This window comes from Suricata suricatta, chromosome 6 (assembly GCF_006229205.1).
Source record: "Suricata suricatta isolate VVHF042 chromosome 6, meerkat_22Aug2017_6uvM2_HiC, whole genome shotgun sequence".
Classification (NCBI taxonomy): Eukaryota; Metazoa; Chordata; class Mammalia; order Carnivora; family Herpestidae; genus Suricata; species Suricata suricatta.
The window spans coordinates 10,726,659-10,795,541 of NC_043705.1; the positions used below are offsets into that span (position 1 = coordinate 10,726,659).

Sequence of the window (68,883 nt, forward strand, 5' to 3'; positions counted from 1 at the left end):
AATAGGTGATTATCTATAGCTTCTATCTCTAGGCCTGCCCTTAGGAATGTTAGGGGTGTTAGCTGGCCTTTCCTGATTGGGTGTTACAAGGGTGGTCCCTCCTGCCTTGGGCAATGTGTGCCGTTTTATTGTCTAATGATTCTGAGAAATCCCGACACCTAGGCCTCCAAGGTCAGAGGGGAAACATGAAGCCTGTCATGGAGTCAGTTTGGTTCAGACCTGGGCCCTTACACTATAATGTCTTTTCCTGCTATTGAGGAAATCTCTGCCTAATTCAAGGTCACGAAGACACTCTCCTACGATATGGCCTAAAACCTTTATTGTTTTGTCTTCAGTATTTATATCTAGAATTCTTATAAAGTAACTTTTGCAATTGATGTTAGGAAGGGGTCAAAGCTAATTTTTTTCATATGGTAGCCAGTTGGTTTAGTATTACTTATTGAAGAGATGGACTTTTTCCACTGAGTTTCAGTGACATCTTTGTCATAAATTATGATTTGTTTCTAGGTACTATATTTAGTCTCATTTTTTATGTTTGCATCATTTAAAGAAAAGATGTGTTTATTTGTTTATGTTTGCATCATTTAAAGAAAATTTTCCTTTTTTCTGTCCCATTTTTATGCGTCTTTATTTCTTTCTCTTTCCTAGATTTAATGGCTAGCCCCTCCAGTACAGTGTTCATTAGAAGTAGAGAGAATGGGCATCATTGCGTTACTCCGGTGTTGAATCATTCAAAGTTAGGCATCTTATTAGCTGTAGGTCTTCCTTAGACGCTCTTTATGGTATGGCCAAATTGACTTCTGACTTTGCATTTGTATCATGAATGGGTGGGTTATTGTGTCAAATAGTTATTTAACATTATCGCCTATTTAAAGGACCATATGGCTGCTCTTCTGTGGTATGTTACTCTGCTGAATTACACTCTTTGAATTTCCTAAATCAAGTCCATCCTGTGTTCTTGAAACAAATGTCCACTTGTCGATAACATATTGTTCTTGTAAAAATATATTTGTATATTCTATTTGCTAATATCATGGAGGCTGTGCGTGTGAGGGATACTAGTTCCTAATATGCTTTTCCTAATGTCCTTTTGTGATGTTGATCTCAGCATTAAGGGGGCCTCATGGAATGAATTGGGGAGTGGTGTCTCCTTCTCCATTTTTAAAGAGTGGATATAAAATTGGTATTTCTTAAATCTTTGATAGACTTTACATTTGATAAATAGTTTGAAACCGTTTTAGAGTGGACTTCTCTTTGTAAGAATTTTTTAAATTACTAATTTAATTTCTTTAACAGCTGTGGGAAAAATCAAATAATTATATTCTCTATTGCTTGTCATGGCAGGTTTTTAAAGATTTTTTGAGGAATTTATACATTTAGTGTATGTTTACATATCTGTTGGCATAAAATTATTCATAATATTTATCTGTAATCCTTTTAATTCCAAAGTATATATAGTAATATTCTCTCTTCTAACTCTTGATATTTAGAATTTCTGTTTTCTCTATTTTTCACTCTTCCTAGAAATTTTAACATTTTATACTCATTCAGAAAAAATAAACTTCTGACTTTTTTCATTTTCTCTATTTGTTTTCAATTCTATGGATCTCTGCTGTCATGTTACTATTTTTTTTTCTTCTTCTTTTGGGCTCCATTTGCTCTTCTTTCTATATATAGCTACCTAAAGTAAAAGCATAACTCATGTGCTCTTTTTTCTTTACTAACATAGGACTTCAAGTTATAAATTTTCTTCCAAGTACTATTTTATTTGCAGTCCCCAAATTTTGATGTACTGTTTTTCATTATCATTTAGGTCAAAATACATTTTAATGTTTTCATTGTGGTATCATGTTTTAAATTGTTTTCAATTCTTTTATTTGGTTTATTAAATTCACATTTCATTTTGAAACATTACAGAGTAGAAGAATTATAGTCATGATTCCATGAGACCATATCAGTGTTATTGTGGTAGTATCAGATGGATGAGGGAAGTGGTATCATCCTTAACTCCTTTATAAGCGTTTTACTTCATTTTTAAGGTTTATAAGTGTTTTGTTTAGTTTATAAATATTTGTGGGGATTTCTCGACATCTTCAGATGAGAAATCAGCCTTCATTTTGTGTGTTATTGCCTTTTTGTCTGAATGCTTTTAAAATCTATTTATCTTTGACTTTCAGCAGGTTGGATGTGATATGCCTAATTGTGGTTTTAAAAATATTTATCCTTTTTTGGCTCTTCTAGATCTCTTGGTGTGGTGGGTTTCTTTCATCAGTTTTGGAAAATTGCTACACATTATCTTTTCAAAATCTCTTCTGATATATTCTCTTTCTTTGTCTCTGGCTGCAATAACACACATATTAGGTATTATTCTACATAGCTTCGATGTCATTTTATTTTTTAACATTCTTCCCCATTTGTGTTTCAGATTGAGTAATTTCTGCTGAATTATCTTCAAGTTTATTGATTTTTTTCTCCTTGTGCTGTATCCACTCTATAAGTCCATAAAAATAATTCTTATCTCATAATTCCCTTTTGGTTCTTTTCATAGCTTTTTTTGAAATTACCTATCGTATCATGCATGTTATCCAGATTTCCCACTAGATTCTAGAACATATTCATAGTTCCTTTAATGTCTCTGATAAATCCAGCATGTGGGTCATTCCAGATCTGGTTCTATTGACTATTTTCTCTCTTGATGACTGGCCACATTTTCTTTTCTTTTCCTTTTTTTCCACATGTCTCATAATTTTTGAGTGAACTGAAAACATTGTGAGTAAAAGGACAGAAAATGTAAGGGAATAATATCTATACCCTTTTGTTAATTGAATTGTGTCCCTCAAAAGGATATTTTGAAATTCAAATGTGAATGTAAGCTTATTTGGAAGTAGGCCTTTGCAAATGTAATCAGGTGAAGGTGGAATCATACTATATTAGGATAGGCCTTAATTCTAATGACTGGTGTTCCTACATGGAGAGAGATTCAGAAAGAGACACTCACAGGAAAGAAGTTCATATGAAGACAGAGGCAGATATTGGAGTTATGTCCCACAAAATAAAGTAGCCCAAGGATTGCTAACAATCACCAGAAGCTAAACAAGGCAAGAAAATATTCTTTCCTACAGCCTTCAGAGAGAGTATGGACCTGCCAAAACCTTGATTCCAGACATCTATACACTGCAACTAAGAGAGAATAAATGTTAGTTGTTTAAGTCACCCAGTTTGTGGTAAATTGTTGCAAAAGCCTCAGGAAACTAATACACACCCAGAAAAGAGCACGCCTCCTCTTCTTTGAGTCTCTTACATGAGGTTAAGCTAATTTACTCTGTAGTGAAACTAGATCTCTTTGTTGCTAGGGTTTTGAGTTGGGTTGAGTTAGACTGAGTTTAGCACAGTTTTCAAATTAATTGAATATATTATCAAAACTTAGTTTTCATCAGGACTTGGGAACTGATTGCCTGGAAAGTGTATATGCTCTCTGCTGTCTTTCCTCCAGTCATTGACTGGTGTTATTTGGTATTCAGTGTTAAGACCTGGAGTGCAATGCGGGGGGGGGGGGGTCTTTGACTTGTGCTGCCTTCAGTCACTAAGCCCTTTTTGACTTGGAATCAGGGAGGGTCTCAGTGCTCATATTCTGCCATCAGTCTGGAGCAGTTGATGAACTGTGGGCAAGAGTTGACAGATGAGTACAAACTAAACCATTATACCAATCCATACCTGTCTTGGAAAACGTGTTAAAACTTTGGCTGTTTTCTTTTTACCGTGCCTGTAAAAGCGTTCTCCTCCTTCTGTTCTGCCAACGATGAAAGCAATTGTCGACCTATTTCTTCCTAGACAGCACTTTCTGCTTCTGGGATTTTAAGTCCTTAGTTTTTTTGTGATCCAAATTTTTTTTTTCTGTTTTCTTTTTTTTCCCATAATATTTTATTGTCAAATTGTTTTCCATACAACACCCAGTGCTCTTCCCCTTAAGTGCCTTCCACCATCACCACCACCTCTTTTCCCCCCTCCCTCTTCCCCCTCAACCCTCAGTTCATTCTCAGCATTCAATAGTCTCTCAAGTTTTGCATCCCTCTCTCTCCCCAACTCTCTCTCCCTCCTCCGCTCCAAATTTTTAAAAAAATTTTTTTAATGTTTTATTTATTTTTGATACAGAGAGAGACAGAGCATGAGAGCGGGAGGGGCAGAGAGAGAAGGAGACACAGAACTGGAAGCAGGCTCAAGGCTCTGAGCTAGCGGTCAGCACAGAGGCCAACGCGGGGCTCGAACCCACAAACGTGAGATCTGACCTGAGCCAAAGCCGGAGGCTTAACCGACTGAGCCACCCAGGCGCCCCTGTGATCCAAATTTTATTAGGAATTTTTTAAGAACTGACTTTTATAAGTTAGTTTATTCTCATTGTTTGGGTCTTCATCAGAAGTCCCAAAGGGCACCCAAGGTTTGGTGATCCATTTAAAAGACTCACGAAGACTCCAAAGTTGTTAAACAAGTCTAGTTACAGCTTTTACAGCAAAAGGACGCAAAGCAAAATCAGCACATGGAAAGGGCACTTGGGGTGAAGTTTGATAGAAACCAGGCAGGAGCATCAGCCATTCCTCTCCAAGGGAGTTGCCCAGCAGATTCTTAATTCCTCTAGCCGCTAATACTGCCCAACACACGAAAAATGTTGTGAACCAGGGAAAGCAGCCTGAGCCTAGGTGCCCATGCTTTTTGTCCGTGGTCATTCACATAAGGCGTGCAGTGTCTTCATGATTAATTGCAGTTTTGGAAACTCTAGGACCCAAAAGGAAAGCAGGTATTTATCACAAATCACAGTGTTGCCTTTTCATTTTGTTGATGCTTTCCTTTGAGTGCAAAAGCTTTTTACTTTCATGGAATCTTAATAGTTTGTTTTCGCTTTTGTTTCCCTTGCATGAGGAGATACATCTAGAAAATTGTTTCTAAGGCTGATGTCAAAGAGATTACTGCCTCTGTTTTCTTCCAGAAGTTTTTATGATTTCACGTCTCACATTTAGGTCTTTGATGCATTTTGAGTTTGTTTTTTGTGTATGGTTTGAGTAGCCGAGTTTCATTCTTGTGTGTGTAGCTGCTTGGTTTTAACAGCACCACTTGTTGGACTACCCCTTTCCTCATTGTATATTCTTGCCTTCTTCATCATAGATTAATTGACCATGTAAGTGTGGGTTTATTTCTGGGATCTCTGTTCTGTTGATCTCTGTGTCTTTTTTTGGGCCTGTGCCATACTGTTTTTATCACTATCGCTTTGCTAGTTTATCTTGAACTCAGAGAGCATAATACCTCCAGTTTTGTTTTTCTTTCTCAAGATTGCTCTGGTTACTGGAACTCTAGTGATTCTGTATAAATTTTAGGATTATTTGTTCTACTTCTGTGAAAAGTGCAATCAAGATTTTGAATCTGCAGATTGCTCTGAGTAGTGTGGACATTTTAACAGTATAAATTCTTCCAATCCATGAACATGGTATGTATTTCTGTATGTTCCTATCATCTTCAGTTTCTTTCAACAATATTTATAGTTTTTAGAGTACAGATCTTTTACCTCCTTGGTTAAGGTTATTCCTAGATATTTTATTATTATTGGTACATTTGTTAATGGAATTGTTTTCTTAATTTCTCTTGCTGTTATTTTGTTATTAGTGTATAGAAATGCAACAGATTTCTGTATATATAATTATGTATTCTATAACTTGCCTGAATTCACTTACTCTAATAAGTTTTTGGTGGTGTATTAAGCATTTTCTATGCATGGTATCATATCATTTGCAAATAGTGACAATTTTACATCTTACCTATTTGGATGGCTTTTCTTTTGTTAGATTGCTGTAACTAGTTATAAGTGTGCTGACAATACTGACTTCATCTTTGGCTCTCCATTTTGTTTATATCTCCTTGATGACCTCTCTTAGAGCTACATATTCTGGGCCCCTTGGAGATTAATATACATACCTTAGAAATGCCTATCAGGGCTGAAACATGAATGCCTTGCTTTGGCCTCCCATGAATCTGTTAGAAGTAATCATTTTTCTCTCTCTTGACATACAAAGGGCACCTTGAGGTCTGTTAATTGTTAGCAGTCCGCTAGGTTCATATGAACCCTCTGAGGTGCATGGAAACTCTTTGATCTCCTGGCAGTGTGCTTTTGCACATCTCATCATACTATAAAATCAGTGGACTAAGGTCCAGACTTTGCAGAGAATAGCTGCATACAGCCTGGGTTGTCATCTACCCCATCCTCCTTGTTAGCAAATTATCATGAATAAAACTCCGTAAACCGTATGGAGTTTTCTGCTTCATTTTCTGGACTCAAAGTGCCTTCTCAATTTAGAGAATACTTGACTGTCCCTCCCCTACCTTCTAACACTAGAACTTCTAATACTTTTTTGACAAAAATGGAATGGGGACATCCTTCTCATTTTTGATCACAGAGGAAAAGCTCTTAGCTTTTCACCACTGAGTCTGATGCTCATGCAGGCTTTTCATAAATGACCAGTAAGTTGATATACATGCCCTCTAAATCCACTTTGTTGAGAGTTTATATCAATATCAATTTTTTATCAGTTTTATCAATTTATTATCAACACATGTTGAATTTTGTCAAATTATTATATGTGTCTGTTTGGGTGATTGTATGATATTTATCCTTCATTTTGTTAATCTGATGTGTTACATTGATTGATTTGTGAATATGAAGACATTCCTGCATTCCTATAATAATCTCACTTGACTATGGTAAATGATCTTTTTACTGTATTTTTGCATTGATTTGCTAATATCTTTTTGAGAATTTTTACATCTGTGTTCATCGGGGGTATTGACCTATCATTTTCTTTTTTGTAGTGTTTGTCTGGCTTGGTTTCAGGGGAGTACTGGTCCTACCTGGAAGCTGTCCTTCCTTTTACTAATTTTTGGAATACCTTTGGTACAGTAAGTAATAGCTCTTGCATTGTTTGGTTGAACTTACCTGCGAAACTGTCTAGTCTTGAACTTCGCCTTTTGGGAGTTTCTTGATTGTCAGTTCAGTTTCCTTACTAGTAATTGGTCTGTTCAGATAGTCTTTTTCTCTGAATCAGTTTTGGGAGATTGTATGTTTCTAGCAATTTTGTCTATTTCTTCTTTGTTGTCCAGTTTATTGGCATATAATTTTTTGTAGTTGTCTTTTATAATTCTTTGTATTCCTCTGGTGTTGGTTGTTAATTCTCTTTGCTTTCTGGCTTTGTTTATTTCACTTCTCTTTTTCTTGACGGGTCTATCTAAAGGCTTATCAGCTTTGTCATTTCAGGGAATCGGCTCTTGTTTTCATTGTTCTTTTGTATTGTTTTATTTTGTTTTAAGTACCTTCCATTCATTTTGTCTCTGACCTTTATTATTTCAAATCCTTCTACTCACTTTGGGCTTTGTTCTTTTTCTAGTTACTTTAGGTGTAAGGTTATATTTATTTATTTGAGAATTTAATTTTTCTTAAGGGGTAGGCCTATATCTGTATAAAACTACTCTCACTACATTCTAAAGATTTTGGACCATTATGTTTCATTTTCACTTATCTCCATATATTTTTTAATTTCCTCACTGACCTATTGATTATTTACTAATGTGTTGTTTAGCACCCCTTTTCATTTATTTTCTAGGTTTTTTGTGGGTAATTGAGTCCTTATTTTATACCACTATTGTCAGAAAAGATGTTTAAAAGGATTTTAAGCTTCTTAAATATATTGAGTCTTATTCTGTGGGCTAATATGTGATCTCTTCCGGAGAATGTTTTGTGTGCACTTGAGAAGAATGCGTGTTCCATTGTTTTTGGATGAAATGTTCTGTATATCTGTTGAGTACCTCTGTGTCATGTGTTATTCAAAGACACCGTTTCCTTATTGATTTTCTGTCTGGATCATCTATCCATGGATGTAAGCGAGGTGTTAAAGTCTCCTAGTATTATTGTTTTACTGTCAACGTCTCCCTTGATGTATGTTAATATATGCTCTCTGTATTTAGGTGCTGCAGTTTTGGGTGCATAAATTTTACAACTGCTATATCCTCTTGTTGGGCTCATTCCTTTATCATTATGTAACGTCCTTCTTTGGCTTGTGTTACCGCCTTTGTTTTAAAGCCTATTTTGTCTGATAGAAATATTGCCACCTTGTCATTTTTTAACTCCCATTTGCATGCAATGTCTTTTTCCATTCCTTCACTTCCAGTCCTATGTGTGTCCTATGTGTCCTATGTGCCCTATGCATCCTTAGGTCTAAAGTAAATCTCCTTTGGGTAGCATATAGATGAGTCTTGTTTTCTTAATCCAGTCCATCACTCTATGTTTTTTTTATTAGAGTATTTAGACCATTTACATTTAAAGTAATCACTGGGGCACCTGGGTGGCTCAGTTGGTTTAGTGTTCAACTCTTTATTTCAGCTCAGATCATGACCTCATGGTCATGATCTCATGGTCATGAGATTAAGCCCTACATCAGTCTCCATGCTGAGCATGGAGCCTGCTTGGGATTCTTCCTCTCCCTACCCCACTTGCACATACTGTCTCTCTAAATAAACAAAGTAATTATTGATAGGTATGTACTTATTACCATTTTGTTTTTTCTGGTTGTTTTTGCAGTTCTTCTGTGTTTCTTTCTTGTTTTCCATGTGGTTAGTGACTTCCTTTAAGGTTAGGCTTGACTTATTATTTATTTTTTGTGTATCTATTATAGGTTTTTGGTTTGCAGTCACCATTAGATTCCTCTATAACAAAAGGATATACATTTTAATGAATTTTGAAATATATTGTGAAATTGTCTATATAAAAAGTAAAATGTTAACATTTTAAGACTGCAAAGGCATCCTACTGTTGTGTCAGCTGGTAGAGCCATCTCCTCTTCCTGATGTTCAGTCTTTAGTCTTTTTAGGCTCTGGATTGTTTCCTGTCCATTCTTTCAGGTACTCACTATCTTCTCATTGAACTTGACTATCCTCCACCTGAGATAGAAATCTCTGAATGCTGACAGCCTAATAACACACAAAGTGAGGAGAACTTGGGGTCATGCAAACCTTGGTTCAAATCCAAGCTCCAAATTCTGGCTGTGTAATCTTGGGCATGTTCTTTCACTTCTTGGATCCTCAGTTTTCATCTGTAAAAATGTGATAGTTTTTACCTCACAGTATTGCTGTGGATTATTTGGGTCAATATATGCCAGTGCCTCCCTGGGACCTGAAAGTATCTGTGGTGTTTTTCTAGTGCCATTGTAAGTGTAAAGTTTCTGGGAGGTTTCTTCTTCTTCTTCTTCTTCTTCTTCTTCTTCTTCTTCTTCTTCTTCTTCTTCTTCTTTTCTTGTATTTTTTTTGTCAGTTGTGATTATTGTTAATTAACTGTGCATATTCCAGATAAAATATCTGTAAATAAGTCTATTATTAAAGAAGCACTATGGTAGAGGTGTGGACGTTTCTTCTGGGCTCTGAACAGAAGATTTTGCTGGATGGACACTTTTGGTGGATGGTCCTATTAGGTGAACTAAATTGCCAAACACATATTTCTCTTTCTTTAATTGTCTTATTTATCTTTTGTTATTAAGTTTTTTTTGTTTTTTAAAGAGTTTATATTTTTCGTAGTTTTAGGTTCATAGCAAAATTGAGTGGGAAGTACAGAGAATGCTCCTGTACCCTTTGCTTCACATGTGACAGTCTTCCCTATGATGAGTACCCTGTGTGAATGGTACATTTTTTATAATTGATAAACCTATATTGATGCATCATTACTACCCAAAGTCCTGGTTTATCCTAGGGTTTGCTCTAAGTGTTGTACATTTTGTGGGTTCAGACAGAAGAATAATGACATGTGTCCATCATATTAGTATCACACAGAATATTTTAACTGCCCTAAAAATCCTCTGTGCTCCACTTAGAGACTCCTATCTTACCCCCCATGCCAGCTTCTGGCAACTGCTTTTGTTACTTTCTCCATTGTTTTCCTTTCCCAGAATGTTACATATTTGGAATTCTAGGGCACATAGCATTTTCAGTTGGCCTTTTTCACTTAGTAATATGCATTTAGGGTTCCTCCATATCTTTTTATGGCTTTAATTCTCATTTCTTTTTACCACTGAATATTATTCCATTGTATGGATGTACCACAGTTAGTTTATCCTTTCATTTACTGAAGAACATCCAGGTTGCTTCTGAGTTTTGGTAATTATGAACATAGTTGCCATACATATCCACACGCAGGTTTTTCTGTGTGCATGAGTTTTCAGTTCAATTTGCTAAATACCAAGGAGCATGATTACTGAATTGTAAGATAAGAAACCCAAACTGAGGGGCACTTGGGTGGCTCAGTCGGTCAAGCGTGAGACTTCGGCTCAGATCATCATCTCGTGGTCAGCACATTCCAGCCCTTTGTCCTGCTCTGTGTTGACAGCTTGGAGCCCAGAGCCTTATTCAGTTTCTGTGTCTCCCTCTCCCTCTGCCCCTCCCCTGCTCATGCTCTGTCTCTCTCTCAAAAATGAATTAACATTAAACAAAAAGAAACTGTCAAACTGACTTCCAAAGGGGCTGGACCGTTTTTGCATTTCCACCAGCAGTGAAGGAGAGTTCCTGTTCCTACACATCGTTGCCAGCATTTGTCGGTGTTCTGGGATGTGGTCATTCTACTAGGTAGACAGTGGTATCTCACTGTTTTTTTCTTTAATGCTTTTTTTAACGTTATCTTTATGTTTCGATCACAGTCCTATGTCAGATGTGTATTTTGGAAAATACATTCTTCCAATCTTGGCTTGTTTTCTCATTCTCTTAAAATTGTCTTTCACAAAACAGTTTTTGATTTTAATTAAGTCAAATTTAACAAAAATTTTTTTATGAGTCGTGCCTTTGGTATGGTATCTCAAAAGTTATCACCAGACCCAAAATCATCTAGGTTTTATAGAGCCCAGAAATAGGTCCACATAAATAGAATCAACTGGTCTTTGATGGTGGAGCAAAGGCTATACAATGGAGCAAAGAGAGTCTTTTCAGCAACTGTTGCTGGAAAAACTGGATGTCCACATGCAAAAAATGAACCTAGACGTGGAACTTACACCCTTCACAAAAATCAACTCAAAACAGATCTTAGACCTAAATGTAAACTGCATATTGCTTTTGGGAGAAGCATTCGAATCACTTATTTTACCAGGGTTACTGGTTCAGCTAACATTATGTCCAAGTAACACAAAGTAGCCTTTATTCTTATTGAAAGGCCTTTGCTCAGATGTGGCTTCCCTCTCAGGCCTGTTTCCTTATCCATAAAAAATAGCTAACATCCAATATTACTTGTAAAATATCATATTCTCACTTTCTCCTTCCCCTTTAGAGCCAAGTCTGTCACCTTAGAAATAAACCACATTCATACTCCTAGTCTTGTTTATAGAAATCCCACTCCTGGGGAAACTCAGTATGAATAACTAAGTACGGAATGTGTTTTGTGCCATCTGAAACCAACCTCACAAACCCACAGATTTTTGCAGGTTAGTCAGAATTTGTAGAAATAGGAAGTTAATAGCAGTTTTTAAAAAACATTTGCTCTTTCTTTTTTTTTTTTTCTTTCTTCTTTCTTTCCTTAGAGACACAGCATGAGCAGGGGAGAGGGGCAGAGGAGGGGAGAGAGGGAGAATCCCAATCAGGCTCCACATTCAGGACGGAGCCCAACATTGGGTTTGATTCCATGACCCTGGGATCATGATCTGAGCCAAAATCAAGAGTTTGGCCTTCAACAAATTGAGTCACCCAGGGACCCCACAGGCATGTGTTTTTTATAAAGTCATACCCAACAAAACAAAAAAATTGAGTGCCGTGTGGATAATTGCACTAGTGATACCAAAGAGAAAACAATGCCCACATCTTCAAATAGTTTTGTTTTGTGAGAATCTGACTTGTAAACAGATCACTTTGCCTCATTGAGGTAGATGCTATCTCAGAGATGCATAATGTTCTGTGAGGTCAGAGAGGAGAGTCACTAAGCTTGGTAGGAGTGGGAAGTGGTCATAAAAGAATTTGTTTTAGAGCCATGGCTGGTTCATCTTAACAAAACCAGACACCGAGAAGAAATTTTTGACCCTGTCAGCAATGTGTTCATTAACCAAGCAAATCACATGTGTTATTTTATACTTTTAGCCCTTCCTTTACTAACCCAGTCTCATATCCTCAGGGACTCTGAGTTAGTGTATGCATGTATAGAAAATAAAGGGTTTTGATGTACATGCAATGATCATAAATAGCTTTTCCCAGACTTCAGCATGTCCATTCTACTTGAAAGGTAATGGTTATGCAGCCTACCCTTGCTTGTGGACCCAGTGGCAATGAACCGTCGCCCTTTCGAGGGTGACTTTTTGTGGAAGTCGAGTTCTGCCAGAGTTCCTTTGCATTGCTAAGGATCGGGTGTTTCTTTTTTATTTTTCTAAATGCACTGACCTTTCAGTTAGCTCAAAAATCCTTGAATTTCTGCTTTTGTGGTTTAAAATGGATAAAAATCCCAAGTTTGCTTCCACTGTCAGCCTTTTACTGGCATTTCTTTGCATGGTACCTTTTAGAAGCTGTTCACTGAGATCCTGGACTAAGCTACCAGTATAAAAGCCCATCAAGTAATGCAAGAGCTGTTGCTAATTACATCAGTTAATCTTCCAGCAGAAGAGAATGCGACTTCTCAGAATCACCCAGACAAAATTGCCAGCTGACTATAATACTCTTTTCAAGTCTATAGATATCATTGATGTGAGTAGGGGTGAGTTATTGAGGAGTAATAGTTAAAAATGATAAATGAATTAGCTTCTATGGTTATGATTATCTACTATGGCTATCATGAATATTAAGTACCTGTCCAGTAAGGGATTTGCTGAGACTCCCTGCCTAAAAAATTCTCAGCAATAGTCAATCTGGCCCACCCAAGAAGTAAGTCCTCCATCTCAGGTAATATATCAAGTGCTGGGGATATAATGGTGAGCAAGCCCACAATAATCCTGGAGTTCTGGAAGCTTCCAGTATATAGGGGGTCAAGGAAATGGAAAGGTAACAGTTTTTGTATGTGGTGGGTAAGGGAAAAAGAGGCTAGAAGATGATCTGGGGAGAATGTTCAGAGTCCATTTATGTCTAAGTCATTTGCCTGGATAGTCATTTTAGTATGTAAGTGAGGGAAGGAAAGGGGGAGATAATTAATAAAATGGTGTCCTGGAAGAGGCAAGATGGGACATACTGTAGGACAAGCATACAGGGATTTGCTCTGGCAAAGTGGAAGCAGATAAAGATGGATGTGTTTGTTTCAAAAGCAAATAATAAGGGAGCAAGAAGGCGGGGGCACAGAACTAATCTTTATTTTCTCAGTGAACTGTGTAGTTGGATTATCTAAGTGTAAACTAAGCTTCAGGAATGATGACAACTCTTGAGGAAAAGAAAAGTCATTATAATTTATATATTTTTGAGCTGCATCAGTCTCAATAGGCAAGTAGTCCATATTGGTAGAAGCTGTTAGGTGACCTAAATTACAGATCAGATATATATTTTTTTTATTGTCAAAGAGCATTCATGAAAAAATCCATTATTATTATTCTAGAAATGTGTCTGTAAATTGGAAATTTTACACTGAAACTTCCTTTCTTGTTATGCATTATAATAACTTAATATATTTGATCTGATTGATCTTCAGTTGACAGTGACTACTTCTTAAAAAAATGTTTATTTATTTATTTTGAGACACAGAGAGAAAGAGAGCACAGGGGAGGCAGAGAGGGGTAGAAAGAGAGAAGAGAGAGAATTTCAAGCAGGATCCACACTTTCAGCACAGAGCCAGGGTGGGACTTAAACCCACAAGCTGTGAGATCAGGACTATAGCTGAAATCAAGAGCCGGACAGTTCATCAGTTAAACCATCCAGGCACTACCCACCCCACCCAAAATCACCTGAACTCTTTACAACATTTTCATTTGTTGTTTAGCATTTACTGATCAGCTTTCATTAACCATAGAAAGGTTATTTCATTATTCTTGTGAGTGATAATATTTAACTGTAGAAAGCTATTGTTTGATAAGCTGTCAGAAACAGAACCTTAAATCATGAGAATGTTGCACATTCCAGTGATGTTTCATTTCTGTGTATTTTTGGTGCAGGGATATTCTTGGAGCAAGGCAAGAGCACACGCTTCTGAACTGGACATGAATTGTTTGTCATAAATTATCACACATAATGAACTCTGGAAGAACCAGATGTTCAGTACACTTTTTATTTTGGGCATTCTAATATCAGTTGGGATACAATGATCTTTTGGGAAAAAAAAGTCATTTTTAAGAACAGTATCGAAAACTTACACCTTGGTCATTAAATTTGTTTTTAATTTTATCATTTATATTCTTTGGAAATTAAAATGTTCTCCTATAAGCCACTTACATAGCTTTTCACTTTTAAGATACTTATTCATCCTAATAATTATCTTGCTAACTCCTTCATGATTGTAGCCTACTCTATGTGGTCTATGTTGTCATGTAGATGGCTCACATTCTTCCACATGCTTTAAATGGAGAGATTTATCCTGATTTTTTCATCTAAAAGGAAACATAAACACTTGTACCTACAAATATAAATGATGATTATTCTCTCCTGTCTCCATTCATATGCTTCATCCCCCTTTGGGAATGAGGAGGATAGTATGTCCTACAAAGCATGGGGATACTGTTCATTTTACAGCCTATGATCCTTGCTGTTTCATAAGAAGTGCTTTTAAGAATCCACTCCAAAACTTTTGAAAGTGTAAAGAATGGAAATCTAGGGTGTTAGTGCAGGAAGGTATCTGTAGTTGGCAGAATTCGAAGATGGCTCCAAGATTTCCACCTCCGGATGTACACGCCCTGTGTAATTTCATCCAGTTGAGTGTTGGCATAACTGTGAATATAATGGATTTCACTCTATGATTAGTTCACACTCTATGACTGAGGAGAAGGGATTTTGCAGATACTATTAAAGGTCTGAAAACAGATGACTTGTGTAAATAAAAATGGAGATTAGAGAACACAGGTTGAGGAGGGCTTTACCTAATGAGGTGAGTTCTTGAAAAGGACGCATCAGTCTTGGAGAAGGAAGAGATGCAAAAAATGAGAACAACTCTCCCACTGCCTGGAAGAAAGCAAACATTCATTTGTGAACTGCCTACAAGGGCCACATGGCAAAGGATTGTGGGTAGTCCCTAGGAGCCACTGACCACCAACCAGCAAGGAAACAAATCTTAATCTCCTATAAGTGCAAGGACCTAAATCCTGCCAACAATCTGAATGAACTTAAAAGAGGACTCCAAGCCTCAGATGGAATTAAAGCTTTGGTCAACACCTTGATTTCAGCCTGCTGAGAGACCCTAGGCCGAAGATCCTGCTAACCCATGCCTGGATTTTTGACCTACTGAATCTGTGAGATAATCAATGAGTATTTTAAATCTTTAGGCTGGCAGTCATAGTTGCACAGCAGTAGAAACTTAACCCAAGCATCTTATTCCATATTTGAATCACATCAGTATGGAGCGGGATCTTAGGATCATCGGTTTCACTCTTTGAGAATCTTCAGATGGTATGTAAAATATTGAGTGAACGCAAGTTCTTTTGTGGGTGACTTCTATTTTGGCACAGTACCAAGTGCCTGTGGGGTACCGTGTTGGAAAGCTCATAGTAGGCAAGGGTGAAAGAAGAAATGGGGCCGTGGAAGGGATTGGAGAAAACTTTAATAGGTTAAGCAACTTATCGCGTCTTTAACTGAGTGTACAGAAACCAGTTTACAACTGCAGGCTGACTAACCAAGCTTAGTGTTTCTAGTAAAAGTAGTCATCGGTTCCAGGATTGTATAGTGTACATGGTGTACATGGTTTCCCCTAAGGAAAACATCTCAATACTGATTTTGGTCTTTAGATCAAGTGGTCACCTCAGGTTTACGTGTTCCTAGGCTATAAAATATCATTCTGAATTTAAGATGCCAGTGTATTTTTATATGCTTCCTTCTTGACTTCCATCCCTCAATCTCATTTTATAAACTGAGGAAATGAACCACATTCACCAAGGACTAATTCCTTGCAGCCAGAATTATTTAAGGGACAACACCTTTTGTTTGATTGTTACCATGATTAGGCCAATTCTAAACTTGACAAAATTTTCTTAGAAATTTTATAATGTAGGATTTATGCTATGTTGTTGGATTACATCGATAGACATTGGCAAACCAAAGTTTCCATTCTTGATCTGACTTGATTGCTGTGACACTTTCTTTTTATTCAAGGAATGCTTGGTATAGTACAGTCCCTAAAGGAACTCTATAAAGTTCCAGAATAATTTAAACAACACCAACACTGTTTGGACAGTGATGTTCATTCAAATAGAGTTAAAGGATGCATATCCATATGGGATATTTATTCCAAATGGGATAGAATGTCCACTAATGTTAAGAAATAGCTAAAATCATGTGGTGTTATCCTATTTGGATTACTTGTAGGATGAAAGCCATTATTCTCAGCCCTTTGGATAATTCCAAATTCCCCCTTGTTATGCCTATTTTCTCTGTCAGTAAAAAACAAAATGAGGGATTGAGTTGTGTAGATACAATTCAAACCTATCAGAAGGAGAGTAGACCCCTCTTTGAGAATCTCTGCTGTAAGAACTAGTACTTCCTCCTGTTAGAGAGGGTACAGAGAATATAGAAAGAAGCATGCTAAGCCAGTGTCACATCACAGCTCATGCAGATGATCCTCAGTATGACAGAAGAGCGTTGAGGAGATTGAGACAAACAAAAATTAGGATCCTCTACAGCTTTATAATATCACAGGGACTTAGAAAATCAGGTGCTGAAATCTGTAGAAATACTTGGCCAGCCTTGAATTTTATCAAGTCACCTACTTTTCTCATTTATCTTTGACAAGTGGGCATTGATCTAAAGAGGTCCTACATGATACTGGAGAGGAGACAGGGCTTGAATGTAGGTAACACAATCCTACCATGTCTTTGCTTTTGAGTAGCCTTCCATACTATTTCTAAGCAACGGGATCCATTTAGAGTTCATAGTCCAGTGGCTTACAGACTGTAATACTGCGCCCATGTTGTTGGCTAAAAGCTGAAGGCCACCTAGAAATCCTGGCCCATCCAGGTTCATTGTGATATATTTTTTTTAAATGGTAACCATATACAGAGTATATTCCAGAAAATATCACTGGTTGAATATTTTTCATTACGTCTGTACCACTATATATATTTTGTTTTTGTAATGAAATGTGACAAGTTTTGGGGGCAAAGATGAGACTGATCTTTCTTTACTTTTTTCTCTTTAAAGTTTTTATTTAGGGGCGCCTGGGTGGCTCAGCCAGTTAAATGTCCACGTCTGCTTAGGTCATGATCTCACTGTTTGTGAGTTCGAGCCTTGTGTCAGGCTCTTTACTGAGCTCAGAGCCTTGAGCCTGCTTCGGATTCTGTGTCTCCCTCTCTCTTTGCCCCTTACCTGCTTGAGCTCTGTCTCTCTCTCGCTCTTTCGCAAAAATAAACATTAAAAATTTGTTTTTATTTAAATTCCAGTTAGTTAACATGCAGTGCAGTATTAGTTTCAGGTGTACAGTACAGTGATTTAACATGTCTGCACAACACTGGGTGCTCATAATGACAAGTGGACTCCTTTAATCCCTATTGCCTACTAACCCGTTCCCCCCACCCATCTTCTTTCTGTTGACCATTAGTTCTCTAGAGTTGAGAGTTTTTCTTTGGGTTCGCCAAAGATGAGACCCATTTAACATGCTCTGTCCCCTGCCTCTCAGCAGCCTGAGTATTGGCTATTAGAAGTAGGTTTCTTGAGAGTTCTGCCTGCCCTTGCTTGTCTGATGAGGGCTCAATTCTTCAGCCATTTTTTTTTTCCTCTTTCAAAACTGCCATGACCCTTCTCTAGTATTATTTGCTGTGAGGTCATTTGTCCTTCATTTGTGCCACTCTGAGAGTGAGCATAAATACAAATGTGAGAACTGGAACGGAACATTTGACATCAGTGCTATTATTAGAATTTTATGTGTTCTTCTGGATAATAGCTTCAAATTAACATCATATGGGCCAGCTTTTGGTCCAAGACCATAATTCCCATGTGAAGAAAAAGGGGTTTTGTTTTCTGGTTTAGTTTGGGAAATCATTGCAAATGCTTCAAGATCCCTCATTTGATACTAATACTGCACACTCGGAAATTGTATGCAGGGATAAGACCATACCTCCAGGTGCAGTAGAAACACACACACGCACATTCCCAAATTAGGATCAGCTCACCTAGAGGCAGAGTTAGTAGGCTCCTTTGTCTATTTTGTGTGTGTATTACCAATGGTTCTACCCCCAAATAGCTTGCCTTTCCATAAGGTCAAAGTCTTGCTTTTACATTACATCCACCATCTTAAACCTGGCATATTTTATTTTAAATGCAAATGCCCCCTGAAAGAGGCAAAGCATTCGTTCATAGTCCCTTAGTACAAGGGATTTTATTGTACTCTGCCTCTGGTGGTGGAATAAGAGGAAACTAGAGAGTGTTAGTTTTCTGGGTTGGAAAAATAAAATCAATGAAGTGAATTTTTCACTTCATCATATGGGCCAGCTTCTGTAGGATACTCATTGATGAGTAAAATTTTAAACTTTTGCCCAGGCCCACACATGGTACATTCACATGTGACCTCTGTGTATTTGGCTGTGTTTGTGATATTACTGTTCTTCAGTGCCTTAACAGTAGAGCTGTTAAATGGGAAGAAAGGGAGCACTCTGGTTTGAATGACATTTTATGACATTCTGACATTTTCATAGGTACTTTTTATGACCACAAGTTAGTCTTTAGGCTCTCAAAATTCAATCCTGTTTATTGAAAAGTCAAGAGGCAGGGCTGATTTACTTCTTTCAGCTTTCATGTACCTCTCAGGACACCGTAGGGAGCTCTGGAAGTATTGGCACCTGTTGGGGCCCAGTAGGTAAAAAATAACCCTCAAACAATATTTGGCCTCCTGGGCCGCACATGTGGCTTCTGTTCATCCTATGATTTTCTCATTGCTTTGCAAAGAGACATATACTCTTAGGCTTTGAATCAACTTCCTTCGGTCAGTGGCTCCAGCCCTCCCCTTCCTTTGCTTTCTAGCTCTTTGTTTGGTGTAGGGAGTTAACCCAAACCTCTGCCAAAAATTTGCTTATTAAAGGATAAGCATCCTGCCCATGCATAACTGATGAAGGGTCTTAAGAAATGTAAATATCCTCAGAATTCTTCAGGCTCTTCTTCCACTTGGAGCCGGACTGTTATTAGGGAATCCCTCCCTTGTAATGACTTGATTGTTCCTTTTATTTACTACTGTCCTGATAAAAATGACCTTTTCCAGAGCATGTCTTTACTTCAAAAATCTTGAACTATGTAACCATTAAATAAATGATGTAATCACCCATGGTATATAAGACCCTGGCCATCTAAGTAAAATGTGGCTTTACCAACCACCATCCACGTTGTCTGTCTCGTCTGTCTTGTCTGTCTTGTTCATCTTGTCTGTCTTCTTTTCTAGAGATATTGCGCTGACACCAACCCCCTACTCGGGACCTTTTGACTGTGGTGCGGTGTGTGGGCTGGTCCCCCGCAGGCACCAGCCCCCCTGGGCATCAGAGAAGGAGAGGCTGAAGTATATTGGTCCCTGCTGGGCTCCTTCTGCAAATTGAGGCTTGGTTCTGTCCCCCTGCCATCCATGGCAGGGGCTGGAAGTGAAATGTGCCAGAGACCTAGCCTGCATCCTGGAAGGGAGTCCTGGGGCCTCTGACTCTTCCACGTCATTGTATACCCCAAGCTCCCCTATTCTCCCTAGCATTGTCTTTACTAGCACATCTGCTTTGGTCTCTGTGCGATAAAACAAAAACAAAAACAAAAACAAAAACATTACTAGGATTAATTCATCCTGATGGTGGCATCCTAAAGACACCACCCATTACTTCCTGTCTTATGTTTCCATGGAACTGGTTACTGTCTTTCACGAGGACTTCTCTTCATTTCTGTGAACTTTCTATAGCCTTCTGATAAGTATTTTTTTTAAAAAAATTATTTTTGAGAGACAGAGCACAAATGGGAGAAAAAAAGAGAGAGAGAGGGAGACACAGAATCTGAAAGCAGAGCCTGATGCAGGGCTGGAACCCATGAACCGTGAGATCATGACCTGAGCTGAAGTTGGACACTTAACCAACTGAGTCACCCAGAAGCCCCCTGATAAACTCTTTCTTTTTCATCAAATTGGCCACTTGCCCAGAGTCCACATCATTTTCTCTAAACCTCTTTCCCCAGAGGCTGGATTCAGCACCTTTCCATTACCTGTTCTTTCCAACAATGGACTGCTCATCTGACTTTACATGTTGTGAACAGACTTCACATTTGTTCTAGTTTGCTAAATGGAAGAGGCTCCTCCCTGCTCCCTCCCCACCTCATCTTTTCCGCTTGAACCAGAACTGAGCACATCTCTTATACCCTCTACCTTGGGACACTGGTGTCCCACTGTGCATGGTCTCTGTCTCTGAGATGGTGAAGGCAGCATTCACGTTGCATCGTCTGTCTTCCTGGTCTCATCTTGTTATGTGTACCGGGCCTCATCTATCTCAAGTGAGACAGAGGGCACAGGGAAAATGTGGTCCTTTCTGTCATGCTGATAGGATGGGGACCTGAAGAGGATGCGATGTAAGTCCAGAGGAGGGCAAATGATTCCATATAAGAGGGATAAGGGGAGAGAGAAACACAAGGAAGCAAGAAAAACCAGAAGCAGGAAGAAAGACAGGGTAAGAATTGGGACGTTGCAGAAAAAGATGGGCAAATCACAACTTTTAAAAGGCTCACTTTTGACTCTCTTGCATACTGCTTTCTCAAGAAAACCTTAATAAAAAAGACCTTTGCTTTCCAGGGTTTAGCAAGTACAATTTATTTTTCTCTTGAAAGTGTTTCTGTGCTGGGGTACAGCTGAAGACAGGAGCACGTAGGGCTAGTTTAAGTTGAGATGCATTTCTTACTGTGCACCCTTCTCTCCACTGACAGAAGGTAGTAAGGGGGAAGAATATCTCCTATCCTGTCACTGTAGGCTGTTATTCCTGCCCAGGACATTGCATGCTACTGAAAGTTACTCCCTTCCAAATTACATTAAGCTTTATATGTATTTTATTTTTATCCATTCACGTAAACTGAGGACCAGTAGTGAATGTAGGCCTAAGCATGTGGTGCCTCAGTCCTTCAGGAAGGAAACCCACCTCTGCTCCAGACTTCCTACCTCAGGGCACCTGGAAAACTCCAGAGATACAGATCTTCAAGGTAGACATGGGTGACATTATCATCCCTGCACTTCACCATGGGTTCATTTATTGGGTTGGTATTCTCCTTCATAGCTCTCTGAGAACCCAGCCTCATGGATTAGGACTCAAAGAGAGGAGAGAGTTTTGGAATTTGGAGTATATGATACCAGCATGAAATCCCCAAGAATCTGGGGATGCAGAAACATAATGGTGTTGGGAAGGCCCAGAAGCTCTCTAAAGAAAACCGGTCCTGTGCAAGATTCTTTTATATCTTTACCTCAGAAAAGCTGTGGGCCACTAAATGTTTACGTTTCCTTTTGGAAGCCTGCAAAGGGTAATCGGTGTTTTAGTGATGGTTTTCAGACATGTGCGTCCTGTGGTGATTAGGGCACGAATGATGAGATTTATGCTTGTGGGGCTAAGCTTGGAAGTGGAATGAGGAAACGTATTCTTTTAAAGTTTTTAAGGCTCAGAAAAGCTTCCTGAGAAGTCCATTTTCCATTTTAGTGAGAGAAAAATGTACAAAGAAGGTCAGTTAAAAATTCATAAAGGCTGCATTATGCACAGTGGAAACAAACTCTGAAAGATAGAAGGAGGTGGTGCTTAAAGACACAGTAAGTCACGAAGAGTTTATGGAACCTAAGAAACAAGACCGGGCCTCTCCCCAAATGGAAGGAGTTTTAAAGAAACAGGGAGTTATTGGTTTTATATGTATAGGAGAATAGTGGGTACCATCAGGACTTCTATGATCAAAAGCAGGGATGTTTCAGATAAAAGGATGTGTGTTGCCATTTACTCATATCGATAGCTATTTGAGGGCATTCTGCTGTTGTGATGAGCAGTTAAGTCCATATAGACCATTCAGGTGGCTTTGTGAACAGTCAAACCAGCATTTCATGGCCCCGATTCTCAAGAGATGTGAAAAATCACTGTGGGTCACTGCGGTGCATTTTGGTAGCAGATCATACAATGTGAACAGATAGCTACAGTATAGCCACCATGACTTGTGTGTTGTTGACCTCAGTCAATGGAACTGAGCTGCCAACACCGAATATAAACAAGAATCAGGCACGTAGGACTGATGGGTCAATTTTCTTGATTCTAAGTCTTTCATTGGGGAAAAAAAACTAGGTGCTTCCTGGCACTCCTCTGTCATCCTACTGTATTCCTATGTCAGTAGCTGAGCCTTCCTCAGACCACAGCTTAGCCAATGATGCTGTCTTATGGTCTCTGCTTGAGTGTTTCATCATCTATCACACCATCGTCTTGTATGTTGAATGGAAGTAAATCTCCATGAAATTGAAGGGCTGAACGTATCCCAGGGATAATTTGTGACCTTGTTCTCTTTATGAAGGTGAGAGATTGGAGACCCAGGGAGGGGAAAGGACTTCCCTAGGTCACACAACAGTAGGGTTAGTACACAATAGTACCCAGTAGTAAGTAGGACTGCTGACTTGGGCTCGATCTTTATAGATTGTTTTGGCCATTGTGTACTTATGTGTTAAACCTTAAACATTACATTACCAGTTTTTACCTGGGATCAGAAATTCACTGAGAACAAGTAGTCCCTTTGTTATAGGTTAAAGAATTATATAAGATTGGAGTGAGGCAAGGCTGCTCTGAAATGGAATTTTGCTGATTGATTATGTCAAACAAGAAGAGCTATCTAATAGCTAATGATTCTGTCTTTGAAGAGATTTATCCAATGGAATATTGCCAGCAACATCATGATTTTGTGATTACCATCTCTAAAAGCAGTTCCTCCCCCTGTTTTTATGCAATGTGCCTCATAAGGGGCCTTTCCAGAAAGTCGTTTTGAAGGGGCTCCCTTTTTATAAATAACATCTGAAACAATAAAATGAGAATAACATTGTTTTCCTAATCTTCTATCCTAAATTGAATACACTTATGGGGAGGATAATTACATTAATCTTTAGAATGCATTAATATTTCTCTCTAAGAACATAAGATCTTCTCTACATCAAGGACATTTGCTCCTTGTAAAAATTAACAGTGTTGAAATCTAGCTATATTGTTGAGATCCTAGTATAAACTAAGAATATCTTTTCATTATTGGCTTCCTATTTCTCCTTGATAGGACCCCATCTAATCCTGACAGAGCCCAAGGCATCAATGTGCTTTTACATGAATGGCATTCCCTTTTTAGGATTTTGCCTAGAGATGTTTTGTGGGGTTTACACAGTGCTAGTTCTGACCCTTCTCCTTGCCTGCCTCTATTGGTTTATTCATCAAACATTTATGAAAAACCCTGGATGATGCTTATGTAGCTTCTCCACCTTATTTCTCCCTCTCTTGCAACATCTTGAGAGAACAGATTCTGTACCAGGCACTAGGGCTATCATAGGGAACAAAGACAAGTAAAATTTCTCATGCCGGGGAAGTTATATTCTGGGCTGAGGATATAGCAAATACTGAAATACTTTGTGAGTTCTAATTATTGGGAGAGCTCCTGAGTACAGGGGTGTGAGGTATGAGACAAGGTCTGGGACAAAAGGAGCAATCAGGTCACATTGGATTTGTAGGTCATGGTAAGGAGTTTTGAATTTATTCTAAAGGCATTGAGAATGTGTCAGAAAGGGTCAGGGAGATGGGTGTTCTGACTTGCTTGAAGGTGAAGGCATGCATTTCTCAGGAACACCTGGGAATCCTGTTTTTTCCCTCATGTGTGAGTTTTACTTTGGTGGTACAGAGTTTGGTTCAAGAATGGGAGAAGTTTGATAGCTGCCTACATTTTCTTAAATAGAAACCTGTAGATGGTCCATGTCGTTGGCTGAAAACTGGCACCACCAAGATGCCAGGTCTCCTAGTTCCTGGCGCCTAGATGTGACCTTATTTGGGGAAAGCGGTTTTGCAGATGTGGTTAGGTTGAAGATTTTTCAATGAAGAGATAATTCTCAATTATATGAATGAACCCTAAACACAAGTAAGTGACAGGTGGGAGATTGCACACGCACAGGGGGAAAATGATGAGAAAACAGAGCAGAGAGTTAGACTGGAGTGATATGGTCACAAGGGAAGAAGTTGCCCGTAGCCACCGGAAGCTGGACGAGACCAGGGAGGGACTGTCCCTTGGAGCCTGCAGAGAGAATGCAGCCATTCCAACACACTGATTTCAGCTCAGTGATACTGATTTCAGACTTCTGGCCTCCAGAACTGTGAGAGGAAAATTGCTGCTGTTATAAGTCACTGAGTTTGTGGTAACATTACAGCAGCCCCAGGAAACTAATGCAGTCCTTGTAAATATTTCTGGAAATGGTGGCTTAAGCTTCAAGTACATCTGGAGCTTTCCTGCTTTCCCCTGACATCTGTGTGCAACTCTTCTACTGGTTTCTGGAGACAAGAAAGTCAATATAACAGATGGGGCATTTGTCCCTCCCTTTATGGCCACCTAAATTCCAAGACGATTTTGTGTGCTATCTAGCTGTGTCCTACTGTAAACTTTGTAGAATGTCTTAAGTAGAACATCTGATCTGTGTGCTAAATAAAGAAGATCTTTCTGACTACTGCATAGACTGGATTGAAGAGAGTCCTAATGGAAATATTTGGGAAGGGTACATTGGTTTTTTTTTTTAAGTTTATTTATGTATGTTTTGTGTGTGAGAGAGAGAGGGCATGTGAGTGACAGAGGGACAGAGAGAGTGGAAGAGAGGAAATCCCAAGCAGGCTCCACACTGTCAGCATGGAGCCCAATGTGGGGCTTGATCTCACAAACCATGAGACTATGACCTGAGCTGAAATCAAGAGTTGGATGCTTAACTGACTGAGTCACCCAGGCTTCCCAAGGGTATATTAGGGTTTAGAGGGAGACATGATGATGGCTTGGATTAAAGACATAGCATTGGAGGGAGAGAGAAATAGATATATTTATGATCTGTTTTATGATTTGAGTCAGGAAGGCTTGCTAAAGATTGAATGTGGAGAGAAAGAAGAATCAAAGTTGACTGTTGCTTGTTTGGTATTGTGATTGGCTGAGGTAATGAAGAAATGGAGAGGACCAGGTTTGGGGAGGAAATCAGAGTTCTGTTTGATACAGTGCAATTGAGATTCCCATTAGGACCCTGTTGTGCCTTTACTTTCCGGGCATGTGCGATGGGCTTGCTCTCAATTCTTATGAGATCTGTTTACATCACTCTTGTTGCTGCCTGTCTCTGTGCCTAGCCATTAATTTCAAAAATTCAGATCTGTCAGATCTCTAGTTATTATAAGCAAAGGTCATTTCTCCTGAGGAGCTTCTCAGCTTATGTGTGCAGCTGGTCCTATACATGAAAAGAGAACTCAGTAATTGGGAGAGAAAGTTAAGTCCTTATGTTTGACAGTCAAACAAATGCCATGACAATAAACCCTCTAGAGTTTGGGGAAGACACAGTGATAGTAGGTCAGAGTGCTCAGAAAAGCCTTCCTGGACACATTGGAATGTTATTTGGGAAAGAAGGACTTGGAACGCACCCAGCCTCCCTTAGAACCAGATTATTGTAATTACTGACAAGGTCTAAAAATAGGATTTTGGTGATATTGCCTCCAAGTTCCATTTCAGAAAATTACTGTTGCCCTAAACACTTTCAGATATAATAAATGAACTTCTTTTGTGCATCAAGTGTGTAGAGAGGGATGTAACCTATTTATGCAAGGGTATCCTAAGATTTAGATTTGAATTCTCCACCTAATTTAAATTGAGATGACCTGGATTGTGATAAAGCCACGGTGTACTGCAAGGAATATTGAAATTTTTGAAAGTGATGCAGTGAATGAGAAAAGGTGCTTGTTCATGAATGCTTCGGTGTGTGCATTTGAGGAACATATGAAAGGCGGCTCTGAGTACTGGCGAAAAAACAGTGTTTTTAGTAGTGTGAGTACTTAATACAGAAACCAGAGGCAGAGGTCTGTGTTCACAAAGACCAAAATAAGATGCGTCAAGAATTTCAACCAACTAAAGGCTGGACTGTTCCTAGTTGCCCACAAAATAGGGCTCTCTTCTCATGATGAGGACAAAATAAGAAAATCCACATGTAAATGAAGTAATTGATAATTGGAGGTAGAGCCTACCTTGGTGGAGATTCTAAGGAAGATTTTGGGAGGACCGAGTCTAGGTCACAATCATTTCAGCTGAAACCTTCTGTGTAGGATATATGACTTTTATTTTGATCAAAGTCTCTGTAAATGAACCGTCATTGAGTTGCATATCCATATCATCTCCTTTCATCTACTTATCATTCCATTATCTAGAAGAAGCTTTGGACTGGGAAATGTTGGGAGTCCACTCTCCTGGGTTGGGATGAAGGTGACTCTGCAGCCTCCTCTTAGACCATTCCCTCTTCCAGCCTGGGAGGATTAGGGCAGGTCACAGTGGGTAGTTGATATAAAATAAGATAGGGGGTCAAAGTAGTGGTTATCATAATTTTATGACAAGAAAGACTCTGAACTACCAAGCTCCAAAGAGTTGTGGTTTTTTCAGATCTGTCTCTCCAAACCTTGATACTTCCAGTGTCTTCAGTATTTCTCTGGTTTCAGCAGGCTCAAGGAAAGACTGTCAGCAGAGCAGGCACAATCATGTCTTTCAGAACCTGAGTAGTGTCTAGCTTGTGCAGGCATCCTGTAAGTTAACGGGGTGTTCACCTCCTACCTTTGTGTTTCTTCCTTATTTCTCTCCAAAAGAAAAAATATAATAAGGAAACCTTCAATTAATCTTGACCCACATTTAGAGTTTCTTCACCGTTCAAGGGGCAGAGAAATTCAGTTTTCTTTGTGCTTTTTGCAAATAACATTTTTAGAGATATGGGTTCCACTGAAAATATCAGGTCCTCCCTTGGGATCTGCCGTAATGATGAGAAGGACAATGGGAAAACTGCCACCACCTCCTTTTTTAGGATTTTTTAGTGGAACTAATAGAGAGACTGGGTAATGCAAATAAAAATAATAAAAACCCATTATAATTCCTAACCAATCAAGTAATTATTTAAATATGTGTGAGCATAATATATAGGAATATAGGGATAGAGAGAAGCTAAAATACCCAGGGAAATGTCCGCTCACAGGTCAAAACAGCCAGACACCTGAGGAATACAACCACCTACTACAGTTGTCAGAAGGCTGCAGTCCATGAGCCAGATCTAGCTCTCCACTGTTTATGTAGGGTCCCCAAGCTAAGAGTGGTTTTTACATTTTAAATGGTTGAAACGGAAAAAAGAAAGAAGGATGGTATTTTGTGCTGCATTAGAATTATATAAAGTTCACATTTCAGTGCCCGTAAATATTTATTGGAACACAGCCATGTTCTTTCATTTACGTATTGTCTACGGCTGCTTTCACACCGCAATGGCAGAGTTGAGTGGTTGTGACAGAGACCATCTGGCCCCTGCAACCAAAAATACTTACTCTCTAGCCCTTGACTGAAAATCAGTTTGCTGACCTCAGGTCTGAGAGAAAGACTATAGGCTGAAAAGCATGCCCAAACTGAATCAAGATTATTGGAACAGAGCTTAAAATAAGTGTAATAAATATATTTAAGAGATAAAGGAAACTACAAACAATAGGAAAGGACAGTTATATTTAAAAGACAATTGGACATGTTTAGTATGAAAAATGTAATAGTGGAAATAAAGGACATAATAGATGAGATAATCACCCAGGTGGATGGGGCTGGAGGAAGGAATTCATAAGTGGTACTCCCTCCTATTTAGTTCATTGAGATACATGCTTGATTCTGTCCCTCTGATTACCGATTTTCTAAATAATGGATTGGTACCTTGTCATCCTCTAAAGTTAATCAATTAGTTTGTAATTATTTTGAATTCAAGCATATAAAGATTTTTGATGAGTTTAAATCTATCACAATTACTATCCTTTTTGAAGTTCAAATTTTCCTGGTTTTGGCCAGTGGAAGAAGCCTCTTCAAGGTGTCCCCCCAGTCTATTGATGTGACTGGGGAAGTCATGAGGACAGCCTCCTCCGTGTGCTATGACGTCAGCTTGTCCAGTTCCTGCTTTTGACCTGGAATTCGCTCTTGTCCAAGAAACCCAGTTTCTTGTGATTGGAATTAGGATTTCAAGAGTACAGTATTGGTATGATGGATATTCAACGCAACTCTGTTGGGCATGGTTCAAGTGTATTGCTGTAGTCTGAACTATAATGCATGTGAGCGAGCATGTGTAAGATAGATCATGAAGTAAAGCTGATTCTCCCAAATCAGATTGAGGACTATGAGAATTTTAGAATGGATCACTTGTTTGACCCCCATTACATACACAATAGTCTCAAAAGAATGATACAGATATCCCTACTATCAATGCGCTTAATGTAAATATATGCATAGGCTCTTCCTAGTCTCCCTCTATTTTATAGAATTGTACTACTTCTGTGCTGTTGGACTCTACAGCCATTGTTGCCACATTTTCATTTTCAACCCTCATTTAGAATTATATTTTAATATATTGAATGCTCAACACCAGCCAGTATGTTAATGTCTCTCTAGATGTCATTTGTTGGAACCACTTTTCGTAGCTGATGCCTCACACAGTGTTCATGGTACTAATATTCATGTTGTCAATAAGTTTGTGCCCTTGACAGTTGGAAGTAACTCTATGGGAAATTAAAATCTTAGCGTACCTTCTATTTTTCTTTTTTTTAGCATCTTTAATATACTACTGCATTATCATCTAACATAAGACTTGCTGTCAATGTCCGATCATAATCCAATTTCATTTTCATTTTCCTTATAAGTCACTTGCTGTTTGGGCCCAGTTAACAAAAGGATTTAAAGGTGTTTTTTATTTTAATTGAAATCCTAGTAATTTTTTCAGAGTAAAATTCTGTCAGTGATTTTATGTCTTTCAATAAATTTTCTTGGGTTATACTTTTTTGCGTTCTGTTTCCTTGCTTTGTCTTTCTTCTCCTTTGGGGAGTCCTGTATTTTGGTTGTTAGACATTCTTTATCTTCTGTATTTTTACTTTCTCATGCATTTTTAAACTTTATTTTCAATAAAATACTTTTCCCTTTTTCTCCTCCTACCTATCTTAAGCTTATTGTTTTATTTGCTCCTCTGTTCCTTCTAGTTCACTCTTTATTTCAGAAATAATACTTGCTATTATTTCACATTTTCTGTATTCTGTCACCTCATTTCCAACATTACTATTTCAGGTTTATACTCTGTTTCACATCTTGTATCACTTCCTAAATTAATTTTATCTTATTTTTAAATAGAGTTTTATATTTTTATTTTTGTTAGTGTGCTTTGTAGGTGTACATTCATTTTAGGCATGCTCTTTGGCTTTTTTTTTTTTTTTTTATATAAGAATCCCTGGCTCTTTTCCCTCTCCTGACATCTATCTGGAGCATCTCTTCCTTTGTCTATTTTTTTTTCTTAATTTCCTCCCACACAGTTGCTGATGTCATGCGTGTCCTGTGGCTTTTGGTAGTTTGTCCTCAACCGTTTGTTTTTGGGGATTCCCAGAAATGGATACCTTGTTATGTAATTGTGCTGTGAAAGCTGTTCATGGGTTTTAAATTTTCGCATTAATTTGAATTTAGTTCTTAAGAGCAGAAGAGAGAAAAATAGCAAAATAAAACATGTAATAAAGGAATCAGTAAAGGCAAGCACAAACTGAAACACAAAACAACAAAAGGATTGAAATGATCATCAAAAGCAACATCTTACTCTTTGGAAAGAAAGACTCATAACAAGGTAAACTTGAAACAGTACTGATTTGTAGAAGTGAACCATTGCGTGAGGAACAAAGATACAATCTGATGGACAACAATTTAACTTTGAATTTGAAAGCCCAAGCAAAAGAAATTATTGTCTAGGTAAATATAAAATATAAAAAAAAGTAGCTCAGAAAGTAGAAAACTAAATAGACCAATGTGCAAAAGAGAGTTAACATAGCAGGTCTGAATCTGCTCTCCTTGGAAAAACCTACTTGCAGGTTGGCTCTTGGCTGGCATCTTAGCTCTTGGCACTAAATCCCTTCCCCACACTGATATGAAAATGTTCCCTGTTGAAGGTGGTTTGCTGTGCTGCAGACTGTGAAATCCCTCTGGTGTATGCTGAATGCTTGCTTTTCTTCTGGGAATCTGGAATTTTTGGAATGTGCTAGACACTGGGCAACCACATGATCCATCCCCCATAAAAGAAGCTTGGGCACTGAGTCGCTGATGGGCTTCACTGGCCAGACACATTGCACACAAGTGGCAGCATTTCTCATTCCTGGAGAACAGAGCACGCTCGGTGTGAGTGCCCTTTCAGGAAGGAGAAAGCAGAAAGAAGCTGGTGTCTGGGTTTCTCTAGGCTCCACCCATGTGTCTTTCCCTTGCTAATATCCTCCTACTAAAACTAACTAACTAGCCTCAGCTGCTAGTACAGCCCCCTGCTGGGTTCTGTGGTTCCTACTGGTGAACCTCTGAATGTTGTCCTAGTGAATGACATACCAACAATTCTAAACTTCATGCAAAGGATAATCGAATTTCTTTTTCTTTTTCTTTTCTTTTCTTTTTTTTCTTTTTTTTTTTTTGAGGTATTGGAAGATTTAGCCAGCTAGAGCTGAAAACGTTCAGATTTAAGTGTCACAGTTTGACCCGAGCACAAGGTGTTCCTTTTTTTTTTTTAAATAATAGTTTGTTGTCAAATTGGTTTCCATATAACACACAGTGCTTCTCCCCACAAGTGCCCCCCCTCCATGACCATCACCCCCTTCCCCCCTCTTTCTCCCCCTTCAGCCCTCGGTTCTTTTTCAGGATTCAATAGTCTCTCATTATTTGTGTCCCTCCCTCCCCCCAACTCTCTTTCCCCCTTCCCCTCCCTATGGTCCTCTGTTAGGTTTCTCCTGTTCTCCTGTTAGACCTATGAGTGCAAACATATGGTATCTATCCTTCTCCGCCTGACTTATTTCACTCAGCATGACACCCTCGAGGTCCATCCACTTTCCTACACATGGCCAGATTTCATTCTTTCTCATTGCCATATAGTACTCCATTGTGTATATATACCACATCTTCTTGACCCATTCATCAGGTGATGGACATTTAGGCTCTTTCCAGGATTTGGCTATTGAAAAAGATAGTTGCAAATGGCATATCAGATAAAGGGCTAATATCCAAAATCTATAAGGAACTCACTAAACTACATACCCGAAATCCATTCATTCATTCACCCATTTATTCACTCCTTGTTTATCCAATGAATCTTAAGTACCGGCTGGTATTCTGGCCCATGGCATTCTGGGGCAAATAAGAGAGAGAGCATTGTGCTCTCATGAAGTATACATTTGACTGTTATTAAAGCACAGCTAAATAAACCTAATTTTTGTCAACATCTAGAATATTTCTCTCCTCTAGTGAAGCCAAGACTTTGGCTTCCTTATGGATCCCTCCCCTCCAGTTCATCTACTATTTTAATATCCTTGGCAAGTTTTACCTCAGGGTGTGGTTACTCTCATTTACAAATAAACTCTTTAAACAATAATAAGTATATCTTTTTTTCACTTAAGTTCATCCTTCTGAATTCATTATTTCTTTCTCCTAGGAACTGTGGTAGTGACTAAACAGTACACTATTAACCGATTCTGTAGATAAACTCTTTCTCAGATATATGAAGCAAAATTTTACATCCTAAAACCGTGTGAGATTCCTGGCTGGCAATTTTTTTCTATTATTTTCTTTCTATGTGAAAGTCTTTATTTTGTCTTCAGAACTGAATAGTTCTTTACTTGGCATGAGATCCTAGAATCAAAGTCATTCTCCTTCAGAACTAGGCAAATTCTTGCTTCTAGTGTAACTTGGAGAAATTCTGTGACTCTATTTCAAAATTCTTTTTACAAAGAGGCTCCGTCCTCTCCACCGCCCCGTGTTAGAAGCTTTTGTTGGTGTTCTTTAACTGCTGGTAACCACCAACCCTCCATCTCTAGGATTTTGTTACTTTCAGAGTATTACGTAAATGGAATTACATAGTATGTGACTTCTGGAGATAGACTTGTTTCATTCACTCAGCATTGTTCCCTTAGGACTCATTCAGATTATTGTGTGTATCAGTAGTTTGTTCCCTGTTATCGAGGACTGTTCCATTCACCTGTTGACAGTGAGTTGCGCCCACGGTGGGAAAATAGTGAATACAGCTGTTATGGGCATTTATGTACAGGATTGTCTGTGAACATATGTGTTAATGGCTATGGTATACATTCCCAGAATGCAATTAGTGCATTCTATGGTGAGGGCATGTTCAGTTCTATAAAAAAGTGCCATACTCTCTGGTAGTGTGGTTTTGCCAATTTACATTCACACCAGAAGTGTATGAATGACTCAGTTTCTCCACATTCTTGCCAGCATTCGGTGTTATTGCTGTATCTTAGCCATTCTAACAGGTGTACAGTGAGATCTTCTTAGGGTTTTCCTTTGCATTTCCCTAATAGCTAATGAATTTGGACATCTCTTCATGGACTTATTTGTCATCTGTGTGCCATCTTCAGTGAAATGCCTATTTGTGTCTTTTATCCTTTTTCTTTTCTTATTAAAATTTTTTTAAAGTTTACTTATTCTTGAGAGACAGAGACAAAGCGTGAGTGGGGGAGGGGCAGAGAGAGAAGGAGGCACAGAATCCAAAGCAGGCTCCAGGCTCTGAGCTGTCAGCACAGAGCCCCATGCAGGGCTTGAACCCACAGATCACAAGATCATGACCTGAGCCGAAGACAGATGCTTACCTGACTGAGTCACCCAGGCTCCTCTTTTTTCCTTTTTTTGATAGAATTTTCTGGATTTTACTGTTGAGTTCTGGGAGTCCTTCATATGTTCTAGATACAAGTCCTTTGTTGGATGTGTGGCTCACAAACACTTTCTCATAGTCTTTGGACTCTCTTTGCAGATTCTTTGGTGGAAAAGCTTTTACATTTGGGTGAGATCCAACTTAGCAATGTTTCCTTATAGGGGTCATGCTTTTGGTGACAAGTCTAAGAACCGTTTTGTACCTCCCTCCCCACCACCTCCTCCACACTTCTCCTTTGTTTCTCTGCAATACTTTATAGTTTTACAGTTAAGTCTGTTACCCATTTTGAGTTAATTTTTATGTAAAGTGAAGTTTTATTTGAAATTTAATTTTACTTTGTCTAAGGATGTGCACCTGTTAACTTCTTATACTTGAGGAGTAAATAGAAATGTGTGAATATGTGTACAACTTAGTGACTTTCCACAAACTGAGTACAGGCATGTGACCAGCATCTGGACCAAGAGGCCAACTATTTCCTTTTGTTCCTTGTCTGCTCCACTAATGTGGGGCACTTTTCCTGTTTTTGAACTGTATGGTTTTTTTAGTTAATTTTTTAAATGTTTATTGATTTATTTTAAGAGAGTGAAGGAAAGCAAAAATGGAGGAGGGGCAGGGGGAGACAGAGGGAGACAGAGAATCCCAAACAGGCTCTGAGCTGTCAGGCCTGATATGGGGCTTGAATTGTGAGATCATGACTTGAGCTGAAATCAGGAATGAGACCCTTAACCGACTGAGCCACCCAGGCACCTCTGAACTTTGTTACTGGAATCATGTAATACATGTTATTTTGTTTATAATTTATTTTATTAGGGGTGCCTGGTGGCTCAGTCAGTTGAGCGTCTGGCTTCAGCTCAAGTCATGATCTCTTGGTTTGTGGGTTCGAGCCCCACATCAGGCTGACAGCTAGCTCAGAGCCTGGGGCCTGTCTTCAGATTGTGTGTCTCCCTCTCTCTGACCCGCCCCTGCTCACCTGTGTTATGGGTAGTTCTAAACCATTCACCGTGTGACTCTTATATAAGCAAAGCTTAATTAATTAATCTCTTTTCATGTTGAGATTTATTGGGCTTGTTTCCATTTGGGGACCATTCTATAAAAGTGCTGCTTTGATTATTTTTATACATACATTTGCTGAACAGATTAGGACCGTTTATGTTGTGCATATGCCTGGAAGTAGAACTGTTAGTTCATAGGGTAAGCATATATATTTAGCCTTAGTGCATGCTGAGTTCTATTTACCTGACCTTCATGTCTGTGCTTGGTGTTTTCAGTCTTCTTCGTTTTAGCCGATCTGATAGCTCTGTGTCCCATTGTCACTTTTTTCCTTGTATTTTTTTAAGGTTTATTTATTTTGAGAGCTAGAGAGAGAGCCAGGGAGGGGCAGAGAGAGAGGGAGAGACAAAATCCTAAGCAGGCTCTGCACTGTCAGCACAGAGCCTGCCACGGGCCTCAAACCCACAAACCATGAGATTGTGACCTGACCGAAATGAATTGTGAGATCATGATCTGAGCCAAAGTCAAGAGTCAGATATTTAACCATCCAGGAGCCCCTTTCCCTTTTAAAAATATTTCTAAACTTTTAATTTTAAAATAATTTCAGATTTCTCAGAAAAATTCTAAAATGAATGAAAAGAATCACCATATATCATTCACTCAGTTTCCTCAAGTGATAATAGACATGCACACGCATACACACACATGAGAGAAGATTGTGGGCCTTGTTTTTGTACCCCTAGATATATCTGTTTATTTCATAAAAACAAGGACTTTCTATGACATAACTATAATCCAGTGATCAAAACTTACAACAGTGATGTTAATATAGTACTATTATCTTACCAACAAACCTTATTCAGATTTTCTGAATTGTTGATAGTTTGCTGTCAGTTTGGTATCATCTACCTCGCGGAAAATGACAGCTCTGTGAGGTCAGGGATCCTGTTATTACCTATGTTTCCATTGCCCAGGGTAATGCTGGACCCACAGTAGGTTATCAGTACACGTTACTCCCCACGTGAATGAGCCAATCAATGTCATCCATGGACGTCATACCCCAAACTCTTCCTCAGATATCACTTTATCCTCTCATGACAGTCTTCCGGAAATGCTTGAAATAGACATACTAGATTTAATATTATGAAGAACCAGCAATTAACATGACCTCCCAGAACAAATGACTTTTCTCTACTGAGAAAGACTCCGCTAGGAAATGCAGAAGACTGCAATATAATAAAGGCTGGACAATGGAAATTTGTTCAGGCTACCAGGTTAGGGGAAGGGTGTGAAATTGCTATACTGAAGAGAGCCTGGATCACATGAGACAGAAACTTGAGGGGAGGGTAAACACAATTTGCTCTCTGCCCATGCTTCTCTAAGGATCAGACTACTTTTTTTTTTTATAATAGTTTATTGTCAAATTAGTTTCCATATAACACCCAGTGCTTCTCCCCACAAGTGCCCCCCACCAAGACCATCACCCCTCCCCCTCCTCCCCTTTCAGTCCATGGTTCATCTCCAGTATTCAGTAGTCTCCCTTGATCTGTGTCCCTCACTCTTCCCCGCTCTCTTTCCCCCTTCCTCTCCCCATGGTCCCTTGCCAGGTCTCTCCTGTTAGACCTATGAATACAAACATATGGTATCTATCCTTCTCTGCTTTACTTATTTCGCTTAGCATGACACTCTCAAGGTCCATCCACTCCCCTATGACCCAGCAATAGCACTGCTAGGGATTTACCCAAGGGATACAGAAGTGCTGATGCATAGGAGCACATGTACCCCAATGTTCATAGTGGCACTTTCTACAATAGCCAAATCATGGAAAGAGCCTAAATGTCCATCAACTGGTGAATGGATCAAGAAGATGTGGTATATATACACAGTGGAGTATGTGGCAATGAGAAAGAATGACAGACTACTTTTAAAATTAAGTACAGTCATGGGACGACGCCCGGGTGACTCGGCTAAGCGTCTGGCTTCAGCTCAGGTCATGATCTCTCGGTTTGTGAGTTAGAGCCCTGCATCGGGCTCTGTGCTGACAGCTAGCTCAGAGCCTGAAGCCTGTCTTCAGATTCTGTGACTCCCCATCTCTCTCTTCCTCCCCTGCTCATACTGTGTCTCTTTCTTGAAAAATAAATAAAATTAAAAAAATTTTAAATTAAGTACAGTCATGCTGGGTAATTGTGGCTTAAAATCAAAAGCAGCAGCAATATTTTCAGGCTTTCAATACTTGCTTTTGGTCCCCCTCTTCCTTTCTTGTTTTGAACCCTGTGTGGTTAATCAAATATTCCAGAATATTTAATTCTACCCATTTTGATCATCTTAGGACCAATTATTGAAGCTTATCGCTGAAATAGCAACCATGGAAAGAGATTTGCTGAGGTGCGTGAACTTTAATTGTGCACATTGGTACATATATAACACTGAGATCATTATTGCTTTAGCCTTACACCATGCTTGTGAACAGAGGCAGTACCTTCTTCACAAGGCACTCTGCAAATGAGCAAAAATGTTAAAGGACTTGCTCAGGGTTATAGAGAAAACCTAGACGGTAGATCTCATGGGGCAGTCACCTCCTTGGCATGGCTTCCATCAAAATGCAAGTACTACAAGTTCTATTCTTGGTGATCAGGACTTGGAGGCAATGTTTCTTTAGTTAATCTATTGCCTTCAAGTTGACTCAGAGTGCAGCGTTTTCTGATCCAGTAAACTGACCCATCCTATGAAAACTCTGCACCGTGTTTGTCTTAGGATGTGAAACTTCCCCCTAGCTTCCTTGTTCTGGTCATTATGTACACCAGAGTCACCCAGGGGCAATGCCGATTCATGGGGTCTAGAGTAAGAACCAGGATTTGTATCCTTTTTTTTTTTTTAATGTTTCTTTATTTTTGAGAGAGAGAGCGAGAGCGCGTGCACACATGCAAGTGGGGGAGAGGCAGAGAAGGAGGGAGACCCAGAATCCGAAGCAGGCTCCAGGCTCTGAGCTGTCAGCATAGAGCCCAATGGGAGGCTCGAATTCACAGATCATGACCTGAGCTGAAGTTGGATGCTTAACCAACTGAGCCACCCAGGCGCTCCCAGGCTCTGTATTCTTAACATTCCTCCCCCCACCCCCCCATGACTCTTTGTAATGTTGAGAAATATTTAGCAGTAAGTCAGGATCCAGGGGTGGTTGTCTGATCCACTGAAAGAGAAATAAAACATGTACTGGGGAATGGGGTTTATCTCTCAATTTATAAAAGGCCTGCTGAGAACATTTTAGCTCTCGCTTGGTATCTTCCATGTGCTAATTAGCCTGTTTTCCTGTCAGACATATAATCACAACCCTTCCTAAGATTTTTTTTTTTTAACTTACTGTGGGATCAAAAAAGGCCACAGTTGCAGAAAAGGCTAAGCAGTTAGATCATACGCGTCGGAAAGAGCTACAAAATTAAGAGATTGTGAAATTTCAGATCTTCAGAAATTAAACTGCCTGCTGAAAAAAATCTCTCTTTAGACACACCCCCGGAAACAGATATTCAAATGTAGCTTTATGATTAAGCTTTTGCTGGGAAGGAAGAAAAAAAGAGGAAGAAGACGAAGCCCATCACATTGGGTCCTGTGGTCTTGTTTGTTTCTGTCAGCTCTTGTTTCTGTCTACCAGCTCTGAAGTTTTCTATTACCCGTACCTCATCTTCCTCTCAGCATGACTAATATTTTCCTGTGCACCCTTAGTGAGCCTATGAGATGGCAATTTCTAAAAGGCTGTGAGAGGCTCACCAGATAATAACTGCCAGGCTGAGCTTGATGGTAAGATGGGGTAATAAAAATCATTTACTTCAAGTGCCTCTTGGGTCACGTTGTAAAAGATTCCGGAAGTGGACCCTCTTAGCAGCTGAAGATTCATCAAGTACTTTTGGGTGGAGAGAAGTGTATGCTCACCTTTGCTCTTCTTTCCCTGAGGATCAGAGAGTGGCACTACCATGTCCACACACTGCATTTCCAGGAAACTGTTTATATGAGTTGCAAGGAAATGTCCGTGTTCTGGAGCGTATGGTCATGTTCAAGCAAGATCAGGAAGGTGGACGGGAAGAGAGGCTTTGGAGAGGGGCAGCCTGGGTTCTTCTTCCTGATACTGACAAGTCCTCTTTCTTCTCCTAGTGTAAATGTCCACGTCTGTGAGAGCTGTTCTAGACTGGAATGTGCTGGAAAGTGGTGATCCACAGACACATTTTATTTGCCTTCTACATTTTTCTTTCTTCCCTTTGTTTTCTCCCTGCTTTTCTTAATTTCCTTTTCCTTTCCCTCCATCAAATTTAGCACAAAATTTAAACCTTGTGAAAGCCCACATAACAGTACCTGGTGTTTAAATTCTCTTAGGAAATGGTAAGGGATGGCAGCACCAGATTGGTTTTATGGCACCTGGTGGCACCTAACACCGACACCCAGTGTCAGCTTCTATTCATCCCTACATTGCTGTTTGTCGTGTGTGGAGAAATAGCATTCTCTTCCCATGTTTCCATAAAGAGAGTGAAGATGAAAGATAAGATCTGAATTTTAAAGAGTCTCGGGAGAGAAGATGTTCACATTGCTCACTTCTCTATGAATTTGATAATGTCTGTCATATTTTCCTCAAGAAACAAACATTATAAGTATGTCAGATATGCCATTTCTACTTAGCACGTGTAAGATATGTGCAGTGTCTTGTGAACAAATAAGACAAATTTCCATGATGCCATGTCCGTGAGCTCATTGGATGTGACCTCTGCCCATTCCTTCACAGCAGGAGGCTCTTTCCAGTTCCACACCGCTCTGTATTCTTTAAAGCGAACATGCTTGGCATTTTGTTCTGTTCCTGTGTTGTTGTTGTTGTTGTTGTTGTTTTTACCTTTGCTACAATTCTTTCACTGAGTAGGCAAAACAGGTGGACTAGGTATTTAATGTCTCATTGAAATCAAATGCAAGATAAACTCCAGATGCTATATTTTAAATCTCCCAACTTTCTTTCTTGAATAAACTCAGACATTCACTAAGCATTTACTCAGGGTCTACTGTATTCCAGGATTTGTGTTCCACTTGGTGATAGGAACAAAAGAGCGAGAGACCAGGAAAAAAAAACAACAACAGTAGAATACTCAAAGCCCTGCCAGAGAGCACTGGGGGATCATGCAAAGTTTGGTTCATTGGAGCATCTTCCCATGGTGATATCTCCCAAAGACATCCCAAACACTCTAACAGAGACAGAAGTGGGGTACAGAGGAAGGAGGACTTGATAATGTCATAAGATGGTTTTAGGGCAGACATTGGTAAGCGATATCTGTGTGGAGCATGGTCAGAATATACAAACTAGGTGAGTTGCTGGACCAATGAATGCTGGACATTTTCTGTTCTTATAGTGCAGGTTCAGGGCGCGTCTGCTAGGCAAAGGGTTCTCATGTCTGTTAGGGCTGTGAAGCCCATGATTTTTGAAGCTACTGTAGAGCTAAGAAGAGGAGCCAACCACCAACCTTTCTGTTCTTACTGAGATTCAGCTTATTTTCTTCAATAAATGCTAATTTAATTTTTGCAGATCTTTAATGTCCAGGGTTCAAGAGAAGTTAACATAGATCATGTTTGCCAGTATGGCTGCTTCTATGGAGGAGCTGATGTTTATTTATTTTTTTTTTTTTAATGTTTTATTTGTTTTTGATACAGAGAGACAGAGCATGAGAGGGGGAGGGGCAGAGAGAGAAGGAGACACAGAACCGAAAGCAGGGTCCAGGCCCTGAGCTAGCTGTCAGCACAGAGCCTGATGTGGGGCTCGAACCCACGAATATGAGATCTGACCCGAGCCGAAGTTGGAGGCTTAACCGACTGAGCCACCCAGGCGCCCCGGAGCCGATGTTTAGAGTGGATTTCCATCCTGGGAGTGTTTCTCTGCTTTACTTTTAATGTTTTTTTTTTTTTTTTAATTTTTGATACAGGAGAGACAGAGCATGAGAGGGGGAGGGTCAGGGAGAGAAGGAGACACAGAACTGGAAGCAGGCTCCAGGCTCTGAGTTAGCCGTCAGCACAGAGCCTGACGCAGGGCTCGAACCCACGAATGTGAGATCTGACCTGAGCAGAAGTTGGAGGCTTAACCGACTGAGCCACCCAGGCGCCCCATCTCTGCTTTACTTTTAAATTATGTGTTCTGGGGATCATATCTCCTACTATTGGGATCTGAATGAGTCAGTATTAACTCTATATTAACTATCTACAGCTTAGTTAGTCTTGACACTAAACCTTGGTACAGATTATCTCTTTCATGAGTCACACTACGTTTTGGAAGTTGTGTCTTTTCTTAGTGACCAGGTTCTTTGGATGGAGAGGTAATAAATTGAACTCGGAGAGAGGTAAAAATGAAAAAGTCCCCTAGGCATCCTGGAGGAAATGATGTTGAAGAAGAGGTGGAATGAGACAAGAGGTAGTGCTAATGATGTACTGGGGTGAGCATGATCATCCAGTAAAGAGTTATTGAGTGGCCACCATGTACCAGGTTCCACTATGGAGCCTAAGGATATAGCAAGTGAACAACAAAACAATGGCTACTTTCATGAAGCTTCTGTTCTGGTGCTAGAATGTGGTTAGGGGAACCGAACACAAACAAATGTGACACATAGTTAAAGGTACTATAAAGAAAGTAATCTGGCAGCTGAAGGAGACTGAAGCCATGCTGTTTTTTCACAGGAAGATCAGCTAATTCCTTTCTGATAAGAAGACAGGAAAGGGGAGAACTGAATGAAATAAGGGAGTATGCCGTGTGATTTTCCCAGTGTTCTCAGCATAAGCAATGGTTGGGAGCAGGGGACTGAAGAACCCTGGATTTAGAGAGGTGGCAAATTTGGGGCTTGAGCTCTCAGGAGAGAGGAGAAATCCTTGCAAAAAGAAGCTGAGGCTGTGAACTTCTCAGAGAGGAGGCAGGTAAGGATGATCAGAATAGTGAGGATTTTTGAGGGTGGATACCGGGAAGACAAGAGTGAGAGACAGAAGCAAGTGTCTCTCTCTTTTTTTAAAGTTTTTAAATGTTTATTCATTTTTGAGAGACACAAAGAGAGAGTGTGAGCAGGGGAGGGGCAGAGGGAGAGAGAGAGACATAGAATCTAAAGCAGGCTCCAGGCTCTGAGCTGTCAGCACGGAGCCCAACTCGGGGCTGGAACCTAGGAACGCCAAGATCATGACCAAAGTCAGGTGCTTAACCCACTGAGTCACCCAGGCACCCCACAAATGCCTCTTGCCAGAGAATGCAGTATTATAGGGGTGCCTGGGAGGCTCCAGTTGGTTAAGCATTTGACCTCAACTCAAGTCATGACCTCTCAGTTTGTGAGTTTGAGCCCCACACCAGGTTCTGTGCTGACAGCTCAGAGACTAGAGCCTGTTTCAGATTCTGTGTCTCCCTTTCTCTTTCTACCCCCTCCTCTGCTCACACTGTCTCTCTCATTCTCTCTCAAAAATAAATAAACATTTAAAAACTTAGGGAAAAAAAAGAATCAAGTGTTGCAAGATTGCCTAAGGCTTCCTGGCTTGAAGCTGTTTGTTACATAGGTGACCCCACTCTGAGGGGTGGAGGCCTGAGCCATGTGGTTGATTGTGACCAGTGTCTTTGCACCTGCTCTGCATGGTCTTTGTAAAGACTCTGCTCTGCCTTTCAGAAAGAAATGGAAGAAACATCGAAGGATCGGATACACAGAAGCTTCTCTGTCTTGTCCTCTTCTGATGTTACAATCTGAAAACCATCTGCTTGGTCTAGGAGGACCTGGCATTATGCCCCTCCCAGGAGAGAGGCCACTAGTGATGCTCTTGCCCCAGGGAATTGAAGTCTGTTCAGGTATCCAAACCAACCATGTGAAACAGACCCTTAAGAGGAAGGGGTTATGGGCATGGGCAAAATGGAAGAAGGGGAGTGGGAGGCGCGGGCTTCCAGTTATGGAATGAAAAAGCCCCAGGGATAAGAAGCCCAGCATAGGGAACAGATTTACTGATATCACAATAGTGTTGTGTGGTGATGGAGTGTAGTGTGGTGATGTCAAATAACTATGTTGTACACCGGAAACTAACGTCAGGTGTACTTGAATCAATGAATGAGTACATGAATAATTTTTAAAAGTTTTTTATTAATAGTTTATTACCAAGTTGGTTTTCATATAACACCCAGTGCTCTTCCCTACAAGTGCCCCTCTCCATGTCAGGGGGAAAAAGACCACATGAATTTTCATTCTGTATTGTCACATGTATTTTCATTCTGAGGACTTTGGCAGTACGAAAATGCCTAAAGTTTGTCCATGTTTTCTTAGGAAGACCCCCAATTTCTAGAGCTTTAAGTAAAAGGTGTGTATTATTGGCTTACTGAATTCATTTGAGTTGCTGTGATGTTTTACTGGAAAAGTATTGGTTATCTGTTCACTCTGCTTTACCACTAGTGAGAGAACGATAGATACTCAAGAGGAACTTGTTGAGGGGCACCTGGGTGGCTCAGTCATTTGAGTGCCTGGCTCTTGATTTTGGCTCAGGTCATGATCTCAGGGTCACAGGATTGAGCCCCATATTGGGCTTTTTGCTGAGCATGGAGCCTCCTTGAGATTCACTTTCTCTTTTCCCCTCTGCTCCTCTTCCCTGCTCATTCTCTCTCTCTCTCTCTCTCTCTCAAATAAAAAAAAAGAATTTATTAAATTAATACATCTCTTAGTGACTTTTTAAAAAATTGATAGATGTGATCATTCCCTCTTCTTCTGGTAGTTTTGAACCTCCATCTCCCTACAGCCTCCTGTACGTATGCTTGGGTTCCTCCTTCCTCAAAATAAAATGTCCTCCTGTGATCCCCACTCCTCGTGATACTCCAGCATCCCTGGTTCTTACTCCCTTAATTTACACTGACCCCTCTTGAAGCCACTGCAGTTTTATTTCCACATTTATACTGCTCGACCCCATTGAGTAGACTACTTTTTAATTGCTAAAACCAGTTGCTGACTTGAGAGGCTTTGTTTACTTAGCATATATGCTTTCTCTTTAAATATTTATTTACTTAAACTGCATGACCTATTTCTCTCCCGCCACTTACATCTCTCTCTGAACACTTCTCTTGCCCTGTTCCCTTTTTAAATGTTGGTCTTCCTCGGCTCTGCCCTTAGGCATTCTTCTCTTCTCTTGTTCTGTTCTCCGCCTACAGAAACATAGTCTAGTGAAGCAGTTGACCCAACTCCAGACACAGACTCAAACAGGCATCTCACATTTAACTGTCCAGCAATATGAGTTTGTTGTTTTTCTCATTTCTCTCCTTCTCCTACTCCTTCTCTTTAAAATCCCCTTTCTCATTTATCATCTACATCCAATCTGTCACTAGGAACTGCCAATTCTGCCTATTGCGTGTGTCTTGAACCTTGAATCTTCTCATCATTCCCTCTTTTCCTTTTTACCTTGGTTCAGGACCTCATTGTCTTGAGTCTGTATTATTTAGTCAGTCTCCTGATAGGCCACTCTCATTTCTGCTTGCCTCACCCTCTGCTCCAATGAGATACAAGAAGGTTATATAGGAAAGATGAAACTGACATCTTTTACATTATTATTTGTTTTCTTTCCTACCAATCCATCAGAGACTGTAAAAGGGCCACCATCCTCTTTGGTATGATACTTCCTTTGCTAAGCATATCCTTTTTAGAGAAGTGGCAAATTGGAGCAGTATCCAACTTTATATTAATGGATCATTGATCCAACTAATTCCTTCAAAATAATGTGTGATGGTGATGGTTCGGAGACCTTCCCTGTGTAGCAATTTTGTTCCCTCACAAAAGCCATCCCCCTGCTTCTTTTCCAATAGCATTTATTTTCCACATAGCTATGTATTTTAGGGGCTGCCAGCCATGTTTCCAGGGCCAGGCCATGAATCTGAGTTGAACCAAAACACCTCTGGTGGTCCTTTTTACACCTTCAAATAATTAGTGTGGGCAAAGGTATACTTTCAAAAGTCTGTCTGTTCCTTGACTGGAAATCTGCAGAGAATCTCTGAGAATTGTTTTCTTGCTGATATATTGAGACATTTCTCAAAATGGGGGAAACATGGCTTCTGTTTCTTCTGCTGGGCATCGTCCTGGGTGTGGGATTGCTGGAGCTGTTGCAGCCATCTGGCGAGCATGAGACGAGCTAGTGGGAAGAAAGGGTCCTTTTGCCAAAGGTGACCGTGTGGCAAAATATAAAGAACCTGGTCTTAGATTATGTTTTTCAGTTGCTCTACCACTGAAATCTTCTACTGAGAAAAAGAGGGGGAAAAAAATCCCCCTCATTTAACACAATTACACTGAGAATTTATATTTCTTTTTTTAAATGTTTAGTTATTTTTTTAAAGTTTTTATTTAAATTCGTTAGTTAACATTCAGTGTAATATGTTTCAGGTGTACAATATAGTGATTCAACACTTCCATCCAACACCCAGTGCTCATAGTAACAAGCAGACTCCTTAATCCCCATCATCTGTTTCACCCATCCCCCCACCTTCCTCCCCTCTGGTGACCATCTGTTTCGTGGTTTACCTCTCTCTTTCCCTTTGCTGGTTTCTTTTGTTTTTTTCAATTCCATAAAGGAATGAAATCATATGGAATTCATCAGGGAAATACAAATCAAAACTATAATGAGATATCACTTCACAGAATGGCTGCAACCAACAACACATGAAACAACAGGTGTTGGCGAGGATGTGGGAAAAAAGGAACCCTGTTGGACTGTTGGTGGGAACGCAATTGGTACAGCCACTTTGGAAAACAGTATGGAGGTTTCTCAAAAAGTTAGAAATACCCTGCAATCCAGCAATTGCACTACTAGGTATTTACCCAAAGGAAACAAAAATACTAATTCAAAAGGATACATGCACCCCTATGTTCATTTACAATAGCCAAATTATGGAAAGGGTCCAAGTATCCATCGACTGATACGTGGATATAGAAATGATACACACCCACCCACACCCAATGGAATATTGCTTAGCCATAAAAAAGAATGAAATCTTTCCATTTATGATGATGTTGATGGAGCTAGAGAGTATAATGCTAAGCAGATTTATATTTCTTGAGGTCATACTCTTCTTACTGGTTTCCTAAGTCCCTTTGCTATGGTGACATGTTTTTGGTTACTGAGGGTCCCATTTGTCATGACAGAAGTCTTATCTGAAGAACTATTTTTCTCACTTAACTTGATATTTTTCAAAAAAATCAGAATCATGAAAGAGTTAAAAGTAAATTTAGAAATCTCATAGTTCAACATCTAACAAACTTCATTCCTTTTTTGGAGCTGGGGAGACATGAAACATAGTTCAATCAGTACCAGTAGTTCAACTTTATTTTTATACTTCAAGAAACAGGACCCAGAGAGTTGGAAAGGTTTACTAATGATCTCACCGCAGTAGCAAACCTGGGATTAAAATTCTCATTCTCTATGCCTGTGTCCACTTGGTGTCATCAATCTTTTAAAATATTGAGTCATCCTGTGGTCATTCCTGCTTACACTCAGGAAGGGTCTGCATGTTCACTCACCCAAGTTCTGCTTCTCCTTATAGGCCTGCAGATGGCCACTGTCAGTCTCCCTGACATCGAGAATACATATGTGCTAATGTGTTTGACCCCACACAAACCCTTTTTGGATTTTTGAAAAGTGACAGCTGAGTCACTGAGTGCAGGTCAAGTCCTGACACCTCAGGGTTCAAGAAGATTCCTGGATTTGGTTTTGATTAGTCTATATTGGTGACTGAATCAGCAAATCCAGGCAGTTATCCACATAAGTTAAGCCAAGAAAATGCTCTTCACTTTCAGGGTTTTTTGATGTTCCAGACCTTGGGCTTCAGTGTGTTTATTCTTACCTCTAGTATCATGTGTTACCGTAGTCCTGGATCTAGTGGGAGGCGTGACTCTCCCTAGAATATCCCTTGTTGAGATTTTTCTTTAAATGGATAGAATAAGAACAATTTAATGACATGAAGCCAGAGTAGAGTGAATTTATGGAAAAGGAAACAGAGTCCAGTGGCGTTATCCCCGAGCTCCAGGCAAAGGCTTGAGTTTAGGCTATTCCGCACCAGCCTGATTTTCTTCTGGTTCAGGTTTCATGGAGGTCCCAGCCAGCCCTTATCAACAGCTGCTGCACTGAGGAAGCCAAGAGGTCTTGCTTCTGACCTTGTCTGGCTCTCCTTCTGCCCTGCCGACTAAACACTCCCTCCAAAACCCCACATAAATTCCATCATGACCTCATCTGCCTATGTCGCCATTCTTTGAGAAGGGAGTGGGGTGAAAAAAATGTCAGAGGGACACTGTTGGTGTGAGTTAATTGAATTGTACACATATTTAACATTGAGATCCTGCAACAACCTAATGTAAGCTTTCATTTGTTCAAATGGATGAGATGCTCATTAAGTTTCAAGAGGTATTTTGAATCTCTCCGGAGGTTTAATTTCCTTGTCTAGAGATGTCTGTGTTGAATACCGTCTGGCCAACTGTTGTGACAGCTCAATGACCAGAACTAATGTGCGTAGAGGAAAGAGAGGGGTTGGGGTACAAAGTAGTCATTCTGTGCTCTGCGGTGGTGCTGCCTTTGGGGTGTCGCTGAGAGGCTGGAACAGCGCTGTTCTTCCACAAAATAAGCGTTCAGTAGTTCATGACTGAGCACATCTTCGTGTGTGACTGGGACAAAGCAGACCTTCATAATTTTAGTTTATTTTGGTGTAAGGTAAAACATGCCCTTTGACTTTTATTGCTGATAGCATTTCCTTTTGGAAATTTCCACATGGCAAAGGTGTTTGAAGGACAGAGGTAGACGAGAAGATGTCGCATATTAGTGTTTCTTTCTGATTCTCTAAGAGGAAAATTATTTTCACTTTTTCTCTAATCATACATGGTAGTAAGTGGTTTGTCTTTAAGAATTAAGTCTTAGGTCAACTACACTTCAATTTTTAGAAGTTTGTATTAGAAACTTTTATCATATGTATTAGAAATTAGTCAAATACAATATGGTATTCTAAATTGGATCCTGGAATGAAATAAAGGCCATCAGTGGGGGAAATGCGTGAAGTATGTGTAAAGTATGTAGGAAAAAAATGGAAGGGTCTTCTTTTCTTGCTTTCCTGTGCACAGTGACCCATTGCCAGTTACTATGGTTATGTTAATACATGTTTCTAGAAATATAAAATTAAATTTTAAGGATTTTTGCTTTGTGTTTGAGTGGATTTTTCTTTTGTTAATTAAAATTCTTTTAATGTTTATTTATTTTTGAGAGACCAAGCATGAGTGAGGGAAGGGCAGAGAGAGAGAGAGGGAGACACAGAATCCAAAGCAGGCTCCAGGCTCTGAGCTGTCAGCACAGACCCCAAGGAGGGGCTTAACTCATGAACTGTGAGATCATGACCTGAGCTGAAATCAGACACTTATTAGGTGGAATTTTCTACTGCACAAAGGATATGGTGGTGGGAAGTGTTCAGCTTCTATCAAGTCCACAACCTGTCCTGTTCTGGTTAAGTACCATCTTGAGAAGTAGATAAAGGGAAATGACTGTGAGTTTGGGGGAGAGAATGAGAACTATTTAGCTGTGCCATTCGTGACTGAGGTCTCAGGGGAGAAGAGGATTAAGGTGCCTGCAGACTACTGTTAAATATAACTCTTATCACTGAGAAGCGCTGCCAGGCATGCCAAGGCATTCTTGAATCTTAAATGAGCCAGATTGGGCTCAACTAACAAGTTCTTTGTTACTCCTTTATCATGAGCCTGATCATTGCTTCTTCAAAGTCACATGTCTTCATAGTCAGCTGGGTATCCTATTGGGTGTGGCTCTTACTGTGCACACTCTTCCTATACTTAGGAATCATTGGTTCTTTTAGGGATCTAGATGCCATTTCATGTGTTGCCACACACAGAACTATGCACTGATTGTTTCCTTCTTCCTTCCCTCCCATTCATTCATTCATAATGAGTGTCTTCTATCTGCAAAGCATCAGGGATAAATAAACACAAGAAGCCTGTGGTCTACTAAGGAAGGTCATGTCTGTTTTCTTTTTTTATGTTCATTTATTTATTTTGAGAGAGACAGAGACATTGTGAGTGGGGAGGGGCAGAAAGAGAGAGGGAGAGAGTGAATCCCAAACAGGCTTCACACTGTTAGTGCAGAGTCAAACATGGGGCTTGAACTCATGGATCATGAGATCATGCCTGAGCTGAAACCAAGAGTCGAATGCTTAATGGAACGCTTAACCAACTGAGCCACCCAGGTGCCCTGGTCACATCTGGATTCATATCATTATAATGCCGTGGGAAAATGAGTAGAGCCATGGGAGAGGTGTGAGGGCCAGCAGGAACCGAGAGTAAGGAGAGGCCCCCTCTAGTGAACAGGATCAGGGAAGGCTTTGTAGCTTTGCTTTGAAGTCTGAAAGTTTTGTGGCAGAGGAAGAAAGAAAATTGATTTGAATGAGAAACACAATCAGAAGCTGGAATCCCATATCCTGGTGGCCTTAGAACTCTTGTCCTTTATTTGCTACCTGAAGGCATAAAGGAATTCTTGACTTTTTATTTTCTTTTTCTTAATGCTTATTTATTTTTGAGGGGGAGAGAGAGTGAAAGACAGGGAGGGAGGGAGGGGCAAAGAGGGAGGGGGCAGAGGGTCTGAAGCTGGCTACGTACTGACAACAGAGAAGATGATGAAGAGCTTGAACTCATGAACCATGAAATTGTGACCTGAGCCAAAGTCGGACGTTCAACCAACTGAGCCACTCAGGTGCCCCAACTTTTCATTCTCTTATTCCAACCAAACCGCCCTGATGGCAAGTAATCTGTGTAAATGGCGATTGGTTTTACTAGCTTCTTCTCTACCACAGGTGTTTGCATGGCATCTGTGAAATTAATGCCAGAAATTTTAGCAGAGAAACACTTCTTAAGAATTTTCTTATAACTCTTGGGATTTCTCCTAACTAGACCAAAGAATATTAAAACCACAGGGATCTTCAGAAATTTTTACCTAGGCTCACTAACTGTCCCCATTTCCCAAATGAAGAAACCAGGGCCCAGAGAGGGAAAGGGACCAGGATCTCTCGTAAATGACCAAGTTAGAAGGAGAGTATGGATTAGAATTAAAGCTTTTCAAAGCTTATATAATTTGGATCATGTCAGTATGGGTAACATATGAAGAAGAATGAGGAGAAAAGGTAGCAATGGGGAGATCGTTTAGAATTTCTGTAACTGGGGTGCCTGGGTGGCTCAGTCGGTTGAGCATCTGACTCCTGATTTCCGCTCAGGTCATGACTGCAGGGTTGTGGGATCCAGTCCCACGTCAAGATTGTTTTTTCTTTCCCTCTCTCCCTCTACTCCTTCCCTCCTTTCCCCCTTCCCCAGTGTGTGCTCTCTCTCTAAAAAAAAAAAGGAAAAAGAAAAAAAGAAAAGAAAGTGCTATTACTACAGAAAGTGTAGACAGGTTTTTGAAAGTACCTTCCTTTCTCGTCTCCCTTCCTTAGCTTATGCCCATCCTTCCACATTGTTGTCAGAACCTGGGAAACGGAGCTCCTCCTACCATCTGAATGATTCCCAACTAGACAAATCCTCTCAGTCTCCTAGACTGCCCCCACACTCACACTTCCATTTCACGCAAGATCTCAGCATGGACTTTGCTTTACCTTCACGTATTCCTTCTCTGCTCTTCAGGTCTTTATGTAGATCAGGGGCTTCTGACCTGTATTAATTTCCTTCTCCCTGAAGAACTCTTAACACTTTTATAAGGTAGGTCTACTGTCTGCACATTCCCTCCATTTTTGTTTGTTTGAGAAAGTTTATTTCTCCTTCAATTTGGGGGATCATTTCACAGAGTACAAACTTCTAGGTGGTTTTCATGTTTTGTTTTGCTTTTTCCTGCTCAGTGCTTTAATGCTTCACTCCATTTTCTTCTCGCTCGCATGGTTTCTGAGAAGTCAGACATAAGTCTTACCTTTGTTCCTCCACGGCTAGGGTGTTCTCTTGCCTCTGGTTTCTTTTAGGATTTCTCCTTTACCTTTGATTTTCTATCATTTGAAAGGGATACACCTCGCTGTCACTTTTTTGGCATTATCCTGTTTTGTGTTCCCTGAGCTTCATGGATCTTTGGTTGGGTGTCTGAAATTAATGTGGGGAAATTCTCAGTCAATGGTGTTCCAGATACCACTTCTGTTCCTTTCTCTCTTTCTTCTCCTTGAGGTGTTCCCATTCCTTCTGTAATTGTCCCGCAATCCTTGGAGGGCATGATGTCTATGCTTTTCTTCAGTCTTTGTTCTTTTTGCTTTTTGGATTTTGTGAATTCTGCTGACACATCCTCTTGTGCAGCGATTCTGGCCTCAGCTGTGTCCAATCTCTTAATAAGCCTGATCAAAGGCATTCTTGATTTCTGTTAGTGTTTTTGATCTCCAGTACCTCTTTTCAGATTTTTAAAATAAAGATTTCCATTTCTCTGCTTACATTATCCATTTGTTCTTGCATCCCATCTACTTTATCCATTAAAGCTCTTACATATTAATTAATCATGGATATTTTAAATTCCCCATCTGATAATCCCAACATCCCTTTCATGTTTGGTTCTGTTGTTTGCTTTGTTTCTTTACACGGTGGTTTTAGGTTTTGGGGGTGGATTTTGTTTTGGTTTTGGTTTTGTTTGGTTTTTTGCTTTTTGGTATGGCTTGCAATTTTTTTCTTTTCTTTTTTTCTGTTGGGGGAAGATAAACATTTTATTTAAAAAAACTGCTTTATAATCATTGTCCTTGTAATTTTTTCTTGACAGCTGGATAGAAGGGATAACTAGGCTTCACTAATGTTGTGGTAAGGTGTGGGGGAAGGAGAAGCACTTGACACTCCTATTGTCAGGTCTCAGTCTTCTAGTGAGCCAGCGTCTCTGGACTATGAACTTCACAACTGTTTCTCAGATATTTCCTCCCCACTTAGGTGGGACAGACTGGCTAGAAGGGATTGCATTTGGATATTTTCTATTCCCTGGTCTGCAAGGCTCTGATAATAAGCCAACACATTAGGCTCTTGTTCACAAGTCTCCCTTTGTTGAGAACAGAGTGCTCTGAAGTATTGGAAAAGGGTTCCTTTTCCCTTCCCCTGGCTTACAGCACATGGTGATTTTTTTCTCAATATTTACTGTAGGAATCTGGCTGAGCTGCTAAAAGTATATCTCACACTATTGTGTGGGGATCCCTAAAACTGGGTCTCCCTGGAGATTTTAGCTCTCAGAGTTGTCCCTATTGAACCTCCAGCAACTCATCAAATACAGTTCAGACTTTTCTGTACCAGTGCTCGTTCCCACACTGGATTCTATTTGCTCTAAGTGTCCGCTCCAGTATGTCTCTCTCTATGTGTTTGTCTGTCTTTCTAATCTTGGGACAGTGATATGCCCTGTGACTTCTCCTGTCTTATGGATACAAGAAGAATGATTGATTTTTCAGTTTGCTCAGCTTTGAATTGTTAGAGTGGTGACTTCCAAGCTCCTTACATTTGGAACCAGAAACCAGAAGTCTTAACTGTGAAGTTTTAATTAAATTCTTACTTATATTTTATTTCATTTAGCTCCTTTTTATGCTTTATTTCATTAAGCTCATGGTAGCTAGGCCCAAAATAGACACAATCAATCTCCTCATCTCCCATTTATAAATGTGTTTGTGTATCTATCTCTATCTATATATCCATATATATATATATATCTCCTGTATATATATATATATATATAAATGTGTATATATAAATGTGTATGTATATATCCATATATATCTCCCATATATATCCATATATATCCATACATCTATACAGATGGTCCTTGATTTAAGATGGTTTGACTTAGGGTACTTTTTGACTTTACAGTGATATAAAAGTGATGTGCATTCGTTAGAAACCATATTTAAAATTTGGAATTTTGCTCTTATTCTAGGCGAGTGCTTTGCCTCACAACATTCTCTTCTGATGCTGGGCAGTGGCAGTGTGCCACAACCACCCATCGATCATGTGATCAGAAGGGTAAACAAGTGATACATTTACAGCTACTCTGTACCCATGCAACCTTTCTGTGTTTTCCCTTTCGTAGAGTATTCATTCAGTACATTGCATGAGATACTCAATACTTTATTGTAAGGGCACCTGGGAGGCTCAGTCAGTTGGGCATCTGACTTTGGTTCAAGCCATGATCTCATGGTTCATGGGATTGAGCCCCATGCTGGGCTCCATGCTGAGTGCAAGGAGCCTGCTTGGGATTCCCTTCCCCCCTCCTCCCCCACCCCTTCCCTTCCCTTGCACGTGCTCATTCTCTCTCTCAAAATACATAAATAAATAAACGTTTAAAAATATATTTTATTATAAAACAGCCTTTGTCTTAGATGATTTTGAACAACTGTAGGCTAATGTAAGTGTTCTGAGCTCCTTTAAGATAGGCTATGCTAACCCTACTCTGTTAGGTAACGTAAATGTAGTTTTGACTCATATTTTTAAATTTATGATGAGTTTGTTAGGATGTAACCACATCATAAATAGAAAAAGATCTGTACATATACGTGTGTGTATATGTGCTTTGTCTAATTTCTTTGGTAGTCTCTCATTTCTTTTTATTTCTAATCCAAAATATCTTAATTTGGCCTTAACCAGGTTTCCTCCTACATAGCGTCCCCTATTTTTTATAGGATAAGCTTGAACAAATATTAATGCACAAAATTCTAATTAGTCTAACTAGGTTTTTTTTTTTAGCCTCTTCACTCATAATAAAATGCATGGATGGGCATAACATTTTATATTTAAATAGACATGACTCTGGCTTTCTCAGATGGAAGGAAGTACACATAGCAGTGGGCTAGGAGGTGGCTCCTCCAAGGCTGGGTGAGTAAGGACCCTAATGCCTTCCTCTAACCTGCCAGGAAGGTGGTGTTCTTCTCTTTTGGTAGGCAGAGCATGGCTTAGGTTGGTGGCAACCTAAGCTCCTCAGTCCCTGTCATTTAGCCCTGAGACTATAGGAGAATTTCTCAGTCTGGGAACTGATTGACAATGATCTCTGGCTTTTATTATGTATGTTTTCTTAAACTATATGTATCTTGTTTCTGTAGCTTTGTATTTATTTTATTTTTATTTTTAAAATTTATTTTTTAAATTTAAATCCAGGTTAGTTAAGTATAGTGTAATAATGGTTTCAGGAGTAGAACTTAGTGATTCATCATTTACATATAATACCCAGTGCTCATCTTAACAAGTACCTTGCTTAACACCCATCACCCATTTAGCCCATCCCCTCAGCCAACGTTCCTCCAGCAACCCTCAGTTCGCTATATTTTAGAGTCCCTTATAGTTTGCTTCCCTCTCTGTTTTTGTCTTATTTTTCCTTCCCTTCCCCTATATTTGTCTGTTAAACATTTGTTAAGAAACCAAAGTTTCTAAAATTCCACACATGAATGAAATAGATCTGTCTTTCTCTGCCTTATTTGGCTTAGCAAAATACATTATAGTTCCATCCATGTTGTTGCAAATGGCAAGATTTTATTCTATTTGATTACCGAGTTATTCCGTTGTTACATATACCCAAGTAATAGTCCATTGTTATATATACCACATCTTCTTTATCCAATCATCTGTCAGTGGACATTTGGAATCTTTCCATAACTTAGCTGTTGTTGATGGTGCTGCTCTAAACATTGGGGTGCATGCACCCCTTTGAATCAGCATTTTTTTGGTGTCCTTTGAATATACCTAGTAATGCAGTTGCTGAGTCATAGGGTAACTCTATTTTTAATTTTTTGAGGAACTTCAGATTGTTTTCCAACCAGTTTGTATTCCCACCAGCAGTGCAAAAGTGTTCCCGATTCTTGGCATCCTTGCCAACATCTCTTGTTGCCTGAGTTGTTAATTATAGTCATTCTGACGTGTGAGATGGTATTTCATTGTGGTTTTGATTTGTATTTCTTTGATGATGAGTGATGTGGAGCATCTTTTCATGTGTCTGTCAGCCATCTGGATCTCTTCTTTGGAAAAGTGTCTGTTCATGTATTTTGCCCATTTCTTCATTGGACTGTTTGTTTTCTGGGTGTTGAGTTTGATAAGTTCCTTATAGAGTTTCAGATATTAACCCTTTATCTGATATGCCATTTGCAAATATCTCCTCCCATTCTGTCAGTTGCCTTTTAGTTTTGTTGATTGTTTTCTTTGCTGTGCAGAAGCTTTTTATCTTGATGAGGTCCCAATAGTTCATTTTGCTTGTTTCCTTTGACTCTGGAGACATGTCTAGTAAAAAGTTGCCGCAGCAGAAGTCAGTGAGGTTGCTGCCTGCGTTTTCCTCTAGGATTTTAATGGTGGCCTGTATTACATTTAGGTCTTTTATCCATTTTGAGGTAATTTTTGTGTATGGTGTAAGAAAGTGGTCCAGGCTCATTCTTCATGTTGCTGTCCAGTTTTCCCAACACTATGTGCTGGAGACTCTTTTCCAGTGGATATTCTTTCCTGCTTTGTTGAAGATTAGTTGGCCATACATTTGTGAGTATGTTTCTGGGTTTTCTATTCTGTTCCATTGATCTATGTGTCTGTTTCTGTGCCAGTATCATACTGTCTTCATGATTACATACTTTATAGTAAAGTTTGAAATCTTCAATTGTAATGCCTCCAGCTTTGCTTTTCTTTTTCAACATGACTTTGTCTATTCAGATTTTTTTCTGGTTCCATACAAAGTTTAGGATTGTTTGTTCTAGTTCTGTGAAGAATACTGGTGTTATTTTGATAGGAATTGCACTGAATGGCTATATTGCTTTGAGTAGTATAAACATTTTAACAATATTTGTGGTACCAACACATGAACATGGAATATTTTTTCCATTTATTTGTGTCATCTTCAATTTCTTTTATAAGATTTCTATAGTTTACAGCATAGAGATCTTTTACCTCTTTGGTTAGGTTTATTCTGAGGTATTTTATGGTTGTTGGTTCAATTGTAAATGGGATCTATTCCTTGATTTCTCTTTCTGCTGCTTCATTATTGGTGTATAGAAATGTAATTGATTTCAGTATGTTGATTTTATATCCTGCAACTTTGCTGCATTTGTGTATCAGTTCTAGCAGGATTTTTTTTTGGTGGAATCCATCAGGTTTTCCACATAGAATATCATAGAATCTGTGGAAAGTGAAAGTTTGACTTCTTCCTTGCCAATTCAGATGCTTTTTATTTCTTTGTGTTGTCTAATTGCCGAGGCTAGGACTTCGAGTACTACGTTGAACAACACTGATAAGAGTGGACATCATAGGTGTGTTCCTGACATTGAGGAGAGAGCACTCAGTTTTTCCCCATTGAGGGTGATATTAGCTGTGGGTCTCTTGTGTATGACCTTTACGATGTTGAGGTATGTTCCTTCTATACCTACTTTCTTGAGGACTTTTATCAAGAAAGGATGCAGTATTTCATCAAATGCTTTTTCAGTATCTAGTGAGAGGATCATATGATTCTTATTCTTTCTTTTGTTAATGTGGTGTATCATGTTGATTGATTTGTGGATATTGAACTATCCCTGCTGCCCAGAAATAAATCCCACTTGATCATGGCGAATCATTCTTTTAATGTATTGTTGAATTTGATTTGCTAGTATCTTGTTCAGAATGTTTGCATCCATGTTCACCAGGGAAATCAGTCTGTAATTCTCCTTTTTAGTGGAGTCTTTGTCTGGTTTTGGAATCAAAGTAACGCTCGCCTCATAGAAAGAAATTGGGAATTTTTCTTCCTTTTTTTTTTTTTTTTTGAACAGCTTCAAAAGAATAAGTATTAACTTTTATTTAAATGTTTGGTAGAATTCCTCTGGGAAGCCCTCTGGCCCTGGACTCCTGTTTGTTGGTAAATTTTTGATTACTGATTCAATTTCTTTACTGGTTATGGGTCTATTCAAATTTTCTAGTCCTTCCTGTTTCAGTTTTGGTAGTTTATAGGTTTCTACAAATTTATCCATTTTTTTTCCAATTGCCCAATTCATTGGCATATAACTGCTCATAATATTCTCTTATTAGTGTTGGTACTGATCTTTTTATTTGTAATTTTATTTGTTTGGGTCCTTTGATTTTTCTTTTTGATAAATCTGGCTTGGGCTTCTCAATTTGTTAATTCTTTCAAAGAAAAACCTCTTAGTTTTATTGATATGGTTTATTTAATCTTGATATCATTGATTTCTACTCTAATCTATATTATTTATCTTCTTATGCTAGCTTTGGGCTTAATTTGCTGTTCTTTTTCCAGCTACTGTAGGTGTAAGTTTCGGTTGTGTGTTTGAGAGATTTCTTCCTTCTTTAGGAAGGCCTGGGTTGCTATATATTTTCCTCTTATTACAGTCTTTGCTGCATTCCAGAGGTTTTAGACTGTCATATTTTCATTTTATTGGCCTCCATGTACTTTTTAATTTCCTTTTTCATTTTTTGGTTAACCCATTCATTTTTTAGTAGGATTTACTTTAATCTCCAAGTACTTGTGGTCTTTCCAAATTTTTTCTTATGGTTGATTTCAAGTTTCGTAGCATTGTGGTCTGAAAATATGCATGGTATGATATCAGTCTTTTTATGTTTGTTGAAGGCTGATCTGTGACCCAGTATGTGCTCTTTTCTGGAGAATGTTCCATGTGCACTGCAGAAGAATGTGCATTCTGCTTCAGGATGAAATGTTCTGAATATATCTTTTAGGTCTATCTGATCCAGTGTGTCAAAGTCATTGTTTCCTTGTTGATTTTCTTCTTCGATGATCTGTCCATTGCTGTAAGTAGGGCATTAAAGTCCCCTACTATGATGGTATTATTAACAATGAATTTATGTTTGTGATTAATCAATTAATATATTTGAGTGTTTCTGGGAGCATAAATATTTACAATTGATCTTCTTAGTGGGGTAGACCCCTTAATGATATAATATCCTTCTTCATCTTTTATTATAGGCTTTGTTTTAAAATCTCATTTATTTGATCTACGTGTGGCTACTCTGCCTTTTTTTTTTTTTTTACTTTTTTGAGCATGATACATGGATCTCCATCCCCTTACTTTCAATATGCAGGTGTCTTTAGGTCTAAAAATGAGTCTCTTGTAAGCAGTGTATATATGAATCTTGGGTTTTTCTTTTAATCCATTTTGATACCCTATGTCTTTTGATTGAGCATTTAATCAATTTACACTTAGAGTAATTATTAAAAGATAGAAATTTAGTACCATTGTATTGTCTATAGAATTGGGGTTTCTCATAATGTTCTCTGGTCCTTTCTACTCTTCATTGCTTTCATCTTTTTTGTTTTATTTTATTTTGGTTTTTTTCTCTACTCAGACCCCCTTAAATTTTCTTGCAGGGCTGGTTTAGTGGTCAATGACTCCTTTCGTTTTTGCTGGATAAAGAATTTTTGACTGCATATTTTCCGAATTCAGCATGGCAGCCAGTCCTTTCTGGCCTGCCAGTTTCTGTGGATAGATTTTCTGTGAACCTGATCTGTCTTCCCTTGGAGGTTAAGGACTTTTTTTTCCCTTGCTGCTTTGAGGATTCTTTTCTTGTCTGCAAATTTTGTGAATTTGACTGATATGCCTTGGTTTTTCTTGAATTGAATGGGAGTTGTCCGCACTTTTGGATATTGATGTATGTGTCCTTCCCCAGATTAGGAAAGTTTTCAACTGTAATTTGCTCACATAAACCTTCTGCTACTTTTTCCTCTCTCTTCATCTTGTGGGACTCATGTAATATGAGTGTTATTCCTCCTTAATAATTCACTATATTATCTAAATCTTGTATCTTGATCTTTTGCCTTTGTTTCCCTTTTTTTCTGCTTCATTATTTTCCATAATTTTATTTTCTGTCTCACTAATTGGCTGCTCAGCTTTGTTCATTCTTGCCATCATGACATCCGTTCAAGACTGCATCTTGGTTGTTGCATTTTTAATTTTGGCCTGACTAGCTTTTAGTTCTTTTATCTCTACAGACAGGTATCCCCTGGTGTCTTCAACCACATCTAGTATTCCTATAATTTTGGTTTTAAATTCTAGTTCAGACATCTTACTTGTATCTATGTTGATTAAATCCCTGGCCTCATTTCTTCCTGTTCTTTCTTTTGGGGTGAGTTCCTCCATCTGCCAAGTTCTCTGGCTCCAATTATGCAGATTATTGTATTAATTCTCAAGTCAATTTACTGGGTGTTCAAAATGGTTTAGTGCTGATCTAGCTTCATTTAAGGAACAAGACAAGCTCAGGATCCCCATACTGCTCTGCCATCTTAACTCCATCCTCTGTATATGTGCTTTTATTTAGAGATTCAGAGTGCATAGTTGCTTCATCCTACATTGGATTTACTGAGCAACTATTTTCTAAAAATAATAGCATTATCCAGAAAAGTATTTACAGCCACCAAAATACATTGAATTAAGGTACATGCTATAGCTTGCTTGTGCAGCTGTAAAGAATCTAGGTGGGACAAAGAATAAGGATAACATAAACATAAAACTTGAAATACATATTTTTGTGTGAGAAATATGTTTTGTTTCTCTAATCTGGAAAGTATCTGATACTTTGAGGATACCTACACTAACTGGGTCCATTCTCATGATAATTAAAGAAAGCTTGTTCTTGGGTAAGTATATAGTATTTAGTTCAAGAAATTTAGTTTAGTAAAATGTAGTAAATGCTTTCTGGAACTCCAACTGCACCGAGTGAGTATAATGAATGCATGGCACTGTTAGCAGGCATTATGGTAATTTTGCCAACTGCAAAAAAATGAAGTCTTTCTCAAGGATACAAACATCTATATATAGCGGTGAGAAAATAGCAAACCAAGCTCTGGCTTTTGGAAAACATAAGATGCAGTGTTGTTCAGTACCTAATAAGCACTTAGTACATACTTTTCCTTTTTTTTTTTTTTTTTTTTATCGGCTGCAATCTACAATGGACTGTTTGGTCCTTTATACCTTAGATTCATTTATCTGGGCTGAAGCTCCAATCAATTATTTCTGAATGTATTCAGATCCTCTTCCTTTTCTTTTGTGTATGGTCTGGTGACTGCCTGAGACTAATTTTTCTATTCATTGAGATTTCCCTCCACCTAGTCACCAATTTAGCTTGTCTGCTATTAACAGTGTTTCCTGTTAATCCACATCTTAGGTGACTGAACATATGACTCTTCCAAAGTCACTTCTGCAGTGTCCTGACTTATAATATCATCACCTCTAGCTCACAAAGCCTTGTCTCTTTCTTCATTTGTGAGTTTCTTTAGAGCCTATCTTCTCCACAAAGTTTACTTTCTCCTTTCTTACACATCTCTTCCTCTGTGCCTGTGCATCTGCCTATAATGTAAAATAAAGTTTTCACTTAATTCTTTATCCTAATAGCTGATTGTTACCATACTTTTATACATTTCTTGGTGGTAAAATCAGACTAATTTTTATGTAATTGGAAAGTTTTTTGGTAATCATATATGCATCCTATTTAATATTTAGTGTGAGCTTTTTATACACATGTTGTTTTAAGTGCCATAATTTATAGGTTTACTGGGAAAAGTGCAAATATAGGTTTATACTCATTGAATTCCCAACAGAGTGTGGGAAGACAGCCAGAGGTATGGCCTATGAGTTCACTTAGAATGGACAAGGACAAGATTACTATTTCATAAGTTTCCTTTGTGTCGATGAGTGGAAGGGATGAATTATTTGCCAGAGGGTTGACTTGGATCAGAGCAAACAGTTAAGAATCATGATACACAGGAAGTATCTCATCCCAAATACCTTACCTTAAATACCTTAAGTACTAAGGCCTGAATCAAAGACTGTCTCAAAAGGTCCATGTAATTTTAAGCTCACAACTCATTCTCATAATAATTAGTGACCTTGTTTATAGTCAAACTCAGGCCAAATAAGCCAAACGTAATCCCTATCTTAATGTATTCTGGCTTTTGAAATGTTCTCTCACCATTGGACCAGTGCGGCAACAACATAAAGGGCATCCAAGCTCTTTCCAGAATGTGTCTACTTTTTAGGTCTTGGGCTAGGAAAGCCTTTTTTTTTTTTTTAAAGACAGAACACATGATTTAAAACATTGGTAAATGTTAGTAGCATCAAGTTTAACTTGGCATGAATTTTCCCAATGGGATGTTCCTCAGAGGCAGAATCTTGTTGGAATTAATAAAAATCAAAATTCTCATAAGGACATTTCCCTTTTATACTCGGGCTTATACCATCATTCTCAGAAGCGCTTACAGCAAAAATCAAATACTCTCATTCAAGAGAACGTTTAACACATGGGTTTTCCCATGTTCCTGAGTCATGCAGAGCACTGGAAATGCCACCCGCAAAGAGGAAAGGCAGCCTCACTATCCAGATGTGTCTGGGTCCTATCTGTGTCTAGCTTTCCAGATGTCCAGAAATCCCATCTCCCTATATTCTATCTCTGATTTGATTTATTGAGATGATTTCTCTTTCATTTCATATGCAGATGTATTTCCATGATTCTCTGTTGATTTCTCTCACCCTTCTCTAGAATTCTTTTTCTCCATCTTTCTCGCTCCCTCCCTTCCTTCCTCCTTTCCCTATCCCTCCTTCCTTCCTTCCTTGCACAAGCTTGACTCGATTATCCATCTTACATCAGGACTCCTCACCTTCATCAGTTCCAGCAAATTCTCTTACACTGATTGTACACTCTCACTTGACACCACTTTCCTACAGGCAGCACCTTTCAGTATTTTATGCATATCCTTTTTTTGTATCAATTATTGCAAAATACTCTTCTTTCACGCGCATGTGTGATGGTAATCTGCCTTATTCTTTTTACACAGCATTGACTGTTTATAATCCATCCATTTTACTATATGTTCATCTAGTTAGTTGTTTCTTTTTTGTGGCACAGTATTTCACAGAATGCCTCTATATAGTCTATCCATTCCCCTGTGACAAATCCCTAAATTGCCTTCCAAATCCCAAATGTCACAAATAATGCTACCATAAACATCTCTATATAAGTAGAACGAATCCCAGCAAATAGTTACAAAGAATCACGATACATGTAGAAGGACCTCTGTCTTAATACAAAATATTTTAGGTCACAAGACCTGGGTCAAACCGCATTGTCAGAAGGGACTGAGAGAGGTCAAGGTTAAAATTCATTCTATAAAACTTGATTTCCTACAGTGTGTGGCTGTCAGAGCCTCTACTCTGTTAGGCTAGTAGTCAGTTAATGATTGAATAAAGGCTTCTTTTTTTAAATTTTTTTAATGTTTTATTTAGTTTAGATACAGAGAGAGACAGAGCATGAGAGGGGGAGGGGCAGAGAGAGAAGGAGACACAGAAACGGAAGCAGGCTCCAGGCTCTGAGCTGTCAGCACAGAGCCTGACGCAGGGCTCGAACTCACGAAGGTGAGATCTGACCTGAGCCACCCAGGCGCCCCAGAATAAAGGCTTCTGAAATGCTCTGAACCAAGAAGTCTTTTGTGCAAGAGGTGTGTATGTGTGTGTGTCTGTGTGTGTGTGTTTCAGAGCATGCATTCAATCTTAAGGCAGCTTGCAAGTCTACCTTAGTCTTTACTTCCTGCTTGTGCAGGGCTGTAGGTCATCCAGAAGACAGAGGCTAGTGCCCTCCCGGGTCTTCCTGGGGCATATGCATAGCCTTGAACATTTGTCATCCTTTAGAGCCCCAGGAACAGGTCAGAGCTCTCAGAACAATCTGTGGGCATCTTGTTCCCCAGATTTTCCTTTTTGATTTTTGGACAGGCTCTTGTTTGCCCCAGCTACTATCCGGATCTTAGGCAGCTGCATTATCAAACAATAACTGCTTTTTTTTTTTTTTTTTTAAGAAAACAGTATCCTGGGATGAGGCTTTTCCCACCTGGAGTTTACTCAAAGTCAGGTCGTACAATGACCATGTCATGCAAAAGGTTTATTTCCAGGGACCCACCTGGAGAAAAACAGTGACAATGCTCTGAGAGTGGGGCTTTTGGGGGCGTACCACACCCACTTAATGCCCTTGTGTGGGCAGCCAGACTGCTGTTTCCACAGCCCCTGTGTTATGGAGGCTGCGGGTTTTTAGAGGAAAAATGAATGGGAAGCAAGACTAGTTAATCACTACAGTCCCTGCCATTGTGACTGAGGCTTTGCGGCTTTTTCTTCAAAAGATTGCTCTTCGGGCTGTTGCAAGCCTTATGTTAATACCCTGAGTTCTAAAATAAAGTCGATTATTGATGCATTTGCTAGTATTTTCATTGATTTAATGGCAGATCAGATTTATGGAGGGCCTTCTATATGTCCAATCCTTGCGTGTTTATCTGAACTGCAAATGACTTCCCAAGACTCCTGTGGCATCACTGAACCCATGTTTTGTCTATGTCAGGATTGTGACTCCAAATTCCTGCAGGACTCAGGTGGGTGACATACATGAGAGGCGAGTTGTGTGATAGAGATTTGAGGACTGATGAGTGCATGAGCGAATCTGAGGGAGTGGCTGCTCCTCAGGTCCAGCTCATTGGTATGTGCTTGGAGGCAGGGACCAAATACTGCCAGATCTCTCCATTTAACACAAGAAGCAAGAAATCCAGATTTTAAAAAAGGAAATGTGTCTTAGCCGAAGCCAGGTCCCGGGGCGCTCGTCCCTGGCGTTCGGCGGCACCTGTCTCGTCCGCCCCAACCGGCAGGGTGGAAAATCCTCATGGGTTCTTGATCCTGAGGGAGGGAGAAAAAGGGCAGGAAAGGGTGCACAGAGAGTAAAGACAACACATGGAATCTGATCAAGCTTCTTCTTTATTGAGAAAACACCGTGTCTTATAAAGGTTTCAAGGCGGGAAAACAAGGCAGCTGACCTAGGTCGGTTGCTAGGAAACAGGGTTGAGGGATTAAGGCTGGAGTAAAAGGGGAACCAGACTAAAGTGTTCTAGCACAGCGCCTGAGGGGCTGATACCACCCTGCCTGCAGGCGGTTGATCCTTGATCTTCTGGCTTCTCCTCTGACAGGGAGTGGCGCTCCCCTGCCTATTTTTGCAACTCCCCTCAGGGAGTGACATATCCGGCTAGCAAATGGCCAAGCAGCTGAATCTTTGCCGCTTCCCACAGAAATGTATGTAATTTAAATTTATGATATACATTGTTTGGTGAAGCCAAATAGCATACTTCTGTGGACCAGATCACTCTGCCAAGTCTCTGAACTATGTCTCTTATGAAAGATTGTGATGAAATGGGGGCATCTAGGTGGCTCAGTCAGTCAAGCATCTGACTTCAACTCAGGTCATGATCTCATGGTTTGTGGGTTTGAGCCTTGTGACGGGCTCTGGGTTGACAGCTCAGAGCCTGCAGCCTGCTTCAGATTCTGTGTCTCCCTCTCTCTCTGCCTCTCCCCTGTTCACACTCTTTCTCTCTCAAAAATAAATAAACATTAAAAGATGAAAAAATAAAAATAAAGAATAGTGACTATATGAACTTCTCTTCATGTTTCTGTTTTCTTACATGAAGCAATACTAAACCCCATGCTTTTTTTCATGATAATTGTTCTCTTTTGTTACGTGGGGGACCTTTTTTTTTTATAAACCCCACTTTAGAGGTTTTGTTTTTAACTCTTTTTGATAAGTAGAGGTCTTTCCTTCTGGGATTTTCTGATAGGATGCATGGATTTCTTCCGTATAACTCCCTATCTCCAGTCTCAAAGTACGGTCTGAATGTATAGACCCAGATGAGACTTTGTGTGTGTGTGTTTTTCCCAACAAAGTAGTTATTTTTATGATATGAGTCTCATATCATTTTGATGTGAGCTTATGATATTTCCTTGCTGTTAACAGCCAAGCTCACCCTGTTGAAACATTCAGTGCCCAGCTGCAGCCAGAACCAAGGACCACACCTCTTATAAAGAAAAGTGAAATTAGCACAGAGGACCAGTGTCTTTGTCTTCAAGCAAGGCTTTATTTAAACTATTTCCTTCCTGACAGATCTGTTTCCCGACCTCTTCTCACACACTCATTCTAGGAAGTGATAGACATTGTCTTCTGTTTACCTAACTCAAAGATGTGGCAGTTTGCTCCAAAACTTTGTGAGCATTCAGTGAAGACAAACAGTTGGTTCTCACTCTACGCAAACTTACGTGAGGTTATCTTCCATCTGGCCTTGCTGAGGCTGGGGAATCCCTGTGAGTTAGTCTTTCTTTATTAATCGGATTGTTCCTTACTGTGGTCAATGCCATTGCTCTTTGTCAGACCTTCTTGAATGTTCTAATGGGGTGCTGTAAAATAGGAATTGTCCTTCGTTCTCTTCCCTACCAGAGATTTATGGTTTTCTCTTTGGAGTGCATAGCGTTAATGATAAGTAATATTTCTTTGTGGCTGTCCCGGTAATAACCCCAAGAAAGTATCTGTCCATAAAGTCACATATAGCTGGGCATCTGGGGGAGATATGCCCCTTCCTTCTGAAAAAATGAAATGAAATTTCCTTTCTAACTTACTTTTCCTCTCCTAGCCCCTCTCTGGCAAAGATCAGTTTGTTGCTGATTTCCAGCAAAGATCAGCTGGATGTTAAAACCTCTCCATTTTGAAATTTAGAAATGGGTAGGATAAGAGAAATGAAATCACTGAGAAATAAAAGAGAGTTTGAAGAATCAAAGTCTAATCAGATAAATTTGTGAACAGAATCATTATTGGCTGGATTAAACCCCTGTTTTCTGAATGAGGGAGGAGCCAGAAAATATTTCTTACTTCCTAGAGTTATAAATTGGATATCTGCAGAGACAGACTGCCCAAGACACCCCCTGTTTTCCCAAATAAGCACCTTTTTCTATGAGAAATAAAACTCAGTGTGTCACAAGAAGGCAGGCCACAGATGAGGAGAAATTATTTGCTGGAGACATAACTAAGAAATGACTGTTACCCCCAACGATACAAAGAACTCTTAAAACTCAGCAGTAGGGGGGCGCCTGGGTGGCTCAGTCAGTTAAGCCTCCGGCTTCGGCTCAGGCTGGATCTCACGTTTGTGGGTTCAAGCCCCGCATCAGGCTCTGTGCTGACAGCTCGCTCAGAGCCTGGAGCCTGCTTCTGGTTCTGTGTCCCCCTCTCTCTCTGCCCCCCACCTCATGCTCTGTGTCTCTCTCTATCAAAAAAATAAATAAAACATTAAAAAAAAAAACAAGAAAAACCTCAGCAGTAGGAAAATGAGCCCCATTTAAAAATGGGCAAAAGTCCTGAACTGATAGGTCATCAAAGAAGATACACAGCTGACAAATAAGCATGTGGAAATAGAATCGTCAACCTGTGTCATCAGGGAATTGCAAATGAAAACAGTGAGATACCGCTACGCACTGATTTAGACTAGCCCAAATCCGGAACACTGACAGCACCAGATGCTGGCAAGGGTATGGAGCACCGGGAATGCTCACTCATTACTGGTGGGAGTACAAAACGGTACAGCTACTGTGGAAGACACTCTGGCTGTTTCTTAGAGAATGAAACATACTCTTACCATACAATCTAGTAGTCACACTCTTTGATATTTACCCAGTGGAGTTGAAAACTTATGTTCGCACAAACGTGCACATGGATGTTTATAGCAGCTTTGTTCATAACCACCCAAACTTGGAAGCAACCTAGATGTCCTTCAGTAGGTGAACGGATAAATAAACTGTGGTCCATCCAGACAATATTATTCAGTGCTAAAAAGAACTGAGCTGTCAAGCTATGAAAAGATGTGGAGGAAACTTAAATGTATCTCACTAAGTGAAAGAAGCCAATCTGAAAAGGCTACACACTGTATGATTCCAACTATATGACATTCTGGAAAAGGAAAAACTATAGAGACAGTAAAAGGATCGGTGGTTGTCGGGGGGTTAGGGGAGGGGAGAGGTGAATAGCAGAGCACAGAGGGTTTTTAGGGCCGTGAAGCCCTTACTGTGGATTCATGTCATTATACATTTGTCCAAACCCACAGAATGTACAACACCAAGAATGAATCCTAATGGAGACTACTTTTCTCTGGGTAGCAATGACTTGTCAATGTTCCTCACTTATAACGAATGTAGCATTCTAGTGGGGAGGGGGTGTTAATAATGGTGGAAATTGTGCAAATGTGAGGGAAGAGGTATGAAGAAAGTCTCTGTGCTTGTCACTCAGTTTTTCCGTGAACCTAAAACTGTTTTAAAAGTTACATCTATTAAAGAAAAAAAAGGTGTGCCATAAGAACATATTGTTACAGTCAAAAATTGGGAAAAGCAATTATTAGCATTCTAATTATCACTCAAAAGCTTGTTAGTATCTCCATGCCAAATAAGTCCCAGTAAAAACTAGAATAGTGAATATAAGTTGAGCAAATGGGCAGGAAATCTGCTAAGCACCCTCCAAGTAGAAAATACCAAGTTCTTCTCCCACAGGGTATTTGAAAAGGTTTCTCTTCTCTCTTTCCCATTTTGAAATGTGAGTACATTCATCATCCCTTTTATTTCTTCACATTTTGCACCCATGTATTTTTTATAAAGGTAGTGGAGCCAAGGACAAAAGCATTAATCAATCTATTGGTAGCTGATGTGGAAGCAATTAATTAAAGCTTTTAAGTTAGGATCCGTTTTTCAAAACCCCATCCTCTGTGATGGGCTCTTTATTTCACTAGTGCTTCCAAGGCTTGAATCTGCTCGTTTAAGATGAAACCCATGTCCAGCTTCTGGTTATTATTCGGTATAATTACATGTGGAAATAACAGTTGTAGATGGGGTCTTACCGCCTCCTCTGTGAATGCCTCCTGGTCCTCCTTTAGTTGAGCAGAAGGCTACTAGTAAATCTTGTTTGTTTTTGTTTTGTTTTATAACTTAGATGCAGCAGTATTACATGATGTTCTTAAACCCCTTGAATTGTTTGTATCTGAAGTTAGATTTATCCCACTGGGGTCTTTTCTGACCCCAAGATGATTTCATTTGCTGCTCACCTCAGACTTTATCTGCCACTCTAGTTAAACTTGAGGCCTGGGATCTACATGGTACGTTAGCCAAACTTTCAAACGAGATTGGATCCATTCTAACATTGGGACACCCAGGAAGGAACTTAGATTCCTTGATGTGTTTTGTTCTCCAGCATAGAGGGGGTAAAATAGGCATAGTAAAGTTCCAGTCACTGGAGCTTTCCAGACTATAACCAGACTGGAAAGGGAGCATCGTTTTCTTGATGGCTCTAGACCAGATCACTCTTGAATGATTCAAATCCAAAAGTGAGGAAATAAGAAGTGTTGGCAAGGATGTAGAGGAAAGGGAACCCTTGGGCACTGTTGGTAGGGATGTAAATTGGCGCAGCCACTGTGGAAAACAGTATGAAGGGTCCTCAAAAAATTAAGATATAAATACTGTATGGTTAAAGAGTTCCATTATTATTTACAAAAAAACCCACTAATTTGAAAACATATACGCACTCCTATGTTTATTGCAGCATTATTTACAGTAGCTCAGATAAGGAAGCAACCTTCATCAAGAGATAAAGGATAAGAAAAATGTGGGAACACACATAAACACACACAAAAACACACATGTAAGTACAAATACACATGCACACATACATCCATACATATACATAATGGAATATTACACAGCCATAAAAAGGATGAGACCATGCCATTTAAGACAACTTAGATGGATCTTGAGGATATTATGCTACATGAAATAAGTCAGACTGAGAAAGACAAATACCATATCATTCCTCTTATAAGTGGAATCTAAAAAAAAAAGAAAGAAAACCGAAAGGTAGAATCAGATGTATAAATACAGAGAACAAACTAATGGTCGGTGGGGGGGGTGGAGGGGGGAAGGGAGTGAGAGATATACAGGCTTCCAGTTATGAAATGAGTATGTCACAGGGATAAACGACACGACATAAGGAATATAGTCAATGATACTGTAATAGCGGTGTATGGGGACAGATGGCAGCTACACTTGTGGTCAATAAAGCGGAACGTCTGAACTTGTCAGGTGGCTAAGCTGTGCACCTGAAAGCGATGTAACATTGTGTGTCAACTGTACTAAAAAAGATAATGAAAACAAAAGAAGAAAAGTCTATTGACCTTTCACAACAATAACAAACAGATATTTAAAGACTATAAATATATATTTTTAGAGAGAGAGAGAGAGAGGTGAGCAAGTGAGGGAGAGGCAGAGGGACAGAGACCATCTTAAGCAGGCTCCCCACTTGGCATGGAGCGTGACATGGGGCTCAGTCCCACAACCCTGAGATCATGACCTGAGCCAAAGTCAAGAGTCAGATCCCCAACTGACTGAGCCCCCCAGGGGCCCCTAAAGACTGCTTTATAAAACTTAAACCCTGAGTGCAGATTTGCTTCGTATTTAGGTAAGCCCTCTCGTTCAATCACAGTGGGGCAGTTTCTATTCACTTCCTAGGGAAGATGTCAGAGCACAAGCCCACAATGGTCACCGTTCAGATACAAGAGTTGTGGAACCTCATCTCTGGGCTAATACTAGACTTTACAGTTCATAAAATTATGGCCAGAATCTGCTTATCAAAATAGCCTCACCGAAAATCTTGGGGCTGTGGTTTTCTTACTATGTTGGGTGTCTCTGTGCTTTCATGACTCAGTACATGTAGTTGCTAATGATCACTCCTAGAACGGATGAGAGCTTTGTAAAATCTATAGAAATGTTTATCTAGCTCACAAAAAGAAAAGGTGGCCAAATATTTACTGGTTATGAAGTATATTAGTCCACATATTTTCCTGGCAACTCAATTCTGCGCCACTATTTAAAACTTGCTAAAATAGATCAAAAAACAAAACCCATCTATTTGCTGTCTACAGGAGATGCATTTTCGACTGGAAGACACCTACAGGTTGAAAGTAAAGGGATGGAGAAATATCTATCAGGCAACTGGAAGCCGAAAGAAAGCTGGAGTAGCCATACTAAT

At 39.5% G+C, this 68,883-nt stretch overlaps 1 long non-coding RNA gene across 2 annotated transcripts; it reads right to left on the bottom strand.

Annotated features, from left to right (window-relative positions):
- Positions 1 to 15,062: 15,062 nt before the first annotated feature.
- LOC115294698 lies at positions 15,063 to 34,964 on the bottom strand. Of its 2 annotated transcripts, none has more exons than XR_003910069.1 (3): positions 34,892 to 34,964; positions 34,292 to 34,410; positions 15,063 to 15,120 (listed from the first exon to the last, which is right to left on the bottom strand). It is a non-coding gene; the product is annotated as an uncharacterized LOC115294698 (long non-coding RNA). The 2 variants fall into 2 exon arrangements; XR_003910070.1 differs by lacking the exon at positions 15,063 to 15,120 and adding an exon at positions 26,601 to 26,627.
- Between the last annotated feature and the right edge of the window lie 33,919 nt (positions 34,965 to 68,883).